Genomic DNA, 72089 nt, shown 5'->3' with positions numbered 1-72089 from the left:
TCTCTGCTGTATGTAAAATGTGTCCCCAAACAGAAAGTAATTGTGTCTTAACAGCAAATCCAATAAGGTCAACAAAAAAGATCTCTGTTCCCTGTCAAAATCTGTACTAATTAGCAGATAGTGTTCAATAGCCTCTAGACCTGCCTCATGAGGTATGGAGGTATATAGACTATTGACATCCATAGTGACCAATAAGACATTCCTATCCAAGCCCTGCATGCTAGAGATTGACTGCAAAAATTGTTGAGTGTCCCTCAGATAAGAGTCCAGAGTGAGCACTATAGGATTGAGAATTTTGTCTAAAAAAATTGCTATATTAGAAAAGATTAAGTCCACCCCCGATACTATTGGACGACCGGGAGGATTCTGTAGTCCCTTATGTATCTTGGGTGGCGTGTAGATGATTGGAATCCTTGGATGTTCTTTCATTAAGAATTTCTTTAATTCCCCATTAATCAGCATGTTCTCTTCCGCCTGATTGAGTAAACGTTCAATCTTTCTCTTAATCTCATTGGTAGGATCACAAGAAACCTTTTGATAAACTTCCTCATCACTCAATTGAGAAAGGATCTCTTCTCTATATGAAGTGGTGTTTTGAATGACTACAGCTCCGCCTTTATCAGCCGCACGTATGGTTATTGCAGAATTTGTCCTTAACTGTTTAATCGCCAATCTTTCTTCTTTAGTTATGTTATTTTCAATACGCTTTAATTTCTTGGCCTCAAAATCTATTTGTAGTCTCCCAATACCTGTTTTCACCTGTGAAATAAACCTATCTATCACTACATGGCTACCAGGTTGAAATGAGCTCTTATTCCTCAATCCCCATTCTCTCAGGTTAATAGTTTCAGTTTGGTCGGTATTGGGAGTGGAAAAAAATGGACCTAAAGCAAAATAATTTTTCAACTTAATAGTTCTAAAAAATCTCTGTAACTCAATATCTAATTGGAAGAAATCTGGAAAATTAGATGGACAAAATGATAATCCATAGTTTAAAACTAATTTAAAACCACTGTTAACATCTCTGACCACAGGCTCACGCAAATTGAACACCAAGTTTTAAACTATGGATTATCATTTTGTCCATCTAATTTTCCAGATTTCTTCCAATTAGATATTGAGTTACAGAGATTTTTTAGAACTATTAAGTTGAAAAATTATTTTGCTTTAGGTCCATTTTTTTCCACTCCCAATACCGACCAAACTGAAACTATTAACCTGAGAGAATGGGGATTGAGGAATAAGAGCTCATTTCAACCTGGTAGCCATGTAGTGATAGATAGGTTTATTTCACAGGTGAAAACAGGTATTGGGAGACTACAAATAGATTTTGAGGCCAAGAAATTAAAGCGTATTGAAAATAACATAACTAAAGAAGAAAGATTGGCGATTAAACAGTTAAGGACAAATTCTGCAATAACCATACGTGCGGCTGATAAAGGCGGAGCTGTAGTCATTCAAAACACCACTTCATATAGAGAAGAGATCCTTTCTCAATTGAGTGATGAGGAAGTTTATCAAAAGGTTTCTTGTGATCCTACCAATGAGATTAAGAGAAAGATTGAACGTTTACTCAATCAGGCGGAAGAGAACATGCTGATTAATGGGGAATTAAAGAAATTCTTAATGAAAGAACATCCAAGGATTCCAATCATCTACACGCCACCCAAGATACATAAGGGACTACAGAATCCTCCCGGTCGTCCAATAGTATCGGGGGTGGACTCAATCTTTTCTAATATAGCAATTTTTTTAGACAAAATTCTCAATCCTATAGTGCTCACTCTGGACTCTTATCTGAGGGACACTCAACAATTTTTGCAGTCAATCTCTAGCATGCAGGGCTTGGATAGGAATGTCTTATTGGTCACTATGGATGTCAATAGTCTATATACCTCCATACCTCATGAGGCAGGTCTAGAGGCTATTGAACACTATCTGCTAATTAGTACAGATTTTGACAGGGAACAGAGATCTTTTTTGTTGACCTTATTGGATTTGCTGTTAAGACACAATTACTTTCTGTTTGGGGACACATTTTACATACAGCAGAGAGGTACGGCGATGGGCTCGAACGTGGCCCCGTCCTATGCGAATTTATTTATGGGTTTGTACGAGGATGCGTTTGTTTACTCTAGTCCTCTTTTTTGTGAGCATGCATTGCTATGGCGACGCTACATTGATGACATTTTTTGTTTGTGGGCGGGGCCACGTTCGAGCCTTGAGGCCTTTAGGGACCAGCTGCATATGTCCTGTCCAGCAATTAAGCTGACAATTGAGAGTAGTTATGATAGGGTGAGTTTTTTAGACACCTGGGTAATTAGACGGGAGGATCATCTAGTCACAGATCTCTTTACCAAACCAACGGATAGAAACTCAATTCTCCATTTTGCCAGTTTTCATGTTCCTCACATCAAGGTTAATATCCCCAAGGGACAATACAAAAGGATTGAACGTATTGTGAGTGATCCTACAACTAAGGCACTTCGTTTGGAAGAAATGAAATACAAATTCCTGGCCAGGGGTTATCCTATTGCATGTTTGACAAATGGTTCGGAAGTGCGAACTGGCAAAAGATGGAGAGTTGGGCAGAAACAGACCAATGTTGATTGTAGAGATAGGGTGGCCTGTGTTACTACATAGAATGTCCTTTCTGAGGAGATATCAGGCATTATCAACAAATGTTGGCCAATGTTGAGAGAGGGACTGCCATATGTCAGAGAGTTTCATAATCATCCCCTTATGTCTTATAAACGTGCACCCTCTTTGAGGGATATCCTAGTAAAGGGTGACATAGGTCCGGAGAAAAAACAAAGATCAATGAGGAACGGGACCTTCCCATGTCTGGGTTGTCACCTCTGCAGTTTTATCTGCAGGGGGGACACCTTTACCCATCCCAGCAGGGGCACCAAATTCAAAATACAGGGTCTATTTACTTGTGACTCTAGATATGTTATTTATATGTTGAAGTGCCCCTGTGGGATGGGGTATGTTGGAAAGACCACCCAGGCCTTGCGGGATAGAATGGCATCCCATAAGTCCAATATAAGAACTAAAAATATGGATTTGTCAGTATCTGAGCATTTTGTAACCCATCATCATAGTTTGACACAACTCAGAGTGCAGGTTTTAGAGGGAATCCCTATCCAGAGGAGAGGGGGTGATAGACATAAATTGCTGCTCAGACAAGAGAATTATTGGATTAAAAGACTGGAGACTCTAGAACCCAAAGGATTAAACAGGGAATATGACCTAAATAATTTATTATGAGATTATAGCTGTCAAAACCTTTTTGTTAAATGTCATATAATATATTGATATGTAATTTTTATTTATCTGGCAGGTGGAGCAGGTAATACAAGAATGGGCCATATGTGAGAAACGGAGGGATCATCTCAGCATATATACTTCGTCATCGTGAGTAGTTGGTAGAAGTGCATCATTTTGCACGTTCTGCAAATTGTATATATATGCTGATATTATGTTTAGGCTAACATGTGTTTGAATATAGTGTGTCAGGTAAATAGATGCCTCTCTAACAGTCCGTTTCAGTATTGTACATCTTTATGGGTACATTTAGCCTCCACCTGATAGGTTGGAAGCTTCTTAGCTGTGACGTCTATTGTTCCACTGCGGACGGTGTAGGCGCCGCTGTGATTGGTGAGACGGGAACGCTGTTTTGAGGCCATAGTCCTTAGAGCGGACGCTGTTGGCGCAGCATGGATTGGCTGGAACTTTGTGACGTAATCTATGGTCTTTAGTGCGGACGCTGTAGGCGCCGCACGGATTGGCCAAGATTTATGCAGCTTTAGGAGCGGACACTGTAGGCACTGCAGGGATTGGCCTGAATTTTTTTGGGGCCGTCCTATGCAATTCATAGTCTTTAATGCGGACGCTGTAGGCGCCGCATGGATTGGCTCAAACACATGTGGCTTCAGAAGCGGACGTTGTCGGCGTACTACGGATAGGCTGGAGGCGGAGGGAATGCTCCAATGCGGAGAGTATGCGGAAGTCGGCAGGGCTTGGGATCAGCCGACTCCGCTTTACAACACCTAGAGGCATGATGACGAGATCAATCCAATAGACGTGTATTACATGTCCAGGGTTGAGTAAGAAGTGCGTTTGGCGTGATACTGTACAGATCCGCAGGAGACTCCCAGACCTGATCAGCCTGACGTAAGTTTTCCCTGCTGTTTCTCACATGATGACTCCAGTATTGTTTACAAACATTAGGTCTATTTAGAAGCATCAGACCGTTTTTCATTGGCCCACGCAGATGTTGATATGCATATATGCAAATTGTTAGAGGCAGTTGTAGTTTTCTATCAGGTCCTCCATAGGAATATATGAAGGGCAATGTTGATGTGAATATGACAGTGTGCATTGGAACCATTCTGAGGAAGGAGTGTATCCGAAACGCCGTGCGTCAAGGTGACCCGGCACACATTTTATCTTTGCCTATGATGTTTTAAAGAGCTTGAATAAATACTTATATTTTAGACGGTGCGGACCCTTTTAACTGATTAAACTTAAATATAACTAGGCAGAGTTACCTGGCGTCTGCGCTGGCTAGTCTGGAATTTTGCTGGGTGGGCTGGCCAGACTCCAGGTTTTCTTTCAGTTCCCTCATAGCATTCCCTGACCTTCTAGTGGACCTCTTCTCATGCTCCGACCAGACTCCCATTGAGGCACCACAGCTCCCTGCATGCCCTCGTAAAGGCATCACAGCACCCAGCATGGCGCCACAGCACCCACTATGCCCACATAGAGGCACCACAGCACCCAGCATACCCCTGATTGATGCACCACAGCTCCCAGCATGCCCGCCATTGAAGCCCCACAGCTGACTGCCTGGGGGACATCCAGGGCACCCCAGAATAGATCTGGGGCATGTGCCACTGATCTTTGGGGCTAGCAACGACCCTGCCTATCGCTGTGCACCAGTATCTCTCCATATGCTGTAGTGATGGGCGAACAGTGTTCGCCACTGTTCGGGTTCGCCCGGATTTTGGCCTGTTCGGGTTCGGTTCGGCACCCCCCGAACACCTCATGGTGTTCGGGAGGGTGTTCGGGCACGCTGCCCGAACCCGAACAGGCCTTCTTTGTTCGGCCGAACACAGCCGTGTCCGGCCGAACATAGCCCCCTATAGAGTCCCAGCATAAAGGGAGAGCATGCCCCGAGCGCGCGCGGGGGGGGGTCGGAAATGCCCCCCCACCCCTCCCCGCTAAGCTCTCCCTTTTGCTGGACCCTATAAAATTAAATAGAAGTCCCCCAAAGTACCTGTAGCAGGCTGGCAGGAAGAGGACAGGAAGCGGGCAGCCGGCGATCACAGGCGCTAGTACCATCTGGTACTTCCGCCCTCTCTCTGACGCACTTCCTGTTTACATTTGTAAGTCGCGTCAAGAGAGAACAGAAGTACCGCGATGACGCGTACGAGGGTACGTGTCATCATGTAGATGACGCGTACCCTCGTACACGTCATCGCGGTACTTCTGCTCTCTCTTGACGCGACTTACAAATGTAAACAGGAAGTGCATCAGAGAGAGGGCGGAAGTACCAGATGGTACTAGCGCCTATGCTCTCTGGCTGCCCGCTTGTTGTCCTCTTCCTGCCAGCCTGCTACAGGTACTTTGGGGGACTTCTATTTAATTTTATAGGGTCCAGCAGAAGGGAGAGCTTAGCGGGGAGGGGTGGGGGGCATTTTGTCCCCCCCCCCGCGCTCGGGGCATGCTCTCCCTTTATGCTGGGACCCTATAGGGGCCCCAAAGGGACATGTTCGGGTTGGGTTCGGGGTTCGGCCCGAACATGCCGAATATCGGGGGCATGTTTGGCCGAACCCCCCCGAACCCGAACATCTGGATGTTCGCCCATCACTAATAGGCTGCTGATGTCACGTGACATGGTGACTGACTGGTTGCAGTGAAGAGAAGAGGATCTGATACTAGAGAAGTATATGTGTTCTGCTAGCTAGATAATTGGGAAGGGGGAGAGGCACACATTTCACTATGTGGGGAGAACAATAGACAATGAATAAAAACACCCTAAAATAAAGGGTGGGGTGGCTGCGGGAAAAAACTGAAAAATAATAAAGGGCTGGCGATAAGTTGGGGTACACAATAATAAGAGATTGCTTGTAAATAAACCAACTATCAGTTAATAAGGGGGTACAATAGAGAAAAATGAATACAATCTGGGACATAAATATATATATATATCCATAATCCAGGAAGGGGTCACAGTTCCGTTAAGTCCGCCGCAGCCACCCAGGAGCAGGGCCGGATTACCGACCAGGCAACAAAAGCAGTCGCTTGGGGCCCCATTCAGAGTCAAAGGGGCCCCATCAGCACATAAACCAGCCCTCGCCATCCTGTCAGTGGTGGCTGGATGGTATAATGGTTAAAGGGACTCTGAGCAGTGCAGTAACTATGGAAAGATGCATATCATTTTAAAGCTCTCTTTCTCCTCTTTCCAATGATATATAAACCGCCGCCCTATGTCTTTTAGTTTTTGCTATTTTTGTGATCGAACTCGTGGCCACGGCAATTTCGATCGCGAAAATAGCGAAAACTAAAAGGCATAGGGTGGCGGTTTATCTATCATTGGAAAGAGGAGAAAGAGAGCTTCAAAATGATATGCATCTTTCCATAGTTACATTACACAGGACGACTTTTCTCCAAAGTCGTCAGCTCGATTCAGCACAATGCAATGAAATATAAAGAACCCAGGGGGATATAATTACAAGCATCATGCTGGTAGGTGTGAGGATGTAATTAATTAGTTGTGGGTATGCTTAAAAGCATACCCACAGGCACTGCTTAGAGTCCCTTTAAGGGCTCTGCCTTTGACACAGGAGACCAGGGTTCGAATCTCGGCTCTGCCTGTTCAGTAAGGCAGCACCTATTCAGTAGGAGACCTTAGGCAAGTCTCTTTAACACTGCTACTGCCTATAGGGCGCGTCCGAGTGGCTGCAGCTCTGGCGCTTTGAGTCCGCCAGGAGAAAAGCGCGATATAAATGTTATTTGTCTTGTCTTGTCAAATGATGCCGTGAGCTGCTGATTGTCTTCAGAGCCAGGCTCTCCTCCTAGGTCCCCCTCCTGCAACTGTGCGCTCTGCCGCTGCCCACTCCTCCCTTCCTTCCCACAGAGAACCACAGCTGCGGCAATGATAGCAGCAGATGGCAAACGCTCACTCACCTATCCATGATCCAAGCGATAGAGATCCCGTCATCCGAAACCCATCTGTCTCTTCTACAGTGCAGCCACTGGCTCTGAACCTCCTGATTCTTAGATCAGACAGGAAGTAGGAAGTAGTAATAGTAGTAGTAACAGAGCAGCAGCACTCTAGAGGAGACAGATGGGCTACGGATGACGGGACTTCTATTGCTTGGATCGCAATAGGTGAATGTGAGTCATCTAGTGCTGTCATTCTCCCCCGCTGTGGCTGCCTTCTCTGCTGGACTATCGTATTCACTGGGATGGAGGCTGCATGGTGGCTGTCTAGTTTGGGAGGAAATCGGTTGTTCAGTGGTGGGGGTGGTTATGTAATTCTGTCTGGGGAACGGCTTCCGCTTTGGCGGTGTCCAGAGCTTTCTGCTATTGCCAGGCTGGAGATGCAGGGGGAAAGTGCTGCTGCTGTGATATCTGGCGCCCTATTCACAGGGGTGCCCCAGCCCCTGAGTGCAAATGTCCCAGCCATTCATCTCTCACTCTGCATTTTGCCGCTGCTATTCCCTGCATTGTGCACCCACAGAGGAAAGCGGGCTGTTGCCCATAGCAACCAGTAGCTTGGCTGCCCCGGTGTGTGCGGCATGTTGCTGTGCAGCTGCATCTTCAGATTCTATTACGACATGATGGGGGGGGGGGCCCAAATCAGTTACTTTGCTTAGGGCCCCATTTAGCCTTAATCCGGGTCTGCCCAGGAGAGAGGGCCTTACACGCGTGTCGCCCGCCAACTGCCGCCTTCCTCAGAAAACATTTTTTATTTTTCATTATTATTTTTCTGCAGCCACTACACCCTTTATTTTAGGATGTTTTTATTCATTGTGTATTGTTCTTCCCCCCTTCGAGTGTTTTTCCAGTAATTGTGTATGTGTTTTTATTTGACATTTGCTATAAAGGATTAATACAAGGATACACGTATTTATACTCTGTTGGCATATCTGGTGCATTGTGAGATCTTTTCTTTGCTTTGTGTGCCAGTGTCTCCCCTCTAGATACGCACAGTTGCCATAAATGTATTGTTTGATCATGTGCAGTGCTCTCTGGTATTTTTTTCTTGTTTCTTGTTAAAGTGGATCCGAGGTGAACTTTTACTCATTGCATAATTGGGTTCCTTTCCTATTGTTTATAGGGCATTCCTCAAGCCAAATACTTTTTTGTTTTTGTTTTAATACTCTAATTCCCTATAAACTAAATAAACCACGCCCACAGGGTTTCAGAGAGCCTTGGCAGTAGCAAGGGGTCATGGGAGCTCAGTCTGGGCAGGAGGAGGAGGTGTTACTAGTCATTGATTTCAGAGGCAGAGGGGAGGAGGGAGGAGGGGGGGATTAGGTTTTTTTCACAGGCTTAGTGATCAAGATACAGATAAGCCTGCCTCTGTGTAATGTTTACAAACAACATGGATGCTGTCATTGTATCACAGGAAGAAAGAATCATATTCTATTAAAGCTGCTTGCAGCTATATTTGCTGTGTAAACTATCTAAACTTTAGATAAGATATATAGACAAGTTACTTGTTATAGTTAGTTTTTCACCTCGGATCTGCTTTAAGTGGGGAGAACAGACACTGGGCACACTTCTTACTGAGGGCAGCAAAAAGTATAGAACCTGCCTTGACCAGCAGATGTGGCTTTCAGAACAGGGGTTATGTTCCATGCAGACCAATAGTCACCTGAGACAATTACTGTCAATTGGTTTGGGTCACAGCTTTAGGTATAATCACTGTACAGATATGCCACTTGGCTACATCTGAAAAGCCTGTCCTGTTGAGAGGGAGAGGACAAGCAGAACATGCCCCACTGCAGGTACCACAATTGTTCAACAGTAGTAGTTGTGTATGTTAGTGATTTGGCAATTTCGTCTCTGAATAATGTCTTTGGATGCCCACATCCCAAAAACGCATACAAGAGAAATAACTGTCAGGAGACTTGGGCGCAGGATACAGCTGATATACGGCTTATCCTGCTGCACAAGTCCCAGCGGCGTTAATTACTATTTCTCCTCCAGGTCCACGTGGATGGTGGGGAATAAAGTAATTCGGCATCCAGCTATTGCTGGCGGCCGAATTACAGTGTTTTAAAAGTAACTCTAGCTCTGTCTTCTGGCAGCGCCGAAGTTACTCACTGAGCGCTGCTGTAGCCTTAATTCATATTACGGTCTATGGTGGCGCCGGCTGCACCCAAATCTTCTGTGCTAAATTCCTAGTGTTCGCCAAAAACATACAGATCTGTTAAATATATGGGTTACCTCTAAATTGGCCTAAGACTACAAAGGACATATGACTATGGTAGGATAGACTCTGAGCGAATTATGCTAAAACAGCGCCGGAGATTTCTGCACAGCCAGCGCTACCATAGGCTGTAATGGGAATTACGGTTAAAGTAGGGCTCGGGCAGCAGAAATTACTGAGAGCACAAATTACTATAAAAATAGCAAGTTTTGGCTCATACTCATACTATTGAGTTGATCAAATTGGCTAATCAAAATTGAATGTGTGTTTACACCTTTACACTCCGCTCTGGAGAAATCCTTAGCTGCAATATCTAGCCACTGTTCTGAACCCTTCTGTCTGGGTTAGCAAGGGATTTAAACCAGGGTTGGTAAATTAGATGCAATTCATTTCTCCTTGAATTCAAATTTGATGTAAGTGTTATGCAGCTTGACCTTGGACCAATAAAAATAGACACAAAGTTATTCTATTTCAAATTGCATATAATTTTTTTTAACAGTAAAAATAACAGTAAAAAACAGACACAATCATACAAAGAGAGTTATGTGGCACAACAGAAAATTTGCAGTAGTGATTCTAATAACAATATAGTAGTGGCATAAAATATCATATCAGTCACAAAATCATTACAGTTTAACCCAAGTATCAATACTGGAGGTTCTGTATAGCACAAGGAAGAGATGTAGAGATAGATGGGTATTGGATACCCAAAAGAGGAAGGAAAAGAAGAGGAAGTAAAGGAAGTCTCCTCCTGCCCCAGGCCCAGCACCCCAACCCAGTGCCCCCCAGCACCCTATCACCAAGTCTTAATCCATAATTAGTATAAACTTTTCGTTTGTTGGGTCAAGTATTCTGCTTTCCCATATACCCCAGACTTTGAATTTCTTAGGATACTTTCTGTTTAACCACTTAACGACCGCCTAACGCCGATAGGCGTTGGCAGGTCGAAGTGGTGTTTCCATGGAAATGGCTGCTCGTTTAAGCAGCCGTTCCATGTCAGTTCACGGAGGGTGTCTCCGTGAACAGCCTGCGAGCCTCCGATCGCGGCTCGCAGGCTAAATGTAAACACGCGGGGAAGAAATCCCCTGTGTTTACATCCATACGGCGCTGCTGCGTGATTGGCCGGGTATCGCCGCCGTCTGATAGGCTAAGGCCTATTAGAGGCGGTACAGGATGGATCTCCGTTCTGTGCCGCCCACAGCCAGCGAAAGAGGGAGGGAGAGGGAGGGAGGAAAATCGCTGCGGAGGGGGGCTTTGAGCCCCCCCCGCGCTCGGCCACACAGAGCAGGGCCGATCAGACCCCCCAGCAGGACATCCCCCGAGTGGGGAAAAAAAGGGGGGGGGAAGTCTGATCGCCCTGCCTAAACCACGATCAGTGCTGCGGGCTGGAGAGCCCACGCAACACAGATCAGCCAAACACAGCCCGGTCCTTAAGTGGTTAAGTAGATGGTCCTATACAATGGAAGGGCACTGTTAATTGCTTTGGGCCAGGTGCCAACTGTTGGGACAGAAGCCTTTTTCCAGTATTTTAGGATCTCTTTTCTGGCGTAGAAGCACAACACTTTAATTAATATTTGTTTATGTTTAGAGATAGTGTCATTGACGAATCTCCAGTCCCAAGTAATAGCAATCCTATATCTAGCAAGAAGGAAGTTTGCATAAGAGTGTTTATAATTGTGAGTACATTTTCCAAGAAGGGAATCATTTTAGGGCATAACCAGAAAATATGTATGAAACTGCCCAATTCTATCGAACACCTCCAGCATCTATCTGAGTTAATAATGTTCATTCTGTGTAGTCTTACAGGAGTGAGATACATTCTATGTAGAAATTTTGCTTGGAGTTTGAGTTGGTCACTGGCAGAAATGACTGTGGTAGGGAATTCTTCCAAAACTATGGTCCAGTCATCTTTGGAAAGAGTAGGGATATCAGTAACCCATTTTTGAAAACATTTGTCTAATCCTGGATTATTTTGGTTAACTAATTCATTGTAGATAGCAGATAATGTTCTGAGAAGATCTCTGGTCAGCAATAATTGTTCTAAACTATCCATGTGGAGATCGGGAGGTTGAGAACCAAATTGTGATCTATGAGCGTGGCGAAGCTGCCAGTACCGAAAAAGGTTCTTGTTAGGGAGATCAAACTGGGGTTTAAGATCATTAAACGTACACAGCGAGCCATCGTTTTGAATGTGGGAGATATATTTTATTCCATATCGTGCCCATATCACCAGGTCAGGTATAGTAGAGAAATGCTTGAGGTTTGTGTTACCCCATAGCGGCGTGTAATGGGATAAGACATTGGGTTTTATCATGGGAGCTCTAGGTGTGTTCCACACCCTCCAGGTTCAGAATCAGAATGACTTTTATTCGCCGAGTGCGCTGTTGGCGCCCCCGGAATTGGTTGTGGTACACATGGCAATGGCGGAGAGCAAAGACGTAAGACATACATACATACAGGCATTACAGTTAAATATGCATAACGTTGGTGCAGAGTGCATTGTTACAAGCGAGGCGGCGAGGCAAAGAGTCAATGTTGGCGACTGGAGAACTAAGTTGTACATGCCCTAAACTGTAGTAGACTGTAGAGGCCCAGGTGGGAGGAGTGTTCAGTAGGAGGACTGCTTTGGGAAAAAAGGTGTTTCTGCGCCTCGTGGTTCTGGAGCGGACTAGTCTGAAGCGGCGGCCCGATTGAAGGGGCTCAAAGAAGTTGCTTCCTGGGTGGGAGGGGTCTTGGGAGATCCTGCTGGCTCTTTTCATCATTCTGGCTGTGTGGAGGAGGTCGAGAGGGGGCAGAGGTGTGCCAATGATCTTCTCTGCAGTGCTAATTACTCTCTGAAGTTTATGCTTGTCGCTAGCGTTGGCTCCCGAATACCAGACAATGATGGAGGAGCAGAGGATGGACTCAACTGTGGCGGAGTAGAAGCTGGTGAGCAGATCATGCGGGAAGCCGAATTTCTTCAGCTGGCGCAGAAAAAACAGCCTCATCTGAGCATTTTTCTGGATTCTGGTGGTATTTAGCCCTCATCTTAGGTCACTGGTTATGGTGGTGCCCAGAAACCGAACACTTGGTGCCCTGGAGACTTCAGTCTCTCCAATGAGGACTGGTGGAAGGGCAGGAGGGTGTTTCCTGAAGTCTACAATTAGTTTGACAGTCTTGGTTGCATTAAGGACGAGATTATTTTGCTTGCACCAGTTACAGATCCTCTCGATCTCGCTGTGGTAAGCTTGCTCCTCGTTGCTTCTGATGAGACCGATGATAGTTGTGTCATCCACAAATTTTATGATCTTGACAGAGTCAGCAGTTGAGGTGCAATTGTTGGTGTAGAGGGAAAACAGGAGTGGGAACAGTACGCACCCCAGGTTGTTGTCATAGCTAAAGTGGTTTGAGGATTTGCTTTAGGGCCTCTGTATGGAAGGTTGGTTAATTGTTCGTATGAACCCAGTACCGCTGCCTCAACATTCACTGTTGGGTTTGTCTCTTCCTGCGAGAACCACCACCTAACAGTAATGAGTACCGCCGCCCAATAATACTTCTGAAAATGTGGAAGTGCTAAACCACCTCTAGATTTGGGGAGTTGTAGTAGATCTAATGCAATTCTAGGTTGTTTGCCTGCCCATATAAAAGTCAAGATTATTTTATCAATTTCTTTAAAAAGTGATTTCGGGAGCCAAACTGGGCACTGTCGAAAAACATAGGTAAATTTGGGTAAAAACACAATTTTTAGTAAGTTAATTCTGCCTATGAGAGTGAGTGGGAGTCGGATGATAGGGTCTACGTTAAGTTCTTGAAACCTGGTGGAATTGTTGGCTATTTGAATACCAGGATATTTAAATTGAGTAACTACTAATAATGAAGAGCTTGGACTGTAAGGCTTGGTGGTGTATTCTCCACAGTCAGCATGCAACGCATGAGCTGGCGTGGAGGAGGTACACACACCAGCACAAGGAAACAGGCTATCCCTAGTATAGTGGAGGGGAGGACTGACTCCAATAGGAGATTGTGGCGCACAGAGCCGGTGCAGATCTGACAGCCACAAACAATGCTTTCGTTATAACGTCTCAGCGCAAAGTAGCGCTGAGCGCATAAACCAGAACTGAGGAGATCAGGACAGGTAGACAGAATGAACGCTTGCTAGCTAGCGGCTACTTAGCGACAGCAAGCGTCCAAAACAAGACAGACTGGAGTGAGGCAGCCAATGCGATTGCAGCGATGGCGTGCCTCACAAAGACAGGACAGGATAGTCAGGAAATAGCAGGATCAAGATAGATGAACGTAACACAGACAAATATATAATAAGTATGTTTTCCTAGCGTATTACAATTACAGCTATCAATGAAACTATTTGTAACGCCTGACTAACATATGTATATATCGGCAATGAACCGATATATGACATAAGCAGGAACGCTGACTAGAACTGGAGTAATACAGGGAACAGGACTCAGAAGGATTCGTTATCTCTTCGCAGAGATGAACGCAATCCACAAACAGTAACAGAACAGGATTCAGAAGGATTCGTTATCTCTTCGCAGAGATGAACGCAATCCACAAACGGTAACAGGACAGGATTCAGAAGGATTCGTTATCTCCTCGCAGAGATGAACGCAATCCACGAACAGGACCAGGAGCAGGATACTAGCTCAGCACGGGTGCTCACGATACGCGCAAACTACCAAAACGTGCTGGAAAGCTGACTAACTGCACACAGGATATAAACAGTTCGTGTACGTATACATCAGCGACACTGATGTATCAACGTAACACGAATACAAGGAAAATAATAAACGTGCTGGTATGCATATATATGGGCAATGAACCAATATATGATGCAAAACCAGCAAAGTATCTTTAGAACAAGAAACACGATCGGGGGCTGAAGCGACAGCAAGACGGGCTTAAACTGAAGCTATGAAAACACGAGGAGTCCTGCAGGAAGCAGATCTTTATACTGAGGTCATCCAATGGGAGCAGACATGCAGATTCCCACACAGGTGAATGATAATCAGTCACAGGCTGACAGCAGGGAAAGGCAGACAAAGCCATGCAGCTTGCATGGAAAGAGATCAGAACTGCCTGAGCTGCAGCACTACTACTTCCAGCAACACCTGCTGCCGCAGCGATCATTACATGGACTAGGTGTTAAAAGGGGGATATCATCTATGGGAAATAACATTGACTTATTCCAGTTGATTTTAATACCAGACATAGTACCAAATTCCTCAAAAAGACAAAGGGCAGCATCTAGTGAGGAAAAGGGATCATTTAAGTAGAGGAGAACATCATCCGCGTAAAGGGATATTTTTTCATGAAGATTGCTCAATATCAACCCCTTCACTAAGTTCGATTGTCTAATACAAGCAGCGATGGGCTCCATGGTTAATGCGAAAAGGCTCGGTGACAAGGGGCAACCCTGTCTGGTGCCTCTATTTAAGCAAAAAAACAGAGATTATATTAGCTGTTTTTATTTTTGGCTTAGGAGAATTATATAACATCTGGACCCACTTGATCAAATTATTCCCAAACCCAAATTTGCGCATTACCCCCCAGAGATATTTCCACTCGACCGAATCAAAGGCCTTTTCGGCATCTAGAGAGGCTATCACCAGTTGTCCAATATTAGAATGTAAGGCAGCAATCGATGTAAATTAATATCAGTGCCTTTACCAGGCATAAACCCAGATCGATCGTGATGTATTATTTGCCTTATGCACAGGTTTAGTTTAGTGGCCAGGACTTTCGCAAGAATTTTTGCATCCGTATTCAGAAGGAATATGGGCCTATATGAAGAGCATTTAGTGGGATTTTTCCCAGGTTTGGGAATTACGATTATTAAGACATCTGACATAGATGGTTCGAGCCCCTATTAAAGGATGAATCGAGAGTGTTCTTCAGTCTAGGAGCTACTAGCTTAGAGTACTGTTTGCAAAAATCGGTGGGTAAACCATCTAGTCCTGGGGACTTGCCAGCTTGCATGTCGGCAATGGCGTCTGCTATTTCAGTAAGTGTTATTGGAGCATCCAAGACTTCTATGTCCTCAGGAGGCAGTGTTGGCAAAGTAATATTTGCCAGGTATTGTGCAAGGTCCTCATCAGATTTGTGGAGTCTACTAGTGTAGAGGTCAGAGTAGAAATGGAAGAAAGCCTTGTTGATTTCGTCAGGGTCGGTAGTGGTAGTATGAGAATCAACCCTCAGCTGAGAAATAGTGTTTATACTCTGTGTGTCTTTCGACAGCCATGCTAATAATCTGCTAGTTCTGTCACCCTGTTCGAAAATCCGTTGCTTTTGTTCAAGTAAACTCTTTTTTGTGGTATCTACTGTATAGTTCGAGTTGTGTTAGTGCTAACTGCCACTTGTTATACGTGTCAGTGTCTTTGGTGATAATATATTCACTTTCAAGTTCAGAAGCAGATTTTTCCTTCCACTGGGAAACCGCTTTAGTCTGTTCTCTGGCGAACTTAATAGCCCCTATATATTGACCCCTAAGAACAGCTTTGCTTGCATCCCATACCATTCGCGGGGAAGTTGAGTTTAAGTTGGTTGCCCAGTATAACTTAATTTGTCATTTTATAATATCATGAATCATTGGATCAGCGATCCAGTGTTTAGATAATCTCCAAATCCTATCTCCTTGCCTTGGACCCAATTGCAAGATCAACTCCAGGGGCGCAAGATCTGATATCCCTCTAGGAAGAAATTGAGAAGCTTTGATTAAAGGTAGGATCTCAGAGGCTAAGGCAAGGTCTATTCTGGAGAGAGAGCCATGGGAGGCCAAATGGCAGGAATTTGCTTTGGTACTAGGGTGCTTCCATCTCCATATATCCGATAGATTGTAGGCTTCCAACCATCTGCTAAATTCTATAGTGTTTCTATTATTGGGTTTCAACCTGTCAAGATTAGGATCATGTACTAGGTTGAAATCGCCACAGATTATTAGTTTTTGTTAGGGCATTTGCGTAACAATTGAGATTATTTTGTCAAGTAGAGAGATGTCTGCTGGAGGGGGTAGATAGACATTAGCCAGTATCATATTCTCTTGATTGATGGTGGCCTGTATAATTATATACCGACCGCCTGGATCGATTTTAACTTCATGCAACTGGAAGGGTAAGTTTTTATTAATGAGAATTGAGACTCCCCTAGAATATGATGAGTATGTTGCATGATACGCATGGGCCACCCAAGGTTTCTTAAGCGCTAGGATCTTCCCCTACAAGATGTGTTTCTTGAAATAAACATATATGAGGTGAGTGTTCCTTCATAAAATTAGTGACTAGCGAACGTTTTATTTTGGAGCCCAGACCCCTCACATTCCAAGATAGCAATTTAACAGTTGACATTGAAACCGTGTGTAAATATAGTGAATTGTGGTAATGACATTATAGTTATACAGTGAAAAATCATACCTATGTTTGGGAAGAGAGGCATGGGAGGGCCCGAAACAGGGGCAGGCAGACAGACAGAAAAGAACAGATGAAGAGACATTGCATATAGATACATCTTAACATTGGATTACACCCCAAAATCCCAACAACTCCCCACCCTACATCCTGTAGATTAAACTTGAACATCAGGACGTCTTGGATTCCTAAACTTAACTTTCAACAAAAAACCTACAGTCCCAAAATAGGACTGGAATGATAGTTAGTTAACCAAAAACCAGGCGTGGTGTTACCCTGGGAAAAAAAAGAACGAAAAAGAAAGAAAGTAAAAAAAAAGTAACTAAAGTCTCTCTCTAGGGGCAGTGGTCAGCGTGTCCAAGAGACCGCTGCCCAGCATCACTCAGTTTTAACTACTGAGGGTTAAACTTAGTTACATTGAACTTTGAACCATAAAGATAAAAAAAGAAACTAGTACAGCATCCATCAAATAGGTATTAATATGTTTGTGTGAGCTGCTTAGTTTTTGCTAAATCACTATCATTCCGATATAGAAGATCTATAGGGTGGGGGGAGGGGGAAGGGAGAATATCACGTGTATAAAGCTTAACTCATTTAGGGGTGAAACCAGTTACCAGAGAGTGACTTGAGGGAAGAGTAATGTGCAATAGCCACCACATTTGGCAGTTAGAGGAACCATATTGTCTCTCAATGATAAAAAATTATCTGTTTAGCTAATGATCTAATATGAACAACCGTTTTGAATTCTCCCTTCCTCCTGTGAATGACAATTATCTTTAATAAAGCCAGTATCTCCACTGAGAACTAATAATTTATAAACTGTCGGTACGCAAGACATTTAATTGTCAGTTAGATGGCTGGCAGGTTCCTAGCAAGTCTCACAGATAGAGATAACATATACACAGTATATAATATTTAATAAAAATACCTATAACACATATGCATAGCATATTTACTTGTGAGTTAAGTATAATGTGAGTAGGGGAAAGGGCGGGGCGGGGGAAGGGGGGGTGGAAGGGAGGGAGAGACAAGGGGGGGGGGGGGATGGAAGGTAGGGAGGGACAGGGGGGGGGGGGGGAGGGGGGAAGGTAGGGGGGGGATAAGGGAAGGAAAAAGAGGATTATGAAGCATTGTCGGGTCCCATAACCATTATATAATGGATTTCCTTATTACAGCTCGTATCCCAAATTAGCTCTAAGTCTAAACAATACCCAATATAGCCATCCATGGTGTGCTAGACATCCTCCCAAACAAGTATGCGTCAACCTCTGGAGTAGAGATTAGAATAATATTGATGATCAGAGAGTGTTTAGTAGTGTTGTCTGGATCATGAACGATTCGGAGCTTTGATCCGAATCTCTTTTGTGAGTCGAATCATCCGAATCATCAAAATGAACGATTCGGTTCACAAAGGGGGTGGAGCCAGGAGCGGCACGCCCCCCCTCTCAGCGGGCAGGGGGGTCCTGGAAGCAGAGTAGACATGGATCGCTCAGTTGGAGGGGAGCCAGCCTTGCAGGGACAGGTAGATGAGAGAGGGGACATGGGTGCCACTGCCAGATATGTGTAGAGCACACGTACTGGCTGCAATGTGCTGCTGATTTTAGGCTGTCTGTTCCTAGTTGTGCATAGTGAACAAATGGGAAAGTTTTGGCTCAGAAGCACAGCTCAGTAACTGCAGACAGCGTGCTGGGCTAGAATGACAGGGCAGGCACTGTGATTGCAGTGCAATATGATCCTCCTGCACTCGGCTCTACACAGCTGCACTTATCTTCTGGGAATGCTTTGGGGAATGCTTTCTTTCACTGTGAGACGTTTGCGTTCAAAGTATACAGATGCACATACTGTATAGGTGAAATATATTTAAAGCATATGATTGCAACATGTGGGTATTGTGTGCAAAAAAACATTTCTGCTCTCTGCTCACCCCTCTTCATCCACCTCCTCCCTTCTCTGTCCACTCTCTGCCCTTCTCTGTCCATCTTCTCCCCCTCTCTGCCTGTCCACCATCAAAGATCCGGATCTTTTCAATGATCCAATTCGAATCATCCGAATCATTGAAAAGATCCGGACTTCCCATTTCTAGTGATTAGGGGGAGAGGTCAGCTCTAACCGTCCTATATATTCAATAATAAAAATGTATAAGCTACTAGAGGGGTATGTCCTCCTCGGAAACCCACTGCTGATTCATACGAGTATCTGTTAAATAAAAAATTATCTTGTAGTCCTCAGGAATGACACACAGCCCAGCACAGTCTGTAATTAGATATTAAGAGCTATTCGTAGTACTACACTGCCACCCAGTGGCGAAAGTAGTATACTATACAGTTAGTCGTTTTAAGGACAGCCCTTTCCAGCTCTCTTCCCCGCACACTAGTCACCATATTATCAGTGGAGGTTGCCTGTCTATTTTGATTTCTGATTATTTATAACGTTGTCAGCACCTAACATAGACCGCTGTCTGTTATATCTACAACAGGATCTTATAGTTTTCCTAGCCAATTGGCCTAATATAGAGGGAGACCTTTACACATTATAAAATACATAGCTCACAGACATGTACATATAGTCAGGGCCGGATTTGTACTCTTTACCACCCAAGGCCACTGTCACCAGCCGCCCCCCTTCAGTATACGCAGTGAGATGACCACTCCCTCCAGTATAGGTAGCCACATGACCCCTCCCCCTTCCCTCTGGTATAGGTAGCCTGATGACCCCCCCCCCACCAGTGTAGGTAGCCAGATGACCCCTCCTCCTGTTCAATCCAGTATAGGTAGCCAGATGACTCCCTTAATCCCTCCTTTTCCCACCAACACCCCCCTTTCAGTATAGGTATCCAGCATCCATCAGTGTCACTCATTTCTCCTCTCATCTGCGGTGCAGAAGCTTCCTCTTCCTTTCCGTCTCCAATGCTGCCCAAGTCCATAGCCGCCGGCCACAATGCAAACGTGCACAGAGAAAAGTACTGCGGTCAGGCGCTCGCCTGATCTCCATGCATTGCAGCATTTACATGCTTGCAAATGCTGCACCAGTTTAGCCTGCTGCTTTGGTGCCCTAGCTCCTGTGGTGCCCTAGGCGATGGCCTAGGTGGCCTTGCCCTAAATCCGTGCATATAGTCTAGGTCCTCCTAGGGTAAGCGTGTTATGCATGAGCAGGGAAAAAAGTAGGGGGGGGGGAAACATATGTCTCCTATACATAAGCAAAAATCGGTACTTATCCGTTAGCCGGCGCATCCTCCAAGTGGTGACAAAACTCCACCAGAGATACATCTTTCCCTACTATCCATGGCAGCCTGGAGGGGGAATAGTAATTAGCGCCACCTGCCGGATGCGCCCGGCTAACGGATAAGTACCCAAAAATCATATACTCAATAGATAAGAGAAAAATGCAGAGGAGAGAGGAGGGGGAGTAGGTAAGGGTAGGCATTGTGCTTGGGAAGCTGACCATCACACCACAACACCATCCATGTTAACCCTTTGTACAGCACGAATAACAGGCAAATTGCAGAACACTTTCAATAACTGCTGTCCACTATAACATAACATGTGGACGAGGTAATTGGAGCTCTGCAAGACAAACGATCAGTCCATATTACAATCAAAGATGAGCATGCTTCATAAAACTGGAGTAACATTATAAAACGTAGTAATATGCACATGACCTTTAACCTAGCGACATAGAATGATAGAGAAATAATCACATTAACCAATGTGCTAGTGCTATTTTGCGACTTAAACAGCAATATAGTTGAACCGATGGGTAACTATTATATTATTATCAGAGTAGGATGGTTACTGATCCTTCTTGTACATTAATCCAGCAAGTCATACCGGGCTTTCGCCTATTGTCAAAAAGCAAAAAAGGTTCTTTGCACTGAGAAGAGGGAGTCCCATTCTGCATACCTAAACTCCAGGTATACTGTTGAAATTTGTGGTAATCAAACCTAATAGAGTTGTCATAATGGCCCTTATCAGTGCATATTAGAGATCAGGACTGTTAGGGTGTTGCAGCGCGTCCTGTTCTTCACATCCCCCATTGTATAACTACTTGTACAGCAAGCATGGCAACTTGGGGGAGGGGGGGAGAGAGGAAGCGTGGGAACTGTTTGCGCCATAACAGCATTCAAATGTGGTCGAGAGTACAGTGCACTTCCTTAGTATATGTATTATAAGCAAAAGTTCCATACACAAAAAAAAAATAAGTGACTGTACTGCGAAAAAGATTCCTGCTTCTTTAATAATGGCCGGGTATATTGAAGCATATCAGAGTTACATCACTGTATACCCCAAGTAAATGGCTTAGTTTCAATAGGCCAGATATAAAGGATATGACCAGGAACTTGTAAAAGTAAGATAGAGAGCCACATAATAAACTTGAGTGGCAGTTAGTTAGCTAGAAGACTCTCCATCTAGGTAAAATGAAAGACATAAACAGTAATTATCCACGTTTTGGAGTAGCAGGGCGCCTTTCCAACCAGCGCAAAGCCTCTCCCGGGTCCTCAAAGAAGATGGTAGAGTCTCCGTCCTGAATCCGGAGTTTGGCAGGGAAGAGCATCGAGTACACTATGTTTTTTTCTCACAGTTTTACCTTAACATTGTGAAAGGAATAGCGCAGATTCGGGGTTTCGGCAGTGTAGTCCGGGAACAGCATAAGGCGATTGTTATCCAGCTTGAGATTTTTAAGTTGTCTGGCAGCCGCTAGAATGGCGTCCCAGTCCTTATAGTTAAAGGGGAACTTCAACCTAAACAAACATACTGTCAATAAGTTACATTAGTTATGTTAATTAGAATAGATAGGTAATATAATCTCTTACCCACCCCGTTTTAAAAGAACAGGCAAATGTTTGTGATTCATGGGGGCTGCCATCTTTGTCATGGGGGCAGCCATCTTTTTGGTTGAAAGGAGGTGACAGGGAGCAGGAGACAGTTCCAACTGTCCTGTGTGCTGATCACCAGTACCAGCTGTGCACGCTAGGCTTCAAATGTCAAATTCAAAATGTAAAAAAAAAAAAAATTGCACCAAAACAGCAGAATGAGAACAACAACAACAGAAATCCCATCATGCTTTGCACAGCATAAGGGAAAAATGCCCGGGCAGTTTTTTTCTGTGCAGCTAAAAATGAGGATTGTATAAGAGAAACAAAGTTCTGATGCTGTGAAACTGTTAAAGAAACACCAAGCCTTTTCAGTGCTGCTGAGTCGATTTTTAGTCTGGAGGTTCACTTTAAGAAGGCGGAAGATTAACGGTCTCGGGTATTTCCCTGGGGGTCCTCTCTGCGTAGGAATGTGGTGTGCTCTCTCAATAGTAAAGTATGGAGAGGTTTCTGCCGGGAGTAGTTGTTTGAGCAGGTCCTCTGTTAATTGCGAGACGTCCTTTCCTTCTGTACCTTCAGGGAGGCCCAGGAGCCTCAGATTATTCCTTCTATTGCGGTTCTAAGCGTCGACCGCTCTATTCTCCAGCTGGGACAGGCACTGCTGCATGTTCGGGATGGCAGCATCATGGGCCGTAACTCTGTCTTCAGCGGCAGACACCCTCCGCTCAAGCTCCTTGGTATGGTCTCATAGGTCTGAGACGTCTTGATGAAGGAGACCGAATTTGGCCTCTATATAGTCAATTTTAGTAGTGACATGTTTTTATCGCCTCCATTAGCTCCGCAGTGGTAGGTAACTGTAGGGCCTCCTCCACGTGGTCAGCCATGGCGTCCGGTTCACTCTGAGGGGGGTCCCTCTGTGAGGGCTTAGAAGCATGCGGGGTAGCCGGGGGTTTCTCAGTTGGAACCCCTCCGTCAGATTTATCTTTTTTTAATCCCCTTTTTGCTGCTCTTTTCACCGTACTGGGCAAAGCGGCGTGGAGCTCTCTGTGGGTGGGAGGTACCCGCAAAGTCGGCTAGATGGACAAAGTTTTTAGAGCTTCCCTTCGTCTGGAGATAACAAGAGCGGTTTGCCCCAGGACTCCAGGGTGGTAGTAGTGCTTCTTGCCTATCAGATAGGAAGGTTGGCAGCGATTAGAGAGACGGATGGAGATGAATATAGTGAGCCGGGCAGCAGAGCTCTCGGAGCATACGTCTGCGCAGCACGCCATCTTGGCCACATCAAAATTGCATATACTTTACATTAAATTTGCCAGAAATGATTAGGATCTTATTATTCATCCCTATATATTAGTCAAAATCAGAATCATTTATTTCGCTAAGTACAAATGGGGGGGGGGGGGGGGGGGAGGGGGGGCAGTTTGTACCAGAATTGGTTTTGGCTTTTACGGGTTCTGGAAGGATGTAGTGGATAAAGTCCAAAAGTCAAGAGCCGAGGCTGCCATACTACGGTGCCACCGGTCGCACTTGGCAAACATCTCTCATCCCTAAGGGCCCGTTCTCACTTGAGCGGGAATCGCGTGATTGACTTGAGCGGGAATCGCGTGTTTGCCTTGAGCGATTCCCGCTCAAGGCAAACCGCTAGCGGTTTTCTAAAAACTGCTACAGCATGTAACGCATGGCAGTGTTGTGATTAGTGTTAACCGCAGACATGCTACATGCAGCGGTTTGCCGGCGATTCACGATTAGCATGCATAGCACCGCTAATCGTGATCAGTCCAAAACCGCCGCAGTGTCCAGTGATTTTTCCGTGTTATAGCGCGGGAAAATCACTCCCGCAAATTTGCGATTCTAGATGTGAACGGGGCGCAAGGAGACATGGGGAGGGGGACAGAGGGAGAGGAAAGTTCAGCAGTGATGACCCAGTTCTTCACAGAAACCTGCGTTAATGGCTGACGCTGCTGAGGATCCCGATTGCTGACATCTGCCAGTGCTGGCCAAGGTGTTCCAGTTCAAAAGGTACAATACAACAGCGTTCACTTCTGTGGTGGGCCATTTCTCCTGGGCAGCATTCAGCAGGGCTTATTAAAATAATCTAGCTGTCGCAGAAGGGACCCTGCTCAGCTTTGATAAACTTAAATCTATTTATGGTCTAGATCAGGGGGGTCAAATTCAATCATTTAAGGGGCCAAAATCTAAAATATAGTCTGAAATTGCAGACCAAATTGATTCAAATTCAACATTTATTGAACGGTCTCAAATAAAGTGGCATAACTTTAGGGACCATGGTGTTCCTGGATCCCCGCTGTGGAGCAGTTTTATATTTGCCTGCTCCAGTGCTGCTTAAAGGACTTCCGAGGCCAACTCGCAAAAAAACTTAAATACCTGCATCACATTTGAAGGCACGGATGCCGCACAACAGCCCCCCGGGCCGGCTCCCGACCGCACGTCCCTGGTTGGGCTTTCCTGCCTCCACTAACATGGCTGCATAAGCTGGCCGCGGCTGTGCAGTCCGCATAGCCGCGAGTGCGGCTGCGCAGCTCTAGGGCCTCCCCCCTGATCCACGCTACAGGAAACAGCCTGTTGCATGGATCGGGGGGTAGGCCCTAGAGCTGCGCAGCCGCACTCGCGGCTATGCGGACTGCGCAGCAGCGGCCAGGTTAGTGGAGGCAGGAGAGCCCGACCCGGGCCGTGCGGTTGGGAGCCGGCCCGGGGGGCTATTGAGTGGTGGGGACCCAGCGGAACAGCACGGAGGGCGCGGACAGCGTCCTCCGTGCCTTCAAATGTGATGCAGGTGTTTAACTTTTTTTGAGAGTTGGCCTCAGAAATCCTTTAAAGACTCCAGTGAACATTTTACTGTTGGCAGGTGATGTAGCTGCTGCATGGTTTTTGGCAGTTGGAAACAGCTGTAAACAGCTATTTCCCACAAAAGTTTGAACTTTTCTTGTGGGAGGGGTTACTTGTGGGAGGGGTTTCACCACAATATCAGTCATGCAGCGCCCCCTGATGGTCTGTTTGTGAAAAGGAGTAGATTTCTTATGTAAAAGGGAGTATCAGCTACTGATTGGGATACAGTTCAATTTTTGGTCGGAGTTTCTCTTTAACGTCCCCTCTAATCTTCCTGACATATACTCTATCAGTCATACCTCTGGCTCTGAACGCATGTAAAGTTTTCAGGAGCTGGAGGTGAGGAAGTGTAGCAGCTGGCAGCTAGAATGGAAAAGACTAGTCGCAAAAATAGAGAAGGCAAATATTACACTGCTCCGCTGCACTACTATGCAGGGGTTGTGGAGTCAGAGTTGGAGTCGGGGCATTTTTGGGTATCTGGAGTCGGAGTTGGAGTCAGTGGTTTCATAAACATTAGTCAGATGATCTTTGTACCAAATCCACAGCCCTGGTAAGTATAAGACTAAGGAGTCCGAGTTGAGGAGTCAGAGCCATTTTGGGTACCTAGAGTCAGAAGTTTCTTAAACTGTGGAGTTGGATCATTTTTGTACGGAGTCCACAGCCCTGCTACTATGTGGGGAAATGGTGCGGCCAACATGCTAATTTCACAGAGGGGGGCCCCGTGGGTTGTTGCTGCACCCAGGCTGTTTAAACCATAAACACTGTCATCCTCTGGATGAGACAGCAGTGTGCCATCATTCCTTTACTGCTTACAATGATGCACATTTGAAGGAAGCTCTCAAGGACCAGCTGAATTATGTAACTCAATCTCTGTTCTCACACAGAAAAAAATGATTGCTAGTAGGCTGAACAAGCCCGTATTAGCAATATATTGCTGATGGCAGTAGATTGCATGGTTACGGTTGAATCGTTCCTCAGCAGATAAAGGTTTCAGTGAAATAGATATGGAGGGATGCGAGACAGCAATACAAACCTATTCTGATATAGACGGAGACAGAGGTCACACTAGTGGGGAATATCATATGGTTTCCCCTCATGCAGAATGGCATTAGCTGTAACAGCCCATATTAATCAATGGGCTCATTCACATGTAAATGCAGTTCCCACGAGCAGGAAAAAAAACCATGAATTTCAAAAATTTCCCACTGAATATGCTGCAGTGTCAACCATCTCCGAGTCTCTTTAAAGGGAACCCAAGGTGAGAGCAATATGAAGGCTCAGGGGCGTAATAATAGGGGCTGCAAGGGATGCGGCAGCGGGCAGGCGCCAGGACCCCTCCGCATGAAGGGAGGACTCCGCAGTGCATGAAGGGGGAACGATGCCCACACACAGTGGCGGGTAGGGGGGCCACTCCCCCCTCCCTCACCTTGGGCTCCCCCATCCCTCGCCTTGGGCTTCCCCATCAGCGCATTAATTAGCGTCAGTAGCGGCTGCGATGTAAAGGGAACGCGGACTTACTTCCGTGTTCCACGCTGGAGAATCTTCTCTGTAGCAGCGCCTGATGACGCCTGATAATCGGGCGCTGTTACAGAGAAGAATCTCCGGCGTGGAACATACGGTAGTAGTAAGTCCGTGTTCCCTTTACACTGCCGCCACTATTGATGCTAATTAACGTCGGAGGAGGAAGCGCTGATGGGGGAGCCCAAGGTGAGGGAGAGGGGGGAGTGGCCCCCCTCCCCGCCACTGTGTGTGGGCATCGCTCCCCCTTCATGCGCTGCATCCCCTCCTGGCTAAACTGAGGGCACCTATACCTAGCTATACTGGGGGCACCCATGCCTGGCTATACTAGAGGCACCCATACTTAGCTACACTGAGGGCACCTACACCTCGCTAAACTGGGGGGCACCACGCCTGGCTATACTGGGGGCACTCATGCCTAGCTACACTTAGGGCACCTATACCTAGCTAAACTGGGGGCACCCATGCCTGGCTACACTGAGGGCACCTATACCTAGCTATACTGGGGGCACCCATGCCTGGCTACACTGAGGGCACCTATACCTAGCTATACTGGGGGCACCCATGCCTGGCTATACTGGGGGCACCCATACCTAGCTACACTGAGGGCACCTATACCTAGCTAAACTAGAGGCACCCATGCCTGGCTATACTGAGGGCACCTACACCTAGCTAAACTGGGGGCACCCATGCCTGGTTATACTGGGGGCACCCATGCCTGGTTATACTGGGGGCACCCATGCCTGGCTATACTGTAGGCACCTATACCTAGCTATACTGGGGGCACCCATGCCTGGCTATTTTAGGGGCAAACATGCCTAGCTATAATGAAGGCACCTATACATAGCTATACTGGGGGCACCCATACCTAGCTATAATGAGGGCACCTATACCTGGCTATACTGGGGGCACCCAAACCTGGCTAGTGGCTATATTGTGGGTACTCATGCCTGGCTGTACTGTGGGCACCTATACCTAGCTATACTGAGGGTACTCATGCCTGACTTTACTAGGGGCACTCATGCCTGGCTAAACTGTGGGCACCTATACCTGGCCATACTGATGGCACCTATACCTAGCTATACTGGGGGTGGGCACCTATACAGGGGGTGGGGGGCCCCATCCAAAGTTTTGCAGGGGGGCCCAGTGATTTCTAGTTACGTCCCTGTGAAGGCTGCCATCTTTATTTTCTTTTAAATGATACCAGTTGCTTGGCAGTCCTCTTGCTCCTGTCTAATACCTTTAGCCATAGACCCTGAACAAGCATGCTGCATATCAGGTACTCAGGTTTTACCGGACTAGCCATATGCTTGTTCCAGTGTTTTGACTCAGACGCCACTAATGCCAGAAGATCAACAGTGTTTCCAGGCAACTGGCATTGTTCATAAGGAAATAAATATGGCAGCCTCCATATCACTCACCTAGGGTTCGCTTTAAAGGCTATTTTTTGCTATAGCGCAGGAGTTTTTGCAGATTTTTATATTTTACTTCTGCCAGCGTGCAAAGGCAGATTGCACTAGATGTGGTATGGAGAAATTTTAAATATGTTCTGGTCTGCATAAGGTCATCAATAGGAATAATCTATGAGTTACAGATAAGAGAGTTAATTTGGGGTTATGCAAGTTGTGTATGCAAGTTTATGCAGCTTGAAAACAGACCAATCATTGTCACCTTGCTAGGATTTAATTGGTCCATTTTCAAGCTGCATATATTTACATATAGAATTTGCATACTCTTGCACAAACTCAAAAAAATGTTTTGCATCTCAATAACTATCTCTAGTCATCAAACAGGTTACAGAGCTCCCAAGCAACAAGATTCCCTATTATCCTTCTTTGTATTGCATTGAAGCATACTCCTTATAAGGTATTAGAGCAATTGCTTTGTCACTATACTAGAGGGGGAATCCTGATGAGGTAGAATAGGTCTGAAATCCTGATGGCTGAAGCAAGGATTGCAGCCAGCAATAAATCCTTCCAGCTTTATAAGCTCACATACCACAATTGAAACCAAAGCAGGAAAATGAGCATGAGATGTACCTGGTAATTTGTGCACAGCCATAATGCAATTTGTTGCTTTGGCAGCACTGTGTGTAATTTGGGCACTGAACCTTAGGTAGCAGCATTAAGTCCAGCCATTGTATGTCAGCATGTAGCGGTAGTGTTTTGGTTACATGCTATAGTACAGACAAGCGCAATTTGGCTCTGGCACTTAGTTATTAACAATGTGAGTTACTTTTGGCGCCAGGGGATTTGGGTACAACAGGCACTCATCTACAATATAGCTGAGCTCTGGGGGTTGCGGTTAGTGTTAGGCGTAGGCAGGGAAAGATCATGTGAGCTATATGTTAATGAAGTAAATAGCAGAATATCAGCAACATTACAGACATTCTATTAGCATGATCCAGCGCCAAAATTACCATTAAGGTACGTAATTTAAACCGTCACCAGTTAAAAAAAATCCCAATTGCATTAAAAAAGTATTTAAAATAAATTCAAGTCAAATGAAGTTTATTATATTTACCTACTTTTCAGCACTTTTGACTTGCTTGACCTGAATTTCTTTTTTTTTTTTAATGGCCAATATGTCAAGCCATGCAGCTTTGATTTTTATCCCCCCCCCCCCCTCCCCTTCCTTTTATTGGGTTATTTAACAGACAGACTGCTCTTCACCTTGCTTCTTTGGTAATGTGAGAGGAGGTACCTCAACTTACAAAGCAGACAGTGCCCTGGCAGGTACCTAGACATACACGAAGTACTCCGGACCAGATTGTGTTGCAGTGTGCTGGATTCTGCTCTGGTTCTGTGTTGTGCAGAGTGCTTTATTCTGCTCTAGTTTTGTGTTGTGCAGCGTGCTCGATTCTGCTCTGGTTCTGTGTTGTGCAGCGCACTCGATTCTGCTGTTTTTTTGTTGTGCAGCATGCTCGATTCTGCTCTGGTTCTGTGTTGTGCAGCGTGCTCGATTCTGCTCTGGTTCTGTGTTGTGCAGCGCACTCGATTCTGCTCTGGTTTTGTGTTGTGCAGCTTGCTCGATTCTGCTCTGGTTCTGTGTTGTGCAGCTTGCTCGATTCTGCTCTGGTTCTGTGTTGTGCAGCTTGCTCGATTCTGCTCTGGTTCTGTGTTGTGCAGCGTGCTCGATTCTGCTCTGGTTCTGTGTTGTGCAGCGTGCTCGATTCTGCTCTGGTTCTGTGTTGTGCAGCGAGCTCGATTCTGCTCTGGTTCTGTGTTGTGCAGCTTGCTCGATTCTGCTCTGGTTCTGTGTTGTGCAGCGTGCTCGATTCTGCTCTGGTTCTGTGTTGTGCAGCGAGCTCGATTCTGCTCTGGTTCTGTGTTGTGCAGCGAGCTCTATTCTGCTCTGGTTCTGTGTTGTGCAGCGAGCTCTATTCTGCTCTGGTTCTGTGTTGTGCAGCGTGCTCGATTCTGCTCTGGTTCTGTGTTGTGCAGCGTGCTCGATTCTGCTCTGGTTCTCTGCTGTGCAGCGTGCTCGATTCTGCTCTGGTTCTCTGTTGTGGTATTTGTGATTTTCATGATTTTTCAAAAGACCTTGGGATTAAAAGACGGATATGATTTTAAAAGTGCAGCAGTGTGTACGGGCCATAAGCTGAATAGAAGATCACAAGCGGTTTTCAGAGTGAAGACTGAATGCATGGGTATGTTTAAAAGTGCTTGACCTAACCTACCTCACAAAGCTGCTAACGATACTTCTATAGGAAAAAGGAAGCCTCTGGCTCCTGCACAGACTTTCCTTGTCCTGCTGGCCCCACCATTGGAGAGCACGAATCCCTGGAACGCATCAGACATTTGTTGCATGTATGGATGAGCCACTGCAGTAAGCCGGAGCTGTTCATCCACCAGCAGGCCCATCCTACTGCAGCCGTACTCGCATGAGCACAGGATGACTGCACTATTGCAAGAAGAGGCGTGCTGCCACAAATTTCCAAAGGGTCCTGGCACACGGCAATGGGGGCGAGGATGACATGGAAAGTCTCTGAAGGATCCAGAAGCTTCCTTCTACCTAGGCAAGCATCTCACAATCGTGTTCCAGGCCACCTTAGGCTCTCTTTAAAGAGGAACTGTAACGACAAAACGGCCCCTGGGGGGTACTCACCTCGGGTGGGGGAAGCCTCAGAATCCTAATGAGGCTTCCCACGCCGTCCTGCGTCCCTCTGGGGTCTAGCTGTAGCCCTCCGTACAGCCGTGACGTAATATTTACCTTCCTGGCTCCTGCGCAGGCGCTCTGATGGCTGTCGGCGCCGAAGTAGGCGGAAATACCCGATCGCCGTCGGGTCTGCTCTACTGTGCAGGCGCAAGTTTCCGGCGCCTGCGCAGTAGAGCAGACCCGACGGAGATCGGGTATTTCCGTCTATTTCCGTGCCGAAAGTCGCCACAGCGCCCCCGCTGGAGCCAGCAAAGGTAAATATTGAACTGACAGTCGGCACAGTCGCCGGCTGTTCGGAGGGCTGCGGCGAGACCCCCGTGGGACAGAGGACGGCGTGGGAAGCCTCATTAGGATCCGGAGGCTTCCCCCACCCGAGGTGAGTACCCCCCAGGGGAGGTTTTTGTTGTTACAGAGTCTCTTTAAAATTGTTCAGTCACATGATGGAGCTACTACAACTCCAGAAATCAGACCAAGTGAGATTATATACCTACAGAAATTCCTTAAAGGACACATCCAAGATGGCAAAATCATTAATAAAAATTACCTTCTTGTCTTCCCCATTTCAATGATCCTATGTGCATTGCAATTATTTTTCTTACTCCCTCTGTTCGGAAGTAAAACGCTCCAGTACTGGCCCGTGACCCCGGAAGCAGTTCTGTGCAGAAAGTTACTCTCAAACTTAATGCTTAGCGGCATGCAGGCACAGTCCCTAGCTGTCATGTGGACAGCGTATGCACATTGAATCTAGCAGCAGACATGTTGTGTCATGGTCACCCTTTCCTTACGTCATTTCTGATTGTTTGATTTCCTGCCTCTAGCCCCCTGCCGTGCAGAAATAACCTCACCATTTCCAGGTTGCCTCAATGCGCATGATCTGCCCTCTCCCTGCGGTCCACAATGGTTAAAAAGATTTACAGCACCTGTGTGGGGTCACACTGTTCAGTGTTTGGGGGACCTGAAGGTCGGGTACAGAAACTGAGACTAACATGGCCGTTTGATGAGGAACTAATACTGCACTGAAGTGAGATTAATAAAATATTCAAAAAAGGTAAGAATGGCTTAAAAGAAATTCCTAGGACTTTCCCTTGAAAGAGACTGTTTAGTCTAAAATAAATATCGAACATCGCATGTATCCGGTTTTCATAAAAAGTTATTTGCCAGCTGTTTTTCCTCACCCTTCGAGCTTGCATCTTTCAGCATTGCCCCCCTTGTAAAGCAGTGCCATGGCACTCTCTTAATCCCAGATAGTGCCATGGTAGTGCAACGGCACATGTCTGCAAGGGGGTGGGGCTATGCAACAAAAGCCTGTACACACGGGGCTCAGAGGCAAGTTACACAAAAAACCACAAAGCAGGTCATAACTTTTTATGAGCACATAATGCATGCAATGTTTATTTAGACTGTACAGTCACAAATTGTCCATTGAGGAGTTAAAACGTTTATTTCGGCAGAATGAACATTTATTTAACATACCATTTGCACTAACGAGTGCACCAATAAGATGTTTAAAAAAGTCCATTTTGCCTTAAGTTGCTAAAATATCAAACAATATTAATTTACCACTACTTCTGTGTGAATAAGTCAAATAGAAGTGATTTCAGGGGACTGCCCTCCCTATTCCATGTCAGAAATACTTTACGGATCAATGCTTTAAGGGACAGTACAATTCAGATTTAAACTAAAATGTTCGTGATGCAAGGTTAAAATCTGATTTTTTTTGAAGCATATAATATCTCAATTAAAAAATAGTACATCGTAGTCCATAGACAAACAAGACAGCAGAGTGGTATTTAACATAACTATTTTCATATAACGCAACTTTAACTACATTCTGAATACATGTGTGTGATCACAGATTGCAAGGTGCTTAAGGTTGATTCTTTCAAACAAAAACTGCAAAGAATGCCAAAACAATATACATCATACTTATAAAAACTAAAAGAAAAAGGCCAAAAATATTAGTCCATTTCATGGAAAAGCACGCTCGTCCTCCCATGTGCTCGGAAAAGTGCGAGAAATCCCCATCAGCTACTGAAACACAGAGAAAAAGAAAGAAAGAAAAAGCTACAAGAACTACATGTCCTCTGCAGGTCACTCTTCATCTGAAGAACTCTGGTCAAGAGTATAGACCATAAACAAAACTTCTGGACGTGCTGGTACGCAGGGGTGCCCAGGGCGCACAATTTCAAAGCCCAGAAAGCTGAACGTCTTCAGAAGTGGGCCTGTACAGGAAACATCATATACTGTATTTAGAATAAAGGCATGATGAATCAGTTCAGAACAAAAACAGTGTTAAAAGGTTTCCTGACAAACTCAAACAAGCCTGTTATGAAACCCGATCGCAATGAAAATCGCGATGCGATCGCATTTCAAACCAATTTCCACTAATGCAATTCAGCTACTATACTCCGTATAGAGAGATGAATTGCATCCAAAACGCTCCAGGACGATTACCCTTGGAACTAAATTGCGGTGCAATCAAATAGCACTAATGTAAGTGGCTGCTGCCGTTTCCATTATTTTAACTGTATCCTGCGTTTTGCAATAGGTTAGCGATCAGAATCCGATTGCGAAACGCAGGGTAGTGGAAAAGGGCCCTTAGCTTGACTAGTTACTCATAGATGGCTGGCTAAGTAGATAACAGCCAGGTTCAGCACTTGTCCTGGAATGGTCAGCACCCATGCAATATTCAGGGAAAGAGTGCTCTATCCTGGCCGTCCTTCAGCACCTCTCAGATGGTTCACTGTAGTCTTCCAAGTTAGGTCAGCACCTCCAAAATTATAGCTCTTTAAGAGTAAAACATAGCTCTTTATTTAAATATCCATTAAAAAGTGACAAATTGTGTGGGGCTGCTTTCCAGAGACAGCCTTCTGTTTCAGGTCTTACAGCCTTTCCTCAGGCTGGACAGCCCCACACTAAAAACCCCATACTTCACATTCACTTTATATATGGAGCCTAGGCCCCATGGACCAATCAAAATGGAGCACCCAGGAGGACCTGACGGGAGACTGCTCAAAAACAGTGGCGATCAATAGGAATACAGGGCATAGTAATAAGCAAAACACTGCTGACTACAAACTAGAGAACACTGGCCTGAGAAAGATACTTTTGGTACTGTTGACTTGTAAGTTAAGGGAAAGCCACGCATATCTTTCCCGCCCGCAATAGTGTCCTAGGCTAATAGCGCAAGATGCTATTGCAGCGAAAGATACACGTGGCCCAGGGCACGCAGGTGCAGTTGACGAGTCAACGGAATTGAAAGAAGCTGGCAGCGGGAGAACGGAGGATCGTAGAGGTGTTTGACTTACCTGGGGCTGGCAGAAGCCCCAGGTAAGTCAAACACTTTTTTTTTGTCATTTCAGTTTCGCTTTAAATAAAGAGCTATGTTTTACTCTTGAAGAGCTATAATTTTTGGAGGTGCTGACCTAACTTGGAAGCCAGGGTCAGCAGTCAGTCTCGTAGAAAACTAAAGTAACAAAGGGATTGGGGAGCTTTATTTTTAGACAGTATTTTGAACCAATTCAATCAACTTTTATGTTCAGAAGATGTTTTCATAATGAAAATTTTCATCCTCAGAAAACAATAAAAAAAAAAAAATTCCTGTAAAAAACAAAGGAGAAATTTGAATTGAATCAGGAACTCAGACTGCTTTAATTATGGACGTGCTGTGCCACTAGCTACTATTCACAGAAAACGATTGGTAAACTGACTGAAACCTGAAGAGTTAGAGGGAAATATAATTGTGATATTGTGTATGTGCCATCGAATGACAATTGAAATGACACCTGGTTGCATTTTTACATGTAGAAAACACCTTTAGGCAAAGTAGGTTTTTCCACTCCCATACCCTATTATCAGTCTTGAATTAAAGTAAAATATATTAAGTACTAACACCAACAGTACTCTGCCAATCTATCATACTGTATGTGTACTGGCGAGACATGCTTACAAGTGCATCTACCTTGTTACCCATAAAGTGTACAACAATGAGCGTGACTGTCTGTACAACTGTGTGGCAGATTGGTGAAGCGATTACCAAGGAACTCTGCTAGGTCAGGTTTGGAACTCTGTTTTCATCTTTCCCAAAATGGCCTAAGAATTACAGTAGTACTGTACCGTGTTAGTCATAATGAAAAACAAGACGTTTTGAATCAGGAGGATATTTATTGGCTAGCCTAAAAGAATAAGCTTTCGGCTGGGCAGCCTTCATCAGACTCAATCCAAGATGTTGGAACAGCTATATACATGCAGCATCAAAAAGGAATACATAGATTTTTTTCAAGCATAAATATATGGCTCAACCCATTTAGATGTTCTGCTTCATTTAAAGTGACACTGAAACAAGAAAACAAAAACAAAAATGTATATATATATTGAATTGTAAGTGTAGTACAGCTAATGCTGGGAATACACAGTTCACTTCTGCCGCAGATCGATGGTACGATAGATAGTTTCCGACATGTCCGATCTCCCGTTCGTTCGTTTTGCCGCTCGATTTCTGATAGAAGCGAATGGAAAAAAATAAGAAAAATGAGCAGCAGATTGTAGAATCGAGTGGCAAAAACGATCGAGCGGAGATACGAGCGGCAGAAACGCATCGTGTATTCCCAGCATTAGAAATACAAACTTAATAGCTAAGGAAACAAGTTATATTGTTTCCAATACAGGGAGAGTTAATAAACTTCACTTGTTATCTATACAAAAGAGCTTCTCTGAGCTCTGGTTGCGATAGACAGCATGTGATAAGGTGATTACTGCATGCAAGTTGGAAGGGTCATTAGCTTTGCAAACCACACTCTATTTTATAAAGCAGAGCAAACTGCAAATACGACAATATGATGCAATGCTATAAAAAAAGCTATATAACGCAAAATAAAAATATGACTAATTTCTTTGCTGCCAATGTTTTATGAATAATCCGTACCACACATACATTTCATTATATCAAGTTTTTTTTCGCTTCAGTATCACTTCAAGGCATATTAATGACATTTATGCTTGAAAAAAAAAAATTAAATCTATGTATTCCTTTTGATTGTAAGCAAACAGGATCGAGTCTGATGAAGGCCGAAAGCTTACTCATTCTTTGAGGTTAGCCAATAAATGGTAATGTTAATAAATCTTCCCGATTCAAAACTTCTTGCTAATAATTACAGAGTCCCTTAACAAAAAACTCAGCTACATCCAAAAATTCATTAGTGTAAATTCTAAGCATTCGCAAAATTAAATCTCTGTTTTACATCTCTCAATACAGATGCAAGACGCCTGATGTTTGCAGGCTTCCTGTTCAGAAAGTGGGGTCTTAAAATTCCACTTCCTGTGAACAAGACTATAGTAGGTTATGTCAGCACAGCAAATCACACAAGCTCTCTTCTTTCTGTTGTGCATGAAATGGAATACTGATGAGGTGGGCGCTGAACTGTGCAGCTAAAGAAACTAACAAGGAAATTATTTCCAGGCTCATCGTGGCCTCTTTCACTGCCTTTTAGCTACGTATTTTCTACAATAATGATCTCACATGAAGTCTGGCTCCTACTGTTTTTCCTACTTTGGGAGTCAAGCCTGACTGACATAACCACCAGCTTTATCTACAGAGGGCAAAAAAAAAAAACGACTTAAAGTGGATATAATAGATTAATACTTGCTCTACTTACATATTTAAGTGATTTTTCTATAGAAAAAAAAATAGAAAATCCTTTTTAGGATTTTCCATTTTGTCTGAGTCTATCTTGAAGCCCCCCCACACACACCCCACCACCATTCCTCAAAACAAACCTTATCCTTCTAACCCAAAACCCAGCCTACCTCTAGTTTTTAGTGTCGGGCTCCCAAATTAATTTTTCTGTGAAAAGGTTACTGGTGAAGACGTCAGCACCAAAGGACGCCTGTGGATGATGCCGTGCGCGTGCACACTGCATAATGAAATGCCAATTTACTTTTGCCAAACCCACCTACCCCAGTTTGTCTGTGTGCCTGAGGAGGAGGAGTTCTACTCAGGTCACTAACAGCCTTCTTGCTGGCAAACCAAAATAAGTGCAATCATTCTAAATGCATGCGATTAAAAAAAATTCTAGACATAGGTAAATAAATAAGACTAAGTACATTTTATGGTCACTTACCATCCTATTTACAGCGTGAGATTTAAGCACAAATAACTGACTCCAGGGTGTCCCAAGTAAAGCTACTCAGGTGAAAGTATGCAAGATTTACTTTAAGCGCTAAGCTGTCTAAACTCCCATAATAGGCATTTATAGATACCTTGCCAATGAAATCCTGTTGCCATATCCAGGTTATGGCATGCCTAAAGAATGTCACATTAAAATGTTATTAACTATACCACACTGGGCCTGATTCACAAAGGCTCTGGCAAGCTAGAAAACAACACTGCAGAGTCTAAGCGACTCTACAAACCTACCTGTAATTTATTAGACCTCTTCTAATAATATAGGAAAGAAAAAGATCACAGCAAGACTAAATGATTCGTATTTGAGCTACTGCAGTTTAAAAAAAAAAAATAAACTTTGCTTTACTCCATCGAGGATAGTCTGAATTGAAAAAAATAAATAAATCCAAATATTCAAATGCATTTATAAAGAGGACAGTAAGGAAAGGGGCCCACTGCAACACTGGGACCCTCAAGGTGCATACACACATCAGACTATAGTCTTTGGAAAATGAAAGATCACAGACCAATCTTACCACCCTTAATGTAGTATGAGAGCCATACTCTACACGGTCTTTTCTATGGAGCTGAATTCCACATCAGAAAAAAATCATTGCAAGATGCTGACCACACAGATGCTGTACAGACACAAAAGATCAGTATCTGCAAAAGATCTGTTCCTGCCAAAAATCTATTCCTGCAAATTGCAATGAAAGTCTATGAGATCTGCAGATCATCATACACACTTGATTTAACTGACATCCAACTTCAGATGAAGCAGTCATCTGCAGATCTGAAAATCCATCCTGGTGGATCTGATCTGCAGATGAATGTCAGTTAAATCATGTGTGTATGATGATCTGCAGATCTCATAGACTATCATTGCAATTTGCAGGAATGGATTTCTGGCAGGAACAGATCTTTTGCAGATACTGATCTTTTGTGTCTGTACAGCATCTGTGTGTGCAGCATCTTGCAAAGATTTCTGTCTGATGTGGAGTTCAGCTCCATAGAAAAGACTGTGAAGGTATGGCTCTCATACTACATGAAGGGTGGTAAAATTGGTCTGTGATCTTTCATTTTCTAAAGACTATAGTCTGATGTGTGTATGCACCTTAAGAGTGTGCTGCTTGGAACTTTTTCGGAGTAATCCGCTGCATGGCACATTTTCGTTCCAGGTGCAATCACAGTGAAGTAATACAGGGCAAACTGCCATAATTTCCATTAAGTAAAAATCTGATTCTATAGCAGCCACGCTTTAGAGTTATCCAATTCCATTTGACTTGCCACTAGAGACAGCTGGGGCATCAAAATACTTTATTGTGACAAATTGTCAAATGTTGTTGCATTCAGGGTGCAGACTAATGCTAGGTACACACCATGAACAGCAGATCAATTATTTTCAACATGTCCAATCTGAATTTCGATTGATTTTCCAATTTATTTCCATTGAAGTGAACAGAAATCACTCAAAATTTAGATTGTACATGTTGGAAATAATCGATCTGGCAGGTAAATGTGCCAGAAAAATTGTATGGTGTGTAACCTAGCATAAAGCTAACCAGTTACTCCCTGATAAGCAACAGATATGTTGCCCTGCTAGCCTTCAACCAATGTAGTGCAAAGTAACCTAGCTGTTGAGCCCACATACCACTTAATAAAGCAATTAAAATCCCAACTACTGCAGTCCTGATGACACTTTTGCTTAATTGCTTTGAGATCAGAAGAAAAAAGGGCAAGTTGGTCCTTGACAAATTTCATACATGTGAAAAAAAGAATCTATAGGAGAAAGTCTACGCCTGCTTACCTCTGTCTTCTCGGCTCTTTCTGAAGCAGATAAAGACATATCGGACTTTCATCTTTTCTTCTGCAAACTCGAGTAGAGCCAGTAACCTAGAATCAATATAACAGATTTCTGCAATCAATAAAAAGTCTTCAAAATATACAATTCACAATATCAAAACACAAAGATATCTGCAAGAAACAAACTTAAAGTGAACCCTAGGAAAAAATAAACTGATGAGATTAACAATTGCATTTTTTCTCCTACTCCTAAAAAAGACCCTTTTTTAATATCTCATGGTTTTATTTTATATTGAAACAATTACAATGCAGCGCACTTGTCTTGCTCAGGTTCCGGTGGAAATAGCTGAGCCCTATTGGGTGCGTGCTACTGAGTAGGCGACTCACACCTGTGCAGTAGCGCAGCTCCAATCTGGCTTGGCTATTGCCAAAGAGAGGCAAGCAGGACGGAGCTAGCGTGCATGTGCAAGGCTCTGATATGCAGACTTTCGGGGGTCAACCGCTGGAACGGTGCTGCTGGAGGGGACAATGAAACCTTTAGGATCCAGTGGCATCCCCCTCACGAGGCAAGTACCCCAGGGCCATTTTTTTTTTGCTACAGGTTTCCTTTAAAACAATAGCGTTGTCACCATCTGTGACATACAAAGCCATCATCTGCTAAGAGGAAAAACAAAACAAAACAAAAACAAAACAAAACACTTTGCCCTACAGAGACAGAGGAAAATAAGCAATCTGAATTGATGGAATGATATAGGAATTAGCAGTTTTGGTCATCACAGTTCATTTTCACCTTCCCTCTATCCCACTAGCTAAATTAGAGCCTAACTACTATTACTTTGTCCAATGGGACTGAAAAGGAGAATCTTTATGAAAGATTGTTATAGTTAGAAAATGAAACCAGTGACATGAACGCCATGGTCTTCCTACTGTGTAGAAGCAGTTATGCACTTCAAGGGAAACTAAACTGAGAAGGATATGGATTTTTCCTTTTAAAAGAATACCAGTTGCCTGACTCTCCTGTTGACCCTGTCTCTAATACTTTTAGCCACAGCCCATCAACAAGTATGCAGATCAGGCGCTCTGACTGAAGTAAGACTGGATTAGCTGCATGCTTGTTTCAGGATGTGTGATTTAGCCACTACTGCAGCCAAATAGATCAGTAGGATAGTCAGTAAATTGGTATTGTTTAAAAGGAAACATCCATACCTCTTCTCAATTAAAGTTCCCATTCAGGACAAGCTATTCTAAACATTTTTGTCAGTGTCCACTCCTCATGTTATCATGACGAAAAACAGCAAAGTTTACTAAACAAAAAAAGAAGAAAAAAAAAAAAGTTTGAAAAATATTTGGATCAGACCTAGTCAATAAAAGACATGGAATGTGCCTACATTAAACTATTAGTGTGAATCTAGAACCTACAAAGAAGAGAACACTGGTGATATTTTGGCATGTGTTTCTTAAATTGCGCCCTATTGAGGCTTCCCTCGCTGCCCCTCATCGCCGAGCGTGGCCTCCCCCACTCCCGAAGATCAGCACCAAGGCATTGTCACTAATAACATGGCAGCGCAGCTCCTCTTCCTGCATCGTGGCAGTGAGAGCCTGCCAGCACGTGTGCAGTAAGCTGGAGCTGCGTGCTATTGTGCATGCGGGCTTGGGGGGGAGGGGGAAATCAAACTCAGCAACGGGGGACTTCGGACCGCCAAGCAAAGTCCCAATAGGATCCTGAGGCCTCCCTCTCTTCAGGCTAATGTCTTATATTGAACCCGAGCTTTGGCTCGGCAAGCTTCGGCTTGGGATTAAATACAGTGGAGGAAGTGCTGAAACATAAAATGGCCTGGACAAAACTGTAGATATTTAGACTTGTTCCACACCCCTCTTTGCTTCCATCAGCTAAAATGCCCTCAGGAATTTCCACAAAGAGACTCTGGTTTGACAGCATAGCCTTCCATGAGGATTCTTTCACGTCGGTGACCTTATAATGAAAGTAGACAAGGTGGGGCTTCCCATCATTCCCCGGGAGATCCTGAGAAACCGTAAGCTTCTCGTCCTGCATAAAACAGGAAAAATACACGTGAGAAGACAAGAGAATAACAAACAAAACATATACATTTGCAGGAAAGCTGGACAAGGTGCATACATTTCCAAAAGACCCATTCTTTAGACAGCAACAAATAGAAATGTACCGTAGTTTAAATTTTAGTATATACAGTATTGTAATTATAATGGTAATTGTGACATGGTTTTAAATGTACAAGTACTTCTAAACTGATACATTCCTCTTAATACCTGCTGAAATGGAAATGACTGCATTGTTACATATTAACCCTTTTTGTGTATGCGTTACAATGCCTGCACTTACTTCTACATCAATGTATACCTTATAATATCCTTTATGCTGGCCTCTGTCTATAAAGGACTGGTACAAATTGCCTATTTATTCTACTTTTTGTACAATACATTTTTACTTGGTTAAAAAGAAAGCCAGTATGAATTAATTTAGGATAGGCTAGTAGGAGAAAAATGAAGAGCTGGCTGAAACAATCTATAGCTGGTAACGCTCTGTAGAGGGCGCTCAATCAACACGCTTGTGCAGCAGTATCGGCATGCCAGAGAACAGAACTGATGCAAGTGTTGTGCAATACAAAGCTTCCCCACAAGTGGCACAGGTACTTCTGGGGCTGCCAGTTTATTCACAAGTTTTGAATTCAGAAAGTAATGAAAGTAGATATAAAGCTAGATGATTAAGCATTTTTAGCGATTTAAAAATACGAAGCATGTGTATATGCTTTAATGGTACACTGCTAATAAAGTATAATGGTATACTGCTAAGTGACACTAAGGCCTCGTTCACACTACGGACAATGTACGCTTTTTACAGCGCATTGTGCTGTGCGCTTTGCTAAGTACAGCTTTTTCCATTGATTTTAATGTACCAAGTTCACATCTATGCACTTTGTTAGGCCCAGTGCACACCAAAACCGCTAGCAGATCGTCAAAACGCTAGCGGTTTTGGGAGCAGAGAGCAGATATTTGGCCGGGTGCACACCAAGCGGATTTTGTATGCGATCCACCAGCCGCATCACCCAGTGAAAACACTTGGCTATTGTATTTCAATGTGTGGTGCACACCGGCGGTTTGAGGTTTTTTAGCAAACCGCAAACGCGCAGCAGGAGGCGCGTTTGCGGCTTGGCAAAAACCTCAAACCGCCGGTGTGCACCATCCCATTGCAATACATTTAGCCAAGCATTTTTTCCAGGCGGATGCGGCCGGCGGATCGCTCCAAAAACCGCTCGGTGTGCACTGGGCCTTACTGTCCGTTTGAGAAACATGGAGTGGCATGCAGTTCTGTGCATTGTGCTGCAAGCGCACATCAATGCAAGTGAATTGGTGCGCTCTTTAAGCACACAGAAATGCGCTTTGGAGACACTTTTTTTTTTACCCTTAATTAAAACAAAACATTTTTTTTTCAAAGGAAACATCTTTATTGACAACTCCTACATCAAATAAGCAAAACATGCTGAAAAAAAAGGCATTGAAGTGCGTTCAAGCACGTGTAAAATGCATGGGTCCACTTAAAAAAAGCTCAACGCAATGTACTTAAACATGCATCAACGCATGTGGCATTTATCATGCGCTTAAATAAGTTTCTGAACGCACCTAATGTAAACGAGGCCTAAGGCAGGGTTCACTTTTGAGGGAATCAGTCTACCCACATGAAGAATGGTATTAAAATGTGACAGTCCCTGTTATTCAATGGGCTAGTTCACATATAAATGTGGCAATAGCATTTGGGGGTGGGTGGTCAAACATCTTACATAATATAACACAGCGTGCGATTGCCATAGCCCAGTCAGCTCCTTCTTTAAAACAAAGTATGCTATTAAAGTGACACTGAAGCGAAAAAAAAACCTTAAGACATAATGAACTGTATAACTGATAATTGATAGAACATTAGTAGCAAAGGGGGGAAAAAAAGTTTATGTTTAGCTATATAAAACTTTTTTTTAAGAAGAGCTCAGAGAAGCTCTTTTCCATAGATAACAAGTGAAGTTTCTTAACTCAACCTAACTGTACTGGAAACAATAGGAGACTAGTTTCTGTGCTACTAATGGTATATTTCTTAGCTGTACTACACATACAAATCTTATAAGTGTATTTTCAATTCAGATTCCCTTCAATTGTCCCTCACACGAGCTCTCAAGTCTAATGTCGTTAATGTAATCTAGAGAGAGAACAAATTAACCACCCTGGCGCTCTATTAAGATCGCCAGGGCGGCTGCGGGAGGGTTTTTTTTAAATAAAAAAAAAAACTATTTCATGCAGCCAACTGAAAGTTGGCTGCATGAAAGCCCACTAGAGGGCGCTCGAGGCGTTCTTCTGATCGCTTCCGGCGGCCAGAAGTAACACGGAAGGCCGCAATGAGCGGCCTTCCGTGTTTTGCTTACTTCGTCACCATGGCGACGAGCGGAGTGACGTCATGGACGTCAGCCGCCTCCGATCCAGCCCTTAGCGCTGGCCGGAACTTTTTGTTCCGGCTACGCTGGGCTCAGGCGGCTGGGGGGATCCTCTTTCGCCGCTGCACGCGGCGGATCGCCGCGCTGTGGCGGCGATCAGGCAGCACACGCGGCTGGCAAAGTGCCGGCTGCGTGTGCTGCTTTTTATTTGATGAAAATCGGCCCAGCAGGGCCTGAGCGGCAGCGTCCGGCGGTGATGGACGAGCTGAGCTCGTCCATACCGCCCGGCTGGTTAACTACCAATGCTGGAGTGCACGGTTTGAAGGGAAGGTTCAACCAAAATAAAAAAAATGAGTTTCACTTACCTGGGGCTTCTACCAGCCCCATGCAGCCATCCTGTGCCCTCGTAGTCACTCACTGCTGCTCCAGTCCCCCGCTGGCAGCTTGCCGACCTCGGAGGTCGGCGGGACGCATTGCGTACATTTTTACGCATTCCAGTTAGTGCAGGAACATTAACACATACATTTTTATGCAGTACTGGTTCAATGCGTAAAAATGTATGCATAGAACCAGTAACGCGTAAAAATGTATGTGTTAATGTTCCTGCACTAGCGGGAATGCGTAAAAATGTACGCAATGCGTCCCGCCGACCTCCGAGGTCGGCAAGCTACCAGCGGGGGACTGGAGCAGCAGTGAGTGACTACGAGGGCACAGGATGGCTGCATGGGGCTGGTAGAAGCCCCAGGTAAGTGAAACTTATTTTTTTATTTTGCTTGAACCTTCCCTTTAAATCTAGGAAAGGATACTACTGACTGCATAGAGTTTGTATGTCCTCCCCATGTTTGTGAGGGCTTCCTCTGTTAACATTCCTGCATACCTGTATAGTGGTATTGAGGGAAGGGGGAGAAAATGCAGGATGTTACTACAGTACCCAAGGACAAAGCATTCAGCTAAATGCTTTGTCCTCTGCCCAGAGGCGCTCACTTCTGCATTTAGACCCATTGAGTTATACTCCTGTTTGCCTGATGGAGCGAGACCACACCTGCGAAACGTGTTGCACTAAGTGGAGTTGGATTAAATTTTTGTATGGTTATGTTGTGACTCAATTGAGTTTTATATTTTCAAGGGAGGTGGGTCCACCTGAACGACCCCCTCTTTTGGACGGTTTTTAAACATTTTATTCTACTCTGGCGCCTCTGTACACCAAGCCTTGCTGAAATGTTAACGTAACAATTAAGCCAAAGTATATTCTTTATAAATCCTTTTAAGTGTAAATGTGCACAAGAGAGAATTAGAAGTATTTTTTGCTTTGCTGCACTCCCTCCACCCCCGATTCAAATAAACATTGTGAGAGAGAAAATAAAAAAAGTTGTTAAACAAGTTCTTAAACCATTTACATATTTTAGGTTCGTTATAAAAGTTATTCAGCTTGCATTTTGTATGTGGTAGCTCTGAAGACTAGTTTTCTCACACAACATAATCTTGTATAACACCTCAAGCCTCAGATGGGCCCCTCACACGTCTCTAACTGGAAAATGCGGTCCCCATTTAGCTCATACAGGAGATGCCTGTGTGTCAAATTGCATTGTGTTGAAACCAACTCAACAACATGCTGATGCTAGGCCTGCATTTAAATAGAGAAATTGTAAATAATAGAAATATTATTTATTTTAGCTGCATGCTGAATATGTAAATTAAGACTGCACCCTAGTAAAGCAAAAAGTAGTGCTATACGGTGATAACTTATCATCAAAAGGTCAGGATAGGACCAGGGGATTTTCCAGCCCGCAGCACCGATCAGGAAATAGCCGCCGGCTACCCGCACTTTCTGGGGGGGGGCTCTTCAAAGCCCCCCTTTGGAGTGCTTGCCGCCCTCCCCGGCTTTCCCTCCCTCTCCCTTGCCCTCTGAGTGGCGCAGGACGGATATCCGTCCTGCGCCTGATAGGATAGGCTTCTGCCTTTCAGATTCCGGCGATCCCCGGCCAATCAGAGGCCGGGGATCGCCGATCTACGTCACGGCGCTGCTGCGCAGCAGCGTCGTATGATGTAAACAGCGGGGATTTCTTCCCCGCATGTTTATATTATGCGTGCGAGCCGCGATCGGCGGCTCTCCGGCTGTTCACGGAGACACCCTCCGTGAACTGGCATGGAAAGGTTTCCATGCTATACCACTAACGACCCGCCGATGCCTATGGGCGTTAGGCGGTCGTTAAGTGGTTAAGCTGGCCATAACCTTATCGATTTTCCCACTGGATTCCCATCAGATTCCATCACTCTGATCAAATATGTAAGAATTCTATTCTCCCAACATTATGAAATCGGGGGTGGGGCAGCAGCAGTGGTGCAATGATGATTGTACTGAACAGTGAAACACTATCGATTTTCAACAGATGCTGCAATCGAATGTCGATGTGCTATGTGTGGTGGGAATCAATCCCTGATAAGAGAGGGACCGATATTTTTGCCACATTGGGTGCACACACACACCTACCCCAACATGCACAAGTCCTTGTGCTGGCCGAATTTAAAGTCCAGCATACAATCTTGTCCAGTGTTACTACAAATCTGTAGCAGGAGGAAAGGTTTGTGTGAAATATATACTTCACTCTAATCAGAGAAAAACACGGCTTTGTAAATGTGGTAGCACGTAGTCAGTGTCTGGTTCTAAAGGAGCAAAAAAATGGTCTTGGTGTTTATAGTGTATCTGTACATTAGGTGTTAAACTATTTCCAGAATCAGCAGACATAAGCATGGAAACTTGGCAGCGGCCCAGCTCCTCAGGTATAATTGGATACTGATGCAAACAAAGCAACATACTGCATCACAAGGTCTTTGCCGCTCAGCTGCTTACCAAAATACAAAGTGCGTTTTTTTTCTTCTTCAGATTAGTAGCCCTAAACATCACAGCTTTCAGACACCTGTGACAAAGTGCTCTAATCAAAGATTCCACACCCTTCCCTTTCTGCTATGGAGTCCAAATTATTTTGCTGTATTACAGCTCATTTAAAGAGAAACTGTGACCAAGAATTGAACTTCATACCAATCAGTAGCATATACTCCCTTTTCCACGAGAAATCTATTCCTTTTCTCAAACGGATCAGAAGGGGGCTCTGTATGGCTGAGGTTGTGGTGAAACCCCTCCCACAGTGTGATGTCAGGACCATGGTCCTGACAGTTTCCTGTCTGTGAGCCTCATTGCATTGTAGGAAATAACAGCTGTACTTATCCGTTAGACGGGCGCATCTAGCAGGTGGCGCTGTTGTTGCTAATTTCAATGCTAATTACTTCACGTAACAAAACTGTGAATGTAAACGCCGCGGGTGGCGCTAATTGTATTCATAGTGAAGGTAACAATGTGTGTATTAAAAAAGTGATTTAATTAAATAAGCCGCGGCAATGTAACAGATCAAGCCGCCGGCTCCGTGTCTCGCTCTATTCCCCCCTTGCCCTGTCTCTTGTATATGTTACGGCCAGAACCCGAAGTTTGGCCAGAACTAGAAGTGGCCGGCCACTTCGGGTTCTGACCGGCCAATGCGCGAACTGGCCGCTGCGCTGCGGCCAATGTGAGAAATGAAACAATTCCTGTAAGGTTTAATGTGATGTTGTGGCCGCAGCGCAGCGGGCAAAATGTATCACACATCTTTACTTTATTTAATGGCATTAAGCCGCCCGGCTTTTTCCTCTGCCTCTCTCTCCTCCCCCCCCCCCCCCGCCTCTCTCTCCCCTTCTCTTATGGGCAGCCGGGCGGGGACACGCGTGTCCAGGAGAGTCGTTCCTCGCGGCAGGAGAGCAGAGCGGGGAGGCTGCAGACATTGCTTCTGCCAGCACCCGCTCTGCAAGAACGGCAGGATTCCCCTGCCGCGACGAACGACTCCGGAGGGACACGCGTGTCCCCGCCCGGCTGTGCCCATAAGAGAAGGAGAGAGAGAGGCGGGGGGGGGGGGGGGGTGGAGGAGAGAGAGGCGGGGGGAGGAGGAGAGAGAGGCAGAGGAAAAAGCCGGGCGGCTTAATGCCATTGAATAAAGTAAAGATGTGTGATACATTTTGCCCGCTGCGCTGCGGCCACAACATCACATTAAACCTTACAGGAATTGTTTCATTTCTCACATTGGCCGCAGCGCAGCGGCCAGTTCGCGCATTGGCCGGCCAGAACCCGAAGTGGCCGGCCACTTCTAGTTCTGGCCAAACTTCGGGTTCTGGCCGTAACATATACAACACTGGCAGTCTTGGGGGGAGTCGTTCGACGCAATAAAACAGGCAGGATTGCCTGCCGCGACAAACGACTCTGGGGGGACACGCATGTCCCCCCCAGGGCTCTATACGCCAGAGGGCAAGGGGGAGGAGAACGAGACACGAAGCCGGCGGCTTGATCTGTTATATTGCCACCGGCTTATTTCTCATTGAATTAAAATCACTTTTTTAATACACATCACTTATCTTCACTATGAATGCAATTAGCGCCACCCGCGGCGTTTTCATTCACAGTTTTGTTACGTGAAGTAATTAGCATTGAAATTAGCAACATCAGCGCCACCTGCCGGATTCGCCCGGCTAACGGATAAGTACCATAACAGCTGTTTACAGTGGTTTCCAACTGTAGAAAAGAAAGCAGCAGCTCCTTCCACTGACCTCACCTGCCAGCAGTAAAAATGGCAATCGCGTTCGGGTGGGGAATGCAGGTAATATACTGCACTGTTTTACTGCTATATGAATTCCAAATACAATTCTAAGCATGACCTCCGTTACCCATTTTCTCCTTTCACCCACCCTCTCCTGCATACAGGATTACATACGTACTGTACATCTGCCTTCCTTCTATCTAAATCAACAACAAATGTAGAAGGGCTACTGTGTAAGTCCACATTCACAGATTTGCCTTACCTTAAATATCACAGCTGGGAGTGCAGGATCCCTGCTGTCCCCTCGCCCACCGGGGATCTTCAACAGTGGGTGAGGGGCATCAGGAGCACCACAGAGGCCCGGGAATGAGGTGCCTGCAGCACTGGAGCTGGGGACTGCTACTCAAAGGAAAAATACTACTGCAAAACAAACAGAAATAAAAAAAAAAAAGTCACAAATTCACCAAGTTACTAAGGCATCTCTATGTTGCAAATCCTGCAAAACTGACCTGGATTCATTAAAAATTCTTTGCTAATAAATGACAAAAAATGCAAGCCTGGATCACTAAAGAGCACAGGTCTTCTGTGAATATTATCATTTATTCTTTTTTTTATTATTGTATATTGATTCATTAGGGACCAGTCTTTCTATTAATTATATTACCTGTTATAAGAAAAAATGTTTTACCTTCAGAGACAATAAGGAATTTCTTGTCCTTCACAGAACAAATGTGCATTGTGAAAAGTCCCCCAGTGTTGTTGTTAAATGTTTGCTATTTGTTAAAGGAGATACGTATTGATCTTGTGACCACTTATGTAAGCTAGAATGCATGGTTTATATTGGTCTTTGCTATTGTGCATGTAAACATAATGACAAACTAAGGTCAGGCAGCCAAACATACTAAAATGTACACCAGTGTGTTAACATCCTGAGCATTACGCTGCTCAGAAGGTTTTGCAGCCTCCGAGCCCCCCAGTATAAAGCTGGCCACTAACGGTCCAATTTCTAGCGAAAAATCGTTTGAGCGATCAGAAATTCTGATCGGAAGTGAAATATTGTAATACATTGTTCACTACACCATCAATGAACCAATCTTTGCTTCCTATCTATCACAACCAACAAGAAAATCCAAATTTTGGTTCGACGAAAATTCATTCGGACGACATTTTTTTCACTAGGTTATAATCGATTGTGTCCACCAATGGATATTATTTATAACCAATCCGATCAGAATTTCTGATTGCTCAAACAATTTTTCGCTAGATATTGGACCGTTAGTGGCCAGCTTAAGACTAATAGACAGAGCCGGCCTTTGGGGGTGGCAAGTGGGGCAATCGCCCCAGGCCCCGCACCCTCTGCAGTGCTGGGGAGCGCGCGCATAGTTGTTAAAACTCACGTGTCTTCACCGATGCTCACAGCCACCATCTATTTCCTCTCCCAGCATCTGTGCATTGGTAACAGCGCCCCCTGGGATGACGTGACCGGATGTCACCACAGGGGGGCACTGTTACCAATACACACTACACAGATGCTGGGAGAGGAACTAGATGGTAGCTATGAGCATCGGTGAAGACACGTGAGTTTTAACAACTATGCCCGCGCTTCCCAGCACTGCAGCCACCTTATCTAACCTGTACTGCGGGGCACTTACCTATCTAATCTATACTGCAGGGCTTCTACCTATATAATCTATACTGCAGGGCACCTACCTATCTAACCTATACTGCAGGCTGGCACCTATATAATCTATACTGCGGGGCACCTACCTATCTAACCTATACTGTAGGCTGGCACCTATCTAATCTATACTGCAGGCACCTATCTAACCTATGCTGCAGGCTGGCACCTATCTAACCTATACTGCAGGCACCTATCTAACCTATACTGCAGGCTGGCACCTATCTAATCTATACTGCGGGCACCCATCTAATCTATACTGCAGCCACCTTCCTAGCTAATCTATACTGCAGGCATCTACCTATCTAATCTTTACTGCAGGCTGGCACCTATGTAATCTATACTGCAGGCTGGCACCTATGTAATCTATACTGCAGGCTGGCACCTATGTAATCTATACTGCAGGCTGGCACCTATGTAATCTATACTGCAGGGTGGCACCTATCTAATCTATACTGCAGGCTGGCACCTATCTAATCTATACTGCAGGCTGGCACCTATCTAATCTGTGCTGCAGAGCACCACCCTACCTAATCAATACTGCAGGCACCTATCTAATATATACTGTGGGGTACCTACCTAACTAATCTATACTGCAGGCACCTATCTAATCTATACTGCAGGGTACCTACCTACCTAATCTGTACTGCAGGGCACCTACCTGTCTAATCTATACTGCAGGAACCTATCTATCTAATCTATACTGCAGGGTACCTACCTATCTAATCTATACTGCGGGGCACCTACCTATCTAACCTATACTGGAGGCACCTACCTATCTAACCTACACAGTGTGTGCTTCCACAACGTGTATCCATAGAATATGTCTCTAGGCCCCTCATATGACACTCGCCCCAGGCTCCGCGTACTCTAAGGCCACCTCTGCTAATAGATACAATACAACTGGGAGATACAGAACCACACAACACTCAAATTGGTGGAAATGCATCTGATGTTATGTATTTGAAACAAGGTATGTAAGTCATATATATGCCAGTCAGTGAATGCAGGATTTTACAGACCAATCAGCTTTGTGTACACAATGGTATACATGTTTGGCTATCTGACCCTAGTTTGTCATTATATTTACATACACAATAACAATGCTTTCTACTTTAACCTCCTTAGCGGTATGCCCGACACCCGACACTGTGACGGGCATGCTGCTCGCACAGCTCAGGAGTCCCCCAGTATAAAACGAATAGATTGCATGCCTGTAAAAGGTTTAGCTAGCACTAGGTGGCCATGTATGTAAAGAATAGATTACAGTATTACACTTTTTACAAGAAAACACCTGGAGGATCCTCATATACCAGGGATGTTTTCAATAGTATATGTACTATATGCAATAAACTAAGGCAGGGGTCTCAAACTCAATTTACCTGGGGGCCGCAGGAGGCAAAGTCAGTATGAGGCTGGGCCACACAAGGGATTTCACAAAAAAAAGTCAACCCCCCCCTTGCATTGATTTTTATTTCAAATTCACACGGAAGCGAACTATTTTGCGTATTTTACCTTATAGTTTGCTTCAGTGCTCCCATTACAAGTACTCCGCCGTGTCCCCGCCGCAAAACGAGGGCTGCAGAGCCCCCAAATCACCCGGGGGGGGCAATCCGCCGGCATTTCCTGGAAGGGGCAGAGCTTTCAGCTTCAGCTCTGCCCCTCCTGACGTCAATTGCCCCTCTCTGTGAATGAAGAGTGAGAGGGGCGGGCAGAGGCGGCGATGCGCCGCGATTGACATCAGGAGGGGCAGAGCTGAAGCTGAAAGCTCTGCCCCTTCCAGGAAATGCCGGCGGATTGCCCCCCCGGGCGATTTGGGGGCTCTGCAGCCCTCGTTTAGCGGCGGGGATGCGGCGGATTACTTGGGAGCACTGAAGCAAACTATAAGGAAGCTTTTGCCAGCGCGGGCCACAAAATATTGTATCGAGGGCCGCAAATGGCCCGCGAGTTTGAGACCCCTGAACTAAGGCCTGCATTATATGAGTTACATACACAAATGGAAGACAAATCTGGGAATAATTCTTGAATACTAGAACATACTCTTCAGCAAACATCTATGACAGAGGTTCCCAACCGGTGTGCCGCGACACATTCATGTGTCGCGGCAGCACCAGCTATGTGTCGCCGCTCTTTGCTCCCCCTGCTCGTCTCCCCCGCAGATCGCCCTTCTCAGGGCTACAAGAAAATGGCCGCCGCCGTTCACATTTGCAGACATGCGGCGGCCATTTTTTTTGTAGATCTGCACTAACTACAGGCAGAGGGCGGAGGCAGCGCATCGAGGACGGAGCCACGGTGCGAATGAGTGGCTCAGGGAGGAGAAGAAGGGGCGGAGTGGTCGCTATGGAGGGGTGAGTTAGGGCGGGGATCCCCAACCTGCCTGTGGTCCGCGGGACGCTCCCAGTTGGGCCGCAGGACTGTCCTCTTCCCTTCCTGGGGCGCTATACTGGGGCACTATACTAGCTATCCTGGGGCACTATACTGGCTATACTGGGGCACTATACTAGCTATCCTGGGGCACTATACTGGCTATACTGGGGCACTATATTAGCTATCCTGGGGCAATATACTGGGGCACTATACTAGCTATCCTGGGGCACTATACTGGCTATCCTGGGGCACTATACTGGCTATCCTGGGGCACTATACTGGCTATACTCTATTCTGGCTATACTGGGGCACTATTCTGGCTATACTGGGGCACTATACTAGCTATACTGGGGCACTGCAGCATCAGCAGATTGTTTCTGAGCCCCTCATTGTGCCTGCAGCATCAGCAGATTGTTACTGAGCCCCTCATTGTACCTGCAGCATTAGCAGATTGTTACTGAGCCCCTCGTTGTGCCTGCAGCACCAGCAGATTGTCACTGAGCCCCTCGTTGTGCCTGCAGCATCAGTAGATTGTTTCTGAGCCCCTCATTGTGCCTGCAGCATCAGTAGATTGTCACTGAGCCCCTCATTGTGCCTGCAGCATCAGTAGATTGTCACTGAGCCCCTCATTGTACCTGCAGCACCAGCAGATTGTTACTGAGCCCCTCATTGTGCCTGCAGCATCAGCAGATTGTCACTGAGCCCCTCATTGTGCCTGCAGCATCAGCAGATTGTTACTGAGCCCCTCATTGTGCCTGCAGCATCAGTAGATTGTCACTGAGCCCCTCATTGTGCCTGCAGCATCAGCAGATTGTCACTGAGCCCCTCATTGTGCCTGCAGCACCAGCATATTGTCACTGAGCCCCTTATTGTGCCTGCAGCATCAGCACATTGTTACTGAGCCCCTCATTGTACCTGCAGCATCAGCAGATTGTTACTGAGCCCCTCATTGTGCCTGCAGCATCAGCACATTGTTACTGAACCTCTCATTGTGCCTGCAGTATCAGCAGATTGTTACTGAGCCCCTCATTGTGCCTGTAGCATCCGCAGATTGTTACGGAGCCCCTCATTGTGCCTACAGCATCAGCACATTGTTACTGAGCCCCTCATTGTGCCTGCAGCATCAGCACATTGTTACTGAGCCCTTCATTGTGCCTGCAGCATCAGCACATTGTTACTGAGCCCCTCATTGTGCCTGCAGTATCAGCAGATTGTTACTGAGCCCCTCATTGTGCCTGCAGCATCCGCAGATTGTTACTGAGCCCCTCAATGTGCCTACAGTATCAGCAGATTGTTACTGAGCCCCTCATTGTGCCTGCAGCATCATCAGATTGTTACTGAGCCCCTCTTTTCTATCATACGGGACGTGTCATGTATATCTGAATGTTTGGCATGATGTGACGTGTCCCGGATATCTGAATGTTTGTCGTGATGTGTCACGACCTGGAAAAGGTTGGGAACCACTGATCTATGACATTGAATACAATTACCGTATAAATGATTGTTCTGTTGGTACTTTTCACTACAAAGAATAGCACATAATATTTCTGCCATTTCTGAAATAGAGGGTTTCAGAGGAGGTAAACCTAGAGGTTCTCCAACATAGCTGCCCAACTGTGAAAAGATTTCTGGTGTATTAGAAGTCCAAACTGGGAACACTGTTTTGTAAGACTCTTGAGGTGCGTACACACATGCGACTATAGTCGTTTGTAACGATCGTTCCCCGATTTTTACCAACGACGATCGTTACAAAAAACGAACCACCGACTATTAAGGCAAACGACGAACGAGCCAAATCGCTACAAAAGAAAGTTCTGTCTCGGCGGATTTTAACCAACGACGATCGTTTGCAAAAGTAGTACATCGTTGGAAACGGTCATTCGTACTAGGCTTGACATGCGCATTTCACAATTTCTCCGTGAAACTTCTCATTTTTATGCGCAGGCGCAATAGTTGCTTTACGTGATGTAACGTTAATTCTAACGATCAGATCGTTACACACCTTTTAAAACTAACTTTACTTAGGTCGTTCTTTCATCAATTAAAAGTTTGTTCGTCGTTCTCAACGAACAATCGTTGTCGCATGTGTGTACGTAGCATTGGAAGCAGCTTTGGACAAAGATTCCTGCAGGATTATGCAAAGACTTGCTTGCCTAAGGTCAAGTTTCCACTAGGAACCACATTTGTTTCAGATTCAGCTGCAGCTCCCATTCTGCATTGCTAAAGGGATTCGGCTGCATAAATCTGCAGCATGCTGTCCAGATTCGCACGACAGTGCAATCAGAACGACAATCAACTAGAGAGAGAGGCAGTGTTTCCCTGTGCAGCTCGCATGTGTGCTGCAAATTCAGCACGGAATCGGGCGTAGTGGAAACATGCCCTTAGAACTAGCCCTTCTTTCCTTAGGTGGTGTTTGCTACCTATTATACAAAGGAACAAAGTACATCAGCAACACATTAGTAAAACATTATGTACTGAAATCACAAAATTGTACATGCAGAGCTTAGATTTCTTTGAAAAAGTTAAAAGTTATCTAAATCCAATGCTACCCCTTTAGCAATGCAGCTACTCGGCAGAAAAGAAAACTTTTATTGTGAATAATCAATCTTCCCTTCTGTAGAGCCACATTTGAGCGCAACATTGTTGGAGGCAGAATGAAACACAAGTGTGAGGCCTGCGACATAATCACATACATTACTTGCAGCACTTAACTGATCCTTCCCAAGCTGAAAGGCCAAACGTGGGTGGCAGAGTTTTGGAAGAAAAATCATTTCAAAATGTGTAAAGGAAAATGAACACTCTGTGGTGGCGAACTAGCAAGGATGGTGCTCGATGAGTTATGGCTGAGAAGTTTCATGTATGAAGACCTACAGATAACTAAACCGATTCAGGATTGCCATCTGTGGTAGGCAAACACTTTAAATTGTGGTAAAAAATTGATATACATCGCACAACACCTTGCCAAACTTGCCACTAGATCTGATTTCTTATCTAATATTTGTCTAGCTGCTAGATTTGTATTGCTCGATATGCCCCTCTCAAACTGCTTCTTGGCTCCACCCCCCATATTCCCTGTCTGCTTGATCTGATAAAAAAATGCCATTGTTCTTTAACGCAGTTACCCTATCATCTATTCTAACCTATGTTATATAGCGAGTGAATAGTGCCCATAAATAGTACAATTTTTTTTTTATTAGATAAATTTAGTTAGATTATTCCGTTAGATCGAATACAACAATTTTTCCAACATGTCCAATTGATTATTGGGAAAAAAAAAACAAACAAAACAGGATAATCGTATGTTTTTCTTGATCGAATAAATGGGATAATCAAACTTTTTACTGTACCATGTATGGGCACCACTAACAGGGCTGCCCTATGCTAATCCAGACACTGCTGAGAGTAGATTAGGAAAAAAGACTAAAGGCTCATACACACGGGGCACAACTGTCGCCACAAACACGTGGCACGCGCATGTCTGTGCGACAGTTGCCCCGTGTGTATGAGGCGCGCACCCCATACTGTCGCCGGAGACAGCAGTTCTCGTGTGATTGAAAAGTTCAATCGCCGGCAACTTCTGTCTCCGTAACTGTCGCTAGTTCGCCAAGCATACGGTGTGTGTATGTGCGGACTAGCGACAGCTACCCCACAGCCAGAAGGGAGCTTCCGGCAGGGGGACGAAACTTTCGGCAACAGCTTTCGCCGCGTTTCTGTCCCTCTGTGCAACGTGTGTACAGCTGCCGCACAGAGGGACCTGGCAACGAACTGTCGCTGGTTTTTTTTTTTTGGTCTCTTGTCTGCTTGCAACTGCAGACATTTGTGCCTCATGTGTATGAGGCTTAAGCTGAACCTGATAACACGAGAAAGTTTGAGCACTAAAGTCAAAAGGTCAGTAACTAACACCTCCAGTTATTAAGTTTCTAGAACCATTAACACATACGGTAATTGCTGTACATGTTTATATGTTTAGTGCATATAATTTCCATGAATGCTTATTATTAGAAATGTAAAAAAAAGTGTACAAAAGTTTCAAATCACAAATGTCCTGATAGGCAACCAGGACATGTCATGAGCACAAGACAAAAGACTACAGTGAACCCATTAAATAACTATACCTGCAACGAAATACAGGTCAGTGCAAGAAGGAAAATGTGTCAAGGAGAAAGTGATACTGGTTGCATTTCAAGTGCATAGTATTCTTTTACTCTGTGCCATGTTATATGAAGTACAAAGAAATTTAGTTTACAAAAAAAAAAAATAAAAAAAATAAAAAAAATAAACTAAAATCAAAATAATGCTATATATCTTCTGCTACAAGTTGAGTGAATTTAGATCTGATTAAAGGCACAACATAGGGGGCGCCTTATATTTCACTTAGACCTAAATTCCCTAAGATATAGTCAGGGGTCAGGGCACTTCTCCTGCTAGTATGTCCCTTCCAGAACACCCCGGTCACCTGGCCCTCTGTGGCAGTGACTGCAACAGAGAGGACATACTTGACCACACACAGTAGATGCCTGGAGAACATGTGTAACAGGTTGATCAAACCTGTAACTTTAGCCGGTGCCTTGTCTCAGCCGGACTGCTCCTACGGCTTTAGGCGATACCCAAAAAACACGAGAGACGGCACCACCAGTTTGCAGCCAGTGGTGTGCCGTCTCTTGTGTTTTTTAGAACATACTTGACCTAGTCCGCCGCTGGGTGCAGTGTCCTCTGATCTCCTCTTCCTCATGCAATAGTGTCCCTCCGTCCCCTGGTGTTGCACGACACGGATTCACGACACCGGGATGCAGAGGTATGCTATTGCACTCTCACGGGAATTCAATAATGGGCACCAGGGCTACCCACTATGCAAATTTCTGCTTAAAATTTGTGTAGCGGGTAGCCCCGGCAACTGCTATTTTATCAGGCAACTCCGGGAATCCCAATTTCCATGTAATGCCGCTAATTGCGGCTTTGCAGCAGGGTGTTAAGGGTTAGGCACCACGGGGGGAGTTGAGTTAAGGTTTAGGCATCAGTAGAGGGAGGGTTCTGTGTAAGCAGAGGGTTAGATTAAGTCACAGTACAAATTACTGATATTTCACAATTGTAATTAGTAAAATACTGGTAATTTAACCGATCTTCTACTAGCGGCAATATTCAGTGCCCTTTTATCCAGACGCTTTTATTACATGAACGCACATTTAGCTACTGTTCCAGAACTATCCTGCACTGACTATACTCAGAAGGTGATCTTACTAGAGTGTGTGTCTCTGGCAGTAGCAGGGACAATTAGGAAAGCACATCATACACACTATGCACAGTATACTTTCAGCACATACCAGGGAATTTCACATTTACACAGCTTCACTTCTTTATTAAAGCACCGTCCAGTCCTTTACCAATACTCTAATTCTGTGCTATATAAAGATGTGAGCAGATCTTTTAAGCTGCCCTTGCAGGAAGGATAAAATTGTTATACGTAAAGTTAAGCTGGTCAGTAATCCTCGGTCTTTCTAAGAAACGATAATGGCTGCCAAACTGAACATAAAAGCTTAAAACCAGTTGGAATCTGAAGATGCGTTTTCATCACAGGATTTTGAGGGAAACGCCTATGCGCAGGTTGGATCTGAGTGTGAACAGAGCCCATTAATAGAATCCATTCAACTATTTGTTTTTGCGTTCCACTGTGATCCGTCATAATGTGCAAAAAGTGCTCGTTTTGCATTGCATCATGGACTATACGTAAATGAGGCAGGATCGGGAACCTAATAAAGTGACAGACATTTTCTTCAAACCCAAAAATCTAAAAGAGAAAGCAAGAAACGGGAATTCAAATATTTTTTTCCCCACTCCAATAAATCAAGAGTTTTGTCCCTACAGCAACACAGGCAGAAAAAAAAAAAAAAACACTCTTCTATGTGATGCTATGCACTTGCAAAGTCCCTTTCAACTGCGCTGAATGAAGCAAATGGAATTGCACCAAAAATACAGCAAGTAGTGCATTTGTGCATTGCCAAACATCACATTAATGGAAATGGTGTACAGCAACTTACATGATAAAATTAGTGTATCAGACTGAGGCCTGGAACCCACTACAAACCGCTAGCACTAATCGCTAGCGTTTTTAATGAACATTTGTAAGCGATTTCTTGAGCGTTTTCTGTCAATTTCGGTAGCGATTTTAAAAAGTAAGTGTTTTGCCAGCGATTGTGTAGCGATTAGCGTTTTAAATTCTGATTGGTTCTTTCAATTCATTTAAATATTTTTTTTTACAGTGTGCAGTAATTTAAAAACACTTGAAAATCGCTCTGTGTAGGTTTCTGATGAGCGATTACGCCAGCGTTTATATACTTTACATTGCAGAAATGCTAACGCTAAAAATGCTGCATGCCCTGCGTATGTGATTCTGGTAATCGCAATTGCTCCAGTGGAATTTTGCCCATCCATTAACATTAGCTGAGCGTTTAGGAAAGTTTCCTCCAATCGGAAGCTAAGCCGCGACCCGGGAAGTACCTCCCAGTCGTGGCTTAGCTTCAGATTGGAGGAAGCTCACGGAGGAGAACAGCGAGGGGGGACAGAGGAGGGGGGGGGGGGCGCAAAATGAATGACAGGCTGCAGGTAAATAGAAGGCTAGCGACAAGCAGATTGTCGCTAGCCTGGCGCTTTTTTTCAGGGGGGCAAAGCAGACCCTGGGGAGGACTAGAGGCAGGAATAGAGAGACACAGAGGCATGCGATTGTGCACAGAACATGCCTCTGTGTCCTCCTAAGATTTAAAATATCCGCCTCGGGTTCTTTTTAAGTGATCCAATAAGGAGAGGCTTATGGAAGAAAAGAATATATACAATTTCTTTTGAACAATGCTAGTTGCCTGGCTGTCCCGATCTTTTGCATTCAGCAGTGTCCCTCTGAAAAAAAAGCACACAATTAGTGTAGTCAGACTTCAGTCTAAGCATCTGATCTTAAAGTGAATGGGAACTGAATTTAAAAAAAAAATAAAAAAATGAGACAGATACTTACCCAAGGAGAGGGAAGGCTCTGGGTCCTATAGAGCCTTCCGGCTCCTCTCCTGGTCCCCTCGATCCAGTGCTGGCTCGCCCTGTAGCAGTATTTGACTAAATTAGTCAAATACTGCTTTTTCCGGCCAGAAGTCTTCAGGGAGCCCGAGTGCTCCTGAAGGGCGGCCCTGTACTGCGCCTGCGCAAGCATGCTCTTGCACGCTCACGTGTGTGCAGTATGGAGCCGCACGTCTTCGGGAGGACACGGCTCCCGAAGACTTCCAAATACCCTTTCGGCGGGGGAATGAACCGGGGAGGGGGGGGGCAGCACAGGATAGAGGGCACCGAGAGAGGAGACAGAAGGCTCTATATGACCCAGAGCCTTCCCTCTCCTTAGGTAAGTATTTGCTTCATTTTTAAAAAAAAAATGCGGTTCCCATTAACTTTAACCTCCTTAGCGGTAACCCCGTGTGTGACACGGGGTAAGCCGCCGGAGGGTACCGCTCAGGCCCTGCTGGGCCGATTTAAATAAATTTTTTTTTGCTGGACGCAGCTAGCACTTTGCTAGCTGCGCCAGCACTTTGCTAGCTGCGCCAGCACCCCGATCGCCTCCGCCGCGCGCCCGATCGCCGCTATTCGTTGCGGCGCGCCCCCCCCCCCCCCCCCCAGACCCCGTGCGCTGCCTGGCCAATCAGTGCCAGGCAGCGCCGAGGGGTGGATCTGGAGTCCCAATGACGTCCCGACGTCGCTGACGTCATCCCGCCCCGTCGCCATGGCGACGGGGGAAGCCCTCCAGGAAATCCCGTTCTTTGAACGGGATTTCCTGATCGAAGCGGGCGGGGGGATGCCGCTGAGCAGCGGCTATCATGTAGCGAGCCCTGGGCTCGCTACATGATTTAAAAAAAAATAAAATAAAAAAAAAACTGCTGCGCTGCCCCCTGGCGGAATGTTTCATACCGCCAAGGGGGTTAATGAACAGTGTTGCAGTAATCAGCTACTGATGTTACAATAAAGGCTGCCTGTCCCGGTATGTACAGGTAGGAGGGGCTTATGGGAGCTCAGTCCGGGCAGGAGGAGGGGGAGGTTACTAGCCATTGCTTTCAGAGGCAGAGGGGAGGAGGAGAGGGGACTGAATTTACACACAGGCAAGCTGATAGCATCTCCAGCCCTCAGGCCTGTGACAGTGTGACAAACAGAACATGGCTGCCCTTATTGTATCACAGCAATAAATAATCATAAACTATTAAAGCGGTTTGCAGCTAGATTTGCTGTGTAAACTTTAGATAAAATATATATACAGGTTATTTGTTATAGGTCAGTATTTATAGTTTATTGCTTTTTAGTGTTGTACTGTATCCCGGATATGTGCCAGGCTATGCTGGGGAACCATTCTGCCATCATAGGACATTAGCGAGTATGTGTTGACTAAGGGTTGCTTGGCAACCACTGTTAACACAGCACATCCCGAGCAGCAGCCTTTGCTGTGCGGAACATGCGCACTGATGGCGGTTTACAGCGGTCGCATCCCCAGTGGCAACACAGTGGTGAGGAGCGTGCGCACTAGTGAGTGGAATTACCCCACAGGGGGCACGCAGTGACGTACGAGATGCAGGACGGAGTGACATACTAGCACGAACTCCCGGGGACCCTGTCAAGCCACAGGATCTAGAGCCAATCATGTTGACTCGGTGCATGGGCAAATTGGAGGCGGGATTTCCACCCCAACGGTCGGAGTCACGGTGGATTATTGCCCCAACTAGCAGAACGGAGCACTGCCCGGGATTCCAAGCACAAATCAGGTATGAACACGTATTGTGGCAGCAGAGCCGGGACAAAGTCCTCCAGCACCCAAGGCTGAGACAACAAAGTGCGCCCCTCCATCCCTGCCACCTGAGCCATCAAACACTGATTGCTATTAGACTAAGAGGCGCCACAGGGCCCACAACCTCCCCAACACCTTAATATCTAGTTATCTGGCTTGCAGTCACTGCCATGTATCCCCTTTTCTTATTTCTTTCTGCTTCAAACACAATTAGGAATGACAGCTGAATGAATTCTGCGCCCCCTCCTACACTGCGCCCTGAGGCTGGAGCCTCTCCAGCCTATGCCTCGGCCCGGCCCTGTGTGGCAGTACATACCGGGACAGGCAGCCTTTATTGTAATATCAGTAGCTGATTACTGCAACAGTGTATTACTTTGGAATTTACATATGTAAATTACTCATTATGCAAATTTGGTGATATGGCGGCAATTTTGAATGTGAGGGGTGTGTTTACAGGTGTTATCTCTGCTTATATATCAGAATGTCTTGTCACACTGGTTATCATTCTGTATTTTTGCGTTGACAAAGGGGACCCCTCGGGGCCCGAAACGAATTGGTTATGGAATGGAATTGTGTCACGTCTATTGAATAAAAAGCAGACTTGGTCTACATGTGAGTGTGCGGATCTTCTGGACTTACTATTGACTTGTTTTGGTCCTGAACCTCTGCAGTGGTGTGCGATTCTTCCTCGGATTACAAATTAAAGCATGACACCACTATACTTAAAGGGGTTCTGTGGGGGCTGCTGCAGATAAAAATAGACACTTACCTGGGGCTTCTATCAGCCCCCTTTAGCAGTCATGTCCCGCGCCGTCCTCTGCTGCCGGCCCCGGGCTAGCACATCATACATCCAACTGCGGCTGCGCAGCAGGGGCCTGCTCGCTCCCGCGTCATCGAATGCTTACTGCACCTGCGCAGTAAGCTTCCGATGATGCAAACGGGAGCGTGCATTATTCGTCTGTGTTAGACGAATAATAGCCCAGTGGCGGGGAACGGCAGATCGGAGGAGGATGGTGTGGGACACGACAGCTACAGGAGGAGGATGGTGTAAAAGGTAAGTGTCTGTTTTTATCTGCAGCAGCCCCCCACAGAACCCCTTTAATGATGAAAAGATGCAGCCTAAACGCTCTAAACTCTCCTGCCCCAATGCAAGAATCAGCAATATTCCAGGGACTAAACATCCCTCTGGTGCTGCACAGATATGCCAGGCAAAGACTCCAGCACTATAGGAGCATCTGCTCTCATAGAAAGCAAAGCTATGCTATTTAGTGGAAACCCAAACAAACACTTGCTGTTTCTGAGTGTTAAGTCTCATACACGCATACAAGGACTGACTCCCTCAAGCAACAGTGCAGGCCAAGGCTGTTGAAACACAGTGCTAGCCTCCAGACAATCAGCCAGCATTCAGCCAACTCAAACCAGGGAATCATGCACAGAATGGGATCAAGGATTGCTGTATGCACACTAGATTCTCACCCAAGGCATTGGATGCCTTGGCATAGAAAAATCTTGCACATTTCTGAAGCTTTAACTCTAGTCAAATATTTTATATTCAATACACTCCAATTAGTTACAAAAAGATTGTCAAGTAAATGACCACTATATATCTACCATTTTACAATATAAACCAACCATCTAAGCAGGTTTTGCAGCATAACTAGATAAGAATATCATCACACCATGTATGAATAACGGCAGGTACAGAAGATACATGTGTGAATCTGCCTGCAGTGTAGTGTTTGCTGCGGGGCCATGAATGGAAAAGAACACCACAATCTACTGTCTGGAAAACGTGTACTGAAGGACTTTTCTGCAGTGGAACATAACATTAATATGTGTAAGGGACCACAGGAAGGTGTGCATATGTCTGTTCTGCATCAGTGGTGTACTGCACTAAAATACAGGGTAGCAGACATTGCTTAAATGGGCTTTTGAGTAATTAAACAATAAGTGATCATCCCTTATGTACAAAGTGATAAGACAATTTGAACACCCTTGGTATAAGACAAATATTGGTGATTTAAAGAGAAACTCCAACCTAGAATTGAACTTTATCCCAATCAGTAGCTGATACCCCCTTTTACATGAAAAATATAATGCTTTTCACAAACAGACCATCAGGGGGCGCTTTATGACTGATTTTGTGCTGAAACCCCTCCCACAAGAAGCTCTGAGTACCGCGGTACTCTGGGCAAACTGCCACAATGTAACAAGGTTCACAGACAGGAATTAGCTGTTTACAGCTGTCTCTAACAGCCAAAACAGCTAGGAGCAGCTACATAACCTGCCCACAGTAAAAATGTCATCATGTAATAAATGTCAGAATGTAAATTAGGGATAGGAAAGATTTTATAATGAGCAAACACTGACTAAATCATTTATACATAATTATGGTAAAAAATGAAGCACTTTTTTTTTACTACATTATTTTCACTGGAGTTCCTCTTTAAGTGCTGTAGTCCCAAGTTTTCAGGGTGATTGACTGCACCTCCTAATCAATTCATAAGCAATGTAAAGAGACTGAGGCCGCGTTCAGATCATTTAGCGCAGATGGCTGTGCGAGTGGAACGCAACGAATACGATCGCACGCCATCTGCGCTACTATGCGCTGCAGATCCCATTCACTACAGTGAATGAATCTGCGCTGCGATTCCCGAAAAATGCATGCAGCAGTGTAACTGCGCATATGATGGGATCGGTAAAAGGACTGTCTATGCCCTTCTACTGTTCTTGTGTGTCGTACACTATACTCGCTGCCGAAATGCACATGGCAGCACGTATAGTCTGAACGAGGCCTTACACTTCCTCAAATGGTAACTTTATTCAAGCAGACAAGACTTTTTTTTTTATTGTCTGCTTGAGTAAAGTTATCATTTGAGGAAGTGCCAGTCTCTTTACATTGCATCCCTTATGTACAGGTATAGATACAGTAACAGTAAAGTCAATGTCCGAAACCACTGCCTGGTATTAGCATTTCTTATCAATCCCTGTCATGCACTGATGAGGACCAACAGTTCAAAACAGGCTGTCCGCATGTGGGGTTGATGTGGCTCTGTAAATGTTATAAGCTACAGGCTTGCTATACACCAGAGGTTCTGGATGTAAGCCTGGCTTTAGGGGCATAAAGAGATATTTGCATATTTAGTAGTGATGCATTGTGGGAGACCACAACCACTCAAAGCTGAATTATTGCAAATACCTTCTGTTTTAAGAAGGCAAATTGCACTGAGCGTTTGTTCTGATAAGAAACAGTTCTGCAGCCTACAGTTAAGCATCATCATCCAAGAGATCATATAGCACTCTTATTAATCTGCCAACATAAGAATCATGTCTCTAAAGCATTCTTGTAATCCTCAGATACACTTATTTATAATAATTTTGTACCGTTCTAAGCTACCACTATCAAACAGCAACTTTACTTTTGTCCTAACTTCCAACTGAGCAGGATACTTTCCTGTTTACATTTCCTGCTCCACATTAAAAACAAGATGTAAACAAATCTGTTGTTACCGAACACCATTCACTGGGCTAAAGCAAACCAGTAGATCAAAATAAACCACTTGCATAGCTTTCTTGATGACAAACATTGCTGTGCTCTTCAAGATCAAAACATCCCTGCCTGAAATACTGGCAGTTGTTAGAAGGACCTCAGAAAACTTTAGTTTACTTAAAGAGAACCCGAGGTGGGAATTTATTATGTTAGTGGGGCACAGAGGCTGGTTGTGCACACTATCACCAGCCTCTGTTGCCCCATGGTGTGCCTCCATGTCCCCCCTGTGCTCCGCTATACCACCCGCAGTGCTGGCGACACGCAGCGTGTCGTCAGCACAATGTTTACCTAAGCGCTGCCTGTCAGCGCCGCTCCCCCGCCTCCTCCGCAGCGGCGCTACCCGCCCTTGTCCCTTCCCTCCCGCTGATAGGAGGGAAGTGACGCGGGCGGGTAGCCCCCATACAGAGGAGGCGGGGGAGCGGCGCTGACAGACAGCGCTTAAGTAAACATTGTGCTGGCGACGCGCTGCGTGTCGCCAGCACTGCGGGTGGTATAGCGGTGCGCAGGGGGGACATGGAGGCACACCATGGGGCAACAGAGGCTGGTGTTAGTGTGCACAACCAGCCTCTGTGCCCCACTAACATAATTAACTACCACCTCGGGTTCTCTTTAAAGGACAACAATCAAAGTTACTGTAACTAAAATTCTAAATGACACATATATTCCATTAATTACTAGTAAATAGCAATACAAAGGCTTTTTTAATCGTTTCATGTTTTATGTGAAGAAAATGACATTTTACAGAGAGCAGTTTTCACTGTGGGTATTACTATGGAGGACTGTATCCAGCACATCCAGCATACAGAAACAATCTTCACTAGCAGTAATCCTGTGAGTAAAATGTGTTCAGAATGATAGAACACAGAAATATAGCTACAAATGTGTGTAAATAACATCAGCTGCAGCTCTGTGTGTGATCCTGTGCGTCTCTCTCTGCCTCACAGTGTAAAGTAAACAGACAGTGAAATCTTATTCTGAATGGGGGATGAGGAAGCACCCAACTAAGGAAAAAGTATAGGTCCTTTTCAGATCCTTCTCTGTATCTAAAAATCCCTCAGCTGTTCTCATATCTGTGAAAAAGCAGTGTGTTTAGGCAGGGCAGAAATAAACCGTAAATCATTTCTCTGAATAGTGACAGAGAAGTGGAAACTAGCTAACCTAACTACATGGTATGGCTCTATAGCATACAACAACACAAAAATTGTTACAAACAGGTTGGTAAACAAGGCATTTCTTCACACAAGCTGTGATTTGAGACCTCTGAAAAGCTTTCTAGTGTTGCTGGCTAAAAGCTCTATAGGTATGCGTGGTTTACAGTAGAACAGTTACTTTGATAATTGTTCTTTAACCACGGACTGATCAGTTAATTGAACAAAATCAAAACTGTCACTAGGTCAATAAGTAAAGTGGAATGTTGCAAATCACACCTTCCTACAAAGATGAAAAATGCAACAAAAAAAAAATATATAATAATAATAATAATAATAATACATATTAGCTGTCCTTGTGCATTACACTACATGGACCAAATATTTAGGAGGAATCAGTAAATTATTGGCAATTGGCTAGGCGAGGTACTTTGAGCCCCATGCACTGACTTTCATCTCAAAGTGCCTCTTTCCGACATACATACCCCTCCCTCAAACCCATGACAGTGCAAATGTATGTAATAAGTGTGGTCACTTTAACTTCTATAGGTACCTTCTAAATTCCCGATCAACACTAAGTTACACATATGGAGGTACAGTCAAGCCTTCTCCTTTATTTCCAGCTGATGCAACAAAGTATTTGTAAGCAATGTTACATATTTACTGCAGTGACAATCCTCCTTGGAGATATTCATTTTACTTGTTGTCAATGGCACATTAGAATAAGGGCTGTGTGCAGCGATTCCTAGGCCGATTGAGTTTCCCTCCAATTTGAAGCACCATACAGCACTTCAGATTAGCATTACCTTTTGTTTTTTTATTTTTGAATTAACTTTATTATACTTGCCAGGTGTCCCATGTCAGGCTTCGGTTCGTAGCCCCACCCCCTAATGGAAGAGGTCATAGCGGCTTCTCTGGACCACTCAGAGAAGTGCCGGTGACCTCTTCTGCTAGGAGGCAGAACTAACGGCAGAAGGCGGACATCGAAACTCTCAGTAAGTATAATTAACTGGATTTAAAAACCAGAATACTCTACTACAAAATACCTTTTCCAAGTGATTTTGCAGTGCTTCTATACATAGCATTGAGCGCAAACATGCCAAAAAGGCTGTATGTCCTGCAATGGCGACTAACCCTAAACGCCATTGCACTAGTGGGCTCTCCACCATTAAAATACATTGGCTAAGCAATTTTTGGAATCGCCGCCAATTGTCGGTGATCCAAAAACACTGCTAAAATCGCTGTAGTGTGTCCTAGACCTAAAAGCGAAATCACTTGCTCATAGGTTTCCTCTAGTGCCTTTACCGGTAAAACTATAGTGGAGCATCATTTCACATAATGTGTCTACTACAAATGAACGCAGAGGAATGAAATGGAAAGAATTTCTAATAACATTAAATCACAACAATAACAATTTTACATAATGAATAAGGCTGGCCAAACAGAGATATTCCTTGCTGACTCCCAGCACATTTTCAATTGATAATGAAACTGTGTGAATTCAATTGCACGACATGTTTTACCAATTGCAATTTCGATCAATTTTTAGAGAACACTGATTGTTGATTGATTGAAAAGGCTTTATTGAACGGGCAAAAAGGCTTTCTGATCATATTTAAATCTTAGACGGATCAATCGCTTTGCCACATTGGGTGGCAATGTGTTTGTATTGCCACCTTAAAGCGAACCAGAGCTGGCTAAAAATAAAAAGTTTGATACTTACTGTAGAAAAGGGAAGCCTCTGGATTCTAGTCTAGAGGCTTCTGTCTTCCTTGAGACCACCACCACTGGCCATGACCCTCTGACAGCTCCACTTTGTGAACAAACACGTCCATGCTCGGGGATTAAGCAGCTTCAACTTACTGAGCAGGTGCAACCATACACTCATACACGGCTGAGAGCCCGGTCACAATAACTTTCAACAAGCTCTCCAGATATCCTCACAGGGTCCATGTACAGTAACAGTGGGGTCGAGGAGGACAAAGGAAGCCTCTGGATAAAAGGAAGCCCCTGAAGTATCCAGAGGCTTCTCTCTACCAAGGTATCTAACTCTTATTTGTTTTTGTTTGTTTTTTTGCCTCAGGTTCACTTAAAGAGTAACTGTTAGCCCCAAAAATGAAATTTAAATCTCTATTGCAATGTTTTATTTACTATTTAAGTGAGCCAAAAAGGCAATGCAGAAGTTAAAAATCAATCTATTTTTTTTTACTATGTAGCCTTTTCCCCAAGCTCCGGACGCAAAGCCGCATATCAGATACTGATGAGCATGCAGAGCATGCCTATGTCTGCCCGACCCCCCTCTCCCCCCCAGGACCAGGTGCCGATATATTCGCACCAAACAGCTGACCGCTCTGACACGGAGAGAGAGCGGGAGCACTTCCAGCGCCGCCACAGCAGAGCAGCCGCCGCCGTGCATCTCTCTCACATGTGATTCTCTCACATGTGACTCAGCGGCGGCTGCTCTGCGGTGGCGGCGCTGGAATTGCTCCCGCTCTCTCTCCGTGTCAGAGCGGTCAGCTGTTTGTGGTGCGAATATATCGGCACCTGGTCCTGGGGGGGAGAGGGGGGTCGGGCAGACATAGGCATGCTCTGCATGCTCATCAGTATCTAATATGCGGCTTTGCGTCCGGAGCTTGGGGAAAAGGCTACATAGTAAAAAAAATAGATTGATTTTTAACTTCTGCATTGCCTTTTTGGCTCACTTAAATAGTAAATAAAACATTGCAATAGAGATTTAAATTTCATTTTTGGGGCTAACAGTTACTCTTTAAACGCTTAGAATTAACCAACCATTCCCTACTACAGCACATTAAAATATATGCCCCCATTTATTTCACTGACAGCACTGCTGTAACAAGAACCTTCATTTAGTGGAGCTGGTTTACAAGAAGTTGAGCGACTGAAAGTGGACTTCAGGCCCATAGCAATCAGATAGTTTCCCTGTGAGGGTTAGCAAAACAGGATGAATACCACAAAATAACACTGCTTGATTATACAGAATAACTTAACTGATCCCTTATCTACACACAATTCATGCCTAAATCACAGTGCAACAGGGAATAATGCCTGCCCCCCCCCCCCCCCCTACAATAAACACTGCCTAGCAAAGACCTACCCCCCCAATAAATACAGCCTGACAAACACCCCCCCCCCCCTTCCAATAAACACAGCCTGACAAACAGCTACCCCCAACTCTCCCCCCCCCCCTCATATGGACCAGTCCTGTTACAACCCCTACCGCAAAATCACTGAAAAGTAAATTACTGTAGGGCAGTGGAATACCTTTTCACCTCCAGTACACAAGGCCTTGAAGGAAACTTGCCCTACAACTGACAGGCATAGTGTCAGACAACTTTCCCCCATCTCTGACAGGCACAGTCACCCCCCTCTAAGATAAGCACAGTCTAGCAGGTAACTCGCCCCTATCTCTTATAAGCAGCCCCGTGATGAAACTTGCCCACATCTCTAATAAACACAGTCCAGCAGTGAATAGATCCTCCCCCACTTCTGATAAGGACAGCGCTGCACTGACTGCCCCCACAGCCCTGATAAACACAGCCCTGCAGAGAGCGATGGAATAAGCAGGCCAAGATTATGTACACATCCGCATCAGCACAGAGGACCCCCAATGCCCTGCCGCACCTGTCCTGCTGCGGCTCTATCATTGTCCCCACGATGTACTCCGCTCTTCTATACAGACTGGTCTGTGCAGCTGGGCCTGAGCTCTGCCCTCTTTCCGTTTAGCCGTCTTGCTTCGGGGTACGGTTAGCAAGTGAGTCTCAGGTTGGTACGTGCGCGTCTTCTGAGCTGTGCTAGTCTCACAGGTCACCCGCAGTCCGTGAATGAAGGATTGTCAGTAAATAATGTATCTATTTTCCCTGCCTGTGAAATCCGTAGATGTGTTGCTGCTGTCCATAAAAAATACACAGGCGGGGGGCGGGGCTTCCAGCCGGGAAGTCCTTGCCTCACGACAAAGCTGACAGAGATCACAGTCTCCTCTCTGTACAGTCAGCCAATTGCAGCCCAGATTCCAGCCTTGGTCACTCCCAGCCTCCTCTATCCTTTCTGCCAGTCAGGCTCCGGGTCCGCCTCTGCCTCTCTCTCACTAGCAAAGCAAAGGAGGAACGTGAGACAGGGAGACAGGTCAGAGCTCATGTGTTTGCAGTGCAGCCAGCCAGCATCAGGAGTGCCAGCTAGAGCAGCGTCCCAGCACAGAAAGGTTTGTGCTGAATGATTCTCTACACTCCTCTCCAGTTGTCTGTAGTTGCTGGCTGCCTTGTCCCACGTGCTGAAAGTAGTTCTCTCTCCCTAGGGACTGGCAGGAACTGTCTCTCCATGTGAGTCTCTCCTCCCCTGAATTTCTTTTGCTGCAGTCACTGTTTTAATTAGCCCTCTGGTCTACAGGGAAACATACAGGAATCATGGGGGGGGGGGGGGGGAGGAAGCCTTTTTATGGGCTTGAAGGATACTAGAGGTGAAAATGTTTGGGGGGAGCAGCAGGCATATACTGTTACCTGTGCTGATGCCTATTGCTCACAGCCCCCCCCCCTTTCGTTCTCCTTTCAGCTCATCCTCCCCACCCCCCCTCCCTCCCGGTAACTCAACTGAAAGCCCCCGGGATCCTCTTCTGGTTGGCTGGGTCAAACTCGACTGCGCAGGCGATGGTCAGGCTGCTGGCGTCCTACTGCACACTATGCAATAAAGTTCAACCCAGGAGACCAGATTTGGATCCCAGGGGCTTTTAGGTGAGTTATGAGGGGCTGAGAAGTGAATGGAGAGAGCGACCGGGCATCAGGACAGGTAACAGTATATGCCTGCTACTTGTTTTCCCCTCTGGTATACTTTAATTTCTATTAACCCTAAAGGCACATACCCACAATGTGACTTTTGTTGTGATTTTGCTTGCAACCCGCAATTTCTCGTTCATGCCTGTCGTGTGCCGCTCTGTGTTCCCGTGGTAGGAAGGTGGAATCAAGAAACACTCAACGTCCTCCTGATACTCTCTGGCCAGCCGTGGCGACCTCTGCAAAGCTGGCCTGTCATAGCCAGCCAGTGGCTACTGCGCATTCGTGTCCCTGAGCCACGCGCACCCTGGTTTCACTCCCGGCGCTGGGAGTGTTCTGCGCAGTAGTGTGTTACGTCTACTGCACATGCGCAGAACGTTCCCTGCCACAGGAGCGCAACTAGGGTGCGCGCAGCTTGGGGCTGCACATGCGCAGTGGGGTTGCCACTGCTGACCGGAGGGTACCAAGACTATGTTGTGGGCATAGAAGTCCAGGGGGCTGGAAGAAGCCCCAGGTAAGCTCAAATCTTTTTTTTAATTTGACTTAAGATTCCCTTTAAGTTTCCTTTCACTGGTGCCTGCTGAGATGGCGCACATGCAAGCATATATACTTACCTGGGGTTTCCTCCTGTAAGCCTCTCCATGTTCTCCTGAGCCGTTCTGTCAATAACCACTGTCAGCACCAGTAGTCGGGTACTACAGCACATGCGTGGCCCTGGCCATGCGTCTCCTTGGTCACATTCCTGTGGCGAGCAGCATGCTGCACCTGCAAAGTTAGTTAAAGCTTGTAACTACTAAGGCACAGAATGCTCCTGACTACGAACGCAACCAGAGCTGACTGCTGGAGAATAGACCAGACCAAATGGACACCAGGGAAACATGAATTACAGGGGCCAGAAAGAAGCCACAGGTTCAGATAGTGTAAAGAAATGTAATCTGCATTAAAATACCACTGAATTGGCACCAAAAAAGGTGATGTTTTACTTACCTGGGGCTTCTTCCAGCACACTGTAGTCTTTCAGGCCCCTCATTGTCCCCTGGGTCGCTTACTTGTTGCCTCCTCTAAAAGCGCTGCGACTAGAGCTGTAGTTGCAGCTACTGCACATGCCCAGTCTTGGCATTTGTGGGCCACCTTGATTGTGCTCCCATCACCAGGAGCGTTCTGCGTGTGCACAAGGCACAGTACAATTCTATTGGGAACTACGCGAGCGCACAATGCTCCTGGCGATTGTTTCTTGTGGGCATTATTTTTTGTAGGAAAGGGGGGCTACAGCAAACTTTTTGCTGAACAGGCCCACTTACACCACTGCTAAGGACATGTACATATGGCTTCACCCATGACTACGCCCATGTTCTATTACATGGCCACGCCCATTTTTGTTGGTGCGGTAGACTTTGTGTCAGTAAAAAGATTCCTTTGTCAGTAAATTTTTATATCTTTGTCAGTAAAAATTGTTTGGAAAGGTTGGTAACACTGGTCACCCGCATCCGGCCCTTCGGTGTCCCCGATGCTGTCTGCAGCTTGGCCGACTCCACTAGCTGTCCTCAACAACTCCTATCGGTAACTGAACTGGCTCCTCCCTCTCCGTGCTCCAGAACCTTCCCAACACATGCCTACATCTGGCGCGTCACGCTACGTGTATTCCTGATTGGATTCAACAATATGCTCCACCCTCTCCACGCAGAAGTTGCTATGGGTGCACAGTGCTGCAAAGCGCTGTGCTTCCGTCTTTCTGCTGTTGTGGTACGCACTAGCGTCATTAGCCACGCCTACCATCCAAGACATAAACATACCAATCGATTAACTGCGCTTCTCATACCCTGTAAAATCAATTAAAAAACGCACATAGTGCCAAGTATTGTCTAAAAAAGGCTACAACTTGCACCCCGTGCTCGCACTCCTGGGGGTAGTGCCTCCACCAAATAAGGGAAAAGACTGCGTCACTCTCCCCCTCGTGAGTGCACTTACCAGAAGCGCGTCTTGAATGTCAGCATATCACAATCATCCAGTGGTCAGCCAAGAAGGACCAGATTGTAAAGAAACATCCAGCTTTAATAACGTATTTAGGCGGAATAACAGCGGGTACATACGCTCCTTACCATGGATACAATGGAGCCGCACGCCACCACACTGCCTATCCTGCTCGTATCCTCGTGACGTCAGCGCGCACACCTCCTACTCCGCCATACGCGTTTCGTCACAATACGTGACTCATTCAGGGGCTCTTATTTTTTTCTTATTTTTCTTATTTTTCCCTTATTTGGTGGAGGCACTACCCCCAGGAGTGCGAGCACGGGGTGCAAGTTGTAGCCTTTTTTAGACAATACTTGGCACTATGTGCGTTTTTTAATTGATTTTACAGGGTATGAGAAGCGCAGTTAATCGATTGGATTGTTGCTAAAGTGTGGTAAAGTGACCTGCTGTTTTTTTCTGCGAACCCCTGAGTATTGGAAGGAGTATTTATCCATTGGAGCGCAGTATATCTATTTTCTATTGGTAAGACCTAAACATACAGAAAGGTGGGGCTAGTAAGGAGATGGCTGTG

The 72089-nt window shown here is 45.3% G+C and overlaps 1 protein-coding gene across 1 annotated transcript; it reads right to left on the bottom strand.

Moving 5' to 3' along the window:
• Positions 1–31962: 31962 nt before the first annotated feature.
• OAZ2 (ornithine decarboxylase antizyme 2) lies at positions 31963–70187 on the bottom strand. Its single transcript, XM_068273605.1, is given in 6 exon segments — positions 31963–32400; positions 38149–38234; positions 40016–40191; positions 47480–47560; positions 47562–47637; positions 70159–70187. Coding segments are annotated over 6 exon segments (579 nt in total). The 3' UTR covers positions 31963–32269.
• Positions 70188–72089: the final 1902 nt, after the last annotated feature.

This window comes from Hyperolius riggenbachi, chromosome 3 (assembly GCF_040937935.1).
Source record: "Hyperolius riggenbachi isolate aHypRig1 chromosome 3, aHypRig1.pri, whole genome shotgun sequence".
Taxonomy (NCBI): Eukaryota; Metazoa; Chordata; class Amphibia; order Anura; family Hyperoliidae; genus Hyperolius; species Hyperolius riggenbachi.
This window is presented reverse-complemented; position numbering and strand designations above follow the sequence as displayed.